Source organism: Sapajus apella, unplaced genomic scaffold, assembly GCF_009761245.1.
Source record: "Sapajus apella isolate SASKATOON/1434 unplaced genomic scaffold, GSC_monkey_1.0 scaffold6, whole genome shotgun sequence".
Classification (NCBI taxonomy): Eukaryota; Metazoa; Chordata; class Mammalia; order Primates; family Cebidae; genus Sapajus; species Sapajus apella.
Genome location: NW_022436946.1, coordinates 45,845,986 through 45,918,074, shown reverse-complemented (window position 1 = coordinate 45,918,074; position 72,089 = coordinate 45,845,986). Strand labels below are relative to the sequence as shown.

At 34.0% G+C, this 72,089-nt stretch overlaps 1 long non-coding RNA gene across 1 annotated transcript; it reads left to right on the top strand.

Annotated features, from left to right (window-relative positions):
* The first annotated feature begins 24,106 nt into the window (after window positions 1–24,106).
* LOC116549061 lies at window positions 24,107–49,022 on the top strand. The gene is made up of 4 exons (XR_004267695.1): window positions 24,107–24,297; window positions 45,582–45,588; window positions 46,921–46,924; window positions 49,011–49,022. It is a non-coding gene; the product is annotated as an uncharacterized LOC116549061 (long non-coding RNA).
* The last annotated feature ends 23,067 nt before the right edge of the window (window positions 49,023–72,089 follow it).

The following is a 72,089-nucleotide window of genomic DNA, read 5'->3' as shown; positions in this document are numbered from 1 at the left end:
CACATATGAAGAAAGCCATCTACCTCTGAAGATTGCCTTTTCCATCAGTATTCACCAGAGATCCTGGACTTCACCTGGATGCAGGGATGTAACAGGAGTTTGCACTGTCTTCCATTGAGTGGAGGTGTGCTTAAATGTGAATAAGAAACAAATTATATGTTTGGAAATCAGAAGTGTGGCTGTGTAAACCACTAGCCATTTAAACCCATTTGCTACTAAAAATCAGTGATGAAATTCTGATTTTATACAGAAAAATGCTAATCTATGATGTTGCAAGTCAGGTAGGGCTTCTCTTTTGGGGAATTTTCTGACTGGTAATTACCCAATTAGGACTTCTGTGTTGCTAACAGTGTTTGGCTTCTTGAAATATGTTCTAGTCACATAGTCATACTCAATTTATTTAAATTCACTAAGCTACAAGTCTTATGATTTGTATGTTTTGTATATATATTTCAACAATATTTATTTTAAAAATTGAAAGTATTAGTTCTGTATATGGGGAAGGCTTAGGAAAACATTAAAAAGAAGAAGCAATCATCCTAGCTCTCAGGTTGTGGCCGCCACAAACAACATTCTATTATATGAAATCAGGGTTCCTTAGAGAAATGGCTGACTTCGGATCTGTATCATAATATGTACCAGATAAACTTGAAAAAAGTCGTTGTATCAGATAGCAGGGAAGTCAAAAGAAAAAAATATTCCTAGAGTCACGTCAAAAGATCCAGAAGTCAACTTGAAAAGGCTCCCACTGATCAAATATAGTAACATTGGAGCATCGAAAAGAGTAATAAGTGCCATGGATCAAATACATTAAACATGTTTAAGTTTTAGTCATAAGAATTCTAAAAGCAACATCTATGAATTGGTTAATGTTTGAGGATGCAAGGAAAATAGCTGATTGTTTTTAAAATTTGTAAATAAAAAGAAATGATACTTTCTTTTAGAAACTGTACACCTATAGAACCAAAATAAGAAATGGGAAAAAGTATCTCATTATAAAAACACTTCAACTAATAAATGATAAAAAGGGACAGGGTTAAAATAATACTAATTATCAATGCCTAATAAAATAATGTATCTAGGCATTTAATATCAACTGGTAATATCACAAAATGAAAGAGAGCTAAAATCATAATAGAAGAACACAATACCCTCTATCAAGGACTTTTGCCAAAATGAATTGAACCTGTACTTCATCAAGTCCTTAGAATCAAATATCAATATAACAAAAATTGAGACAAAAAAATAGTATGTTAAATTATGTGATGTTAATTCAACAACAACAAAAAATACATGGTGCACTCTATCTGCTAATACTGCTTCACGATTAATATGGAAAATCTCATTTCCTTAATAAAGCATGAAATGCATGAAAATATACTTTAATAAAGTATAAAGAATAAGAAAAGATAAAATGGGATTAATTAAACTTTTTAATGACTTAGTGAAAATGTGCCAAAATCCTTAATCATCAGGGAGATGCAAATCAAAACCACAATAAAATGTCACCTCATACCTGTTAGAAAAGCTATTATCAAAAACAAGATAAAAGTTGTTGGTGAGGATGAGAAGAAGAAAGAGAAACCTTGTACACTGTTGCTGGAACTATAATTTGGTGTATTAATAGTCGCTGTGAAAAGTAGCATGCAGGTTTCTCAAAAAATTAAAAATAGAATTACTAGGAATCCCAATTCTGAGTATATATCCAAAGAAGTTGAAAACCAAGAGAAATCATTAGTTTAGATAAGATGTTTCAATATTTGTACTGTAGCATATCAATATAAATGATCTTACAGACAATATATTGTATATCTACTATGTATCATAAACATACTGTAAGATTGACATTTGGCTTGTATTATTTAGGTTTCAAAAACACTGAAAAACAAGCAGTTATGATAAATTCCTATAGATATCAGATTCTATAGGCAGGGACTATAGGAGTACAAAAAACTTTTTCCCAAAATATGGCGCTTTGCATACTACGTGCTTTGAAAATAAGGCCTCAGAATGAAGTCTCAGAGCTGTGGTCTCTCTCTGACTTTTCCCTCTTCTCCCTGTTTCTCTGATCTTCTTTCCAGAAGCATCAGTAGGCGCTCTCTCTGGAGTTTCCTTATCTAAGAAAGCTTAAACACAACTTTCTTAAGCCTCCCTCTCTGGGAATTTCACCAAATAACCAGGAACGAACAATCTCTAGAAAAGTGAAGAGACTAGGGGTCTCTTACCATGCCAAGACAGACTTTTTACCTATTCTTCCAAGGACAGCTTCACAGGATTACCGGGGGGAATTTTATCTTCATAAAACAATCTTTCCTCATGAGCAGCTCCACTCATCGCCTTCGCAAAATGTCTGCCTCCTGCCTCCTAAATCCATTTATTCTTTCTAATGATTTACTGTCCCTCAAAAGAAATGTCTACATTTCTCATCTTTCCTCTCCCCTATGGAAAAAAGCACATATTCTTCTGTACCTCACTAGGTAATTGAATAATAACTCTGATTTTTCTCTCTGCACATCAATAAATTTGTGTCTTTTCTCCTATTAATCAGCTTTTTGTCAGTTGAGTTTTCAGAAAGCCTTCAGAAGATAAAGACGCTTTCACTTAAAACATAAAAAATATCCACTTAAAATGATTTTAAACACATTTAGAACCATAAAGAATGTTATTATTAGGAAAACCTAACAGATGTAAAATCACATAGTTGAATCACATGTCTAATACTTGGTATTTCTAGTGTTTACATGTTACCAGCAATAAATCTGTAAGGATCTGTAGCAACCTCAATTCTTGCCTCTTTAGAAGAAAGAATTTGACTGAGAGGTATGACTCAGGGGTATATGGCAGAAGAAGAGACCAGGGTAAGTTTAAGAGCAGTAGTGAAAGTTTGTTAAAAGCTTTAGAGAGGAATGAAAAGAAAATAAAGTACACTGGGAAGAGGGCAAAGCTGGAGACTTGAAAGACAACTGCACAATTTGACATTTTGATGTGGAGTTTTGTATGCTGACATACCTGCCGGGTCTTGTGTTCCTTTTCCCTTGATTCTTCCCTTGGGCTGGGCTGTCCACCTGCTTAGTGGTCTGTTAGCACTTGGGAGGAGAGTACTTGCAGCATGTTTACTGGAGTTGCAGGAATGCTCACTTGAGGCATTCTTCCCTTACCAGCTGATGTCCTTAGGAAGTCATACACCAGTGAAATTCTGTCATTTTACCTTTTAGAGAGCATGTGTGAGCCCATTCACCCACTCCTGAGATCTTATTGTGAAACTGCTGATTAACAGTCTCTTTTTTAAAATTTATTTATAGGGGGACTGCCTTTGCCTGGCTGTCTGTGACCCATTATTATTTTAGAGAGACACTTGTCTCTCTAAAATAGATGTCTCTCAAAACATAGAGGCATCTGTCTCTCCAAAATACTGTCTGATCATCACCTGATGGTCTCCTGACACTGCTAGTGGGGTGAGAGGAACCCTATCCTGCCCTAACATCTAATGCAATATACATTATCCAGAAGCACTCCTACAGTCAGATTTGTCTCAGAAAAGTATGATTTTTTTTCTTCAATGTACCACAGTTTTATTTAAAATTATTTTTAATTGGTATAAAATATCTTCATCAGCATTATTAGTAATAGCTGAGAGTAATGTAGAGAAATGACTTTCCTTAGCATACATTCCCTGGTGGTCATAGTTTTACTTATCAGATAACTTGAGATTTTGTAATTACCTAAGAGGTATTATTATAAATTTTAGCACTGAAAATAATTTAGAAGTCATTTTAAGAAGCAAGTTTAAAAAGGTAAATGTAGAGTCAGATTTATAATAGCTTCAATGACATGTATTAAGTGAAAAGACAAAACATATACATTTGTAAAAGGCTGACAAATGTTTATAGCAGCATAAATTTTACAACTTATTATTATGTCAACAGTAGAAATCATGATCAGAAAAAGTCAAGGCAAAGAAATTAGGCATGCTGTGCTTCTGATAACACAGGCTTCATTCTACCCATCTATTTTGAATGGCAGAGAAAATTCTAAGTAGCTGAAAGTTTAATGATAAATAAATTTTTGGTAAATATCTGCTATTTAGATATTATTTAAGAATATTCACATGTCAAAGCTCTTAAGGAAATAAAAAGAGAAAGCAGATCTTTATTACATATATATATATATATATGTTAGTTATATATATATGGTTAATAATTTTCTGATGACCAAAGGATAGAAAAAAGATTTGATATAGTTATGCATGCAGATATACATAGTTTCAAATTTTAACATATTTTGGCAAAACTGAAAGTATAGGTGTTATAATCTGTGTTAAAATTCATCCAAAACTAGAAAAAAATTCAAGAGGAGAAAAAAATAAAATTGAGAAATTGAGCATAAGACTAGGCATGAATCAGATAGATCTTGCAGAAGAAACAGAAAAACAACTAGATGAAATATATGTGATATGGTTGATACCAAAGCAATTCTTGTTTACATTTTTATCTTCTAATTCCAATATAATAATTCCATGTGTATCAAACATAGAGCTCTATGTCCTGACTCCAAGTGCTTTCCTTAAAACAAAACAAACAGAATTAGTTTTTCAGCTTAGCAAAGCATACTATCTATTCTAGCACAACAGGAATGCTGCCATTTTAACAGGATAGCAGACAAGTGGATTTATTCTCAATCCTTTAAGCTTCTACTTCAGGGGACTAAAATGTGTGAAAAAGTTTCTGATCCAATTTTAGAATATGTTTCAAATCCACTGAGATTCTCCATTCTCCACATCTCTGGAGTATGATTATTCTGAGAACATCTATACTTTCACAAGGCTGCCTGCTTCTCTGTTGAGATATGAAAACAGAAGAAAATTGAGCAAAAATTGAGTTTCATGATATTGAGTAAAATTGAGTTTCATGTGATTCATGTGAAGAGCATAAAAAAGGGGAAAATAATTTTATAGTGCTAGAAGTTGAAAGGTACAATGTCATTTGTTAATGAAGTTAATTTAACTTTATTTATTCATAAAATTAAAGTTTTGTTGAGAATTTTTATCTAGTACCTTTACCCAATTTCTCCTTATTACATATCACAAATTGCGTTTTTAAAGAAATTCTAAAAAGTTACACATTGTACTCTTATAATGCATTATCAATTTAAAAACATATATTTTCTTATTATAAACATTTTCTATGATAGAGGATGTTAGAAAGTAAAGGAAAACACTCTTGATCTTCTCAAATAATATAATTTTATGTAAGACATAATTTATTACCTTAAAAGCCTCTTTAAAGAGATGCTATATGGATATATTTCTCCACATGGTTTCCTGAAGGAAATTATAACTGAAATATAAATTATAATTTTTAATAATTTTGAATTTTCTCCTTTGATTCATTTCTGTTTTTCTCTTTTTTTCTGTGCTTTATACAAATTTTATAAGGAATAGTTGACTTTGTTTTTAAATGAGCTATTTTAATTCACTCATGCTATTTTCAGAATATTTTTATTAATTTATGATTTTACTGATTTTAGTTCAGTAGGACCCATGGGTTAAACAGCAAACTCAGCCAACCAAGATATGAAAACAATGCAATAAAGACAAGAAAACAAAGTTAAAATACTTAACAAAATGAGATGTGCTGTCACAGTTTTGATCTTCACTTCTTATGATAAGGCCCAGGTCAGTTCTGAATTTCTTTGGAATTTGTTTAGATTTTAAGATATAAGGGAAAGAGTGAGAAGACATAAAATCCATAATAGACTTTCACAGAAAAATGTCAATGCATGTCAACTTATCTCAATATTTTCTGCAATTGTAAACTGCACAATAATGGGTATTCTTCTTCAAGTTCTATAACTATATATTGTTTAATTATGACAGCGATATATGCAAGATATTTGGGGAAGGTATTCTTTCTGGCTCACACATACAAATTGATTATATGGGTGTATGTACACACATAGAATTTTTCAATATTACTATAGTACTTCCACAATCTCTTAATGAGATGTCAACTACCACCTGCAGAATCCTGTCCTGCAGACCCTGACTCAACAACAGATGAATTAATGCACTCTCACACCATTACAGAGACTCAAGTGGGCTAGGGATGGTCATAGGCTGCTTTCAGAGGGCAAACTGCAGTCAATCGACCAAGACTCCCTCTCAATTGTTACATTTACTCAGTAAAAGATTTCATAACAGAGGTTCAAAGTCAACACACTTGTGGATAAGTAACATGGTCAAAAGAGTGGTTTTCCAAATGATAAAAGCTTTAGGTTCTGGGCCCAGAGTAGACACTATTAATAGGTGATTCCCCTTTTATCTCCCCCTGAGAGGACCATCCAGCACAAAGCTTACAAGAGTAAACAGAGTATAGACAAAGGGATGTGGGGTAAACAAACTTAAACAGGGAAAACGCCTATCATCTCTATCTTCTCCCTAACATAATATAATGGACTGGCCATCTTTGGACTGCCACAATAAAACCTTTCAGCCTTCCAAAAGGTTTGAGACTAATCAATAACTTTCCCTAATATTTTCCGTAATATTTTGCCGGCCACCCCAAGTGAATTCCAACATCTTAACAGCATTTAATCTTCAACCACTTCTCTGACTCTCCCCATAATCTTTGGTTAATGGCTCTCCCCTGAATCTTCCCACTGTAGTCTTCTCAATTGGTTGCCCATTTTTCAACCACAGTTCATATACTAATGGTCCTGGAATTGGGGTTTAAGTATCCTCTTTGCTTTCCATTGTTGTTTTCAGCTATTCTTTATTTCCTTTCTATAACAACATTAAATTTCATGGTCCATATCACTACACCTCATTGGTTCATAATACTACATTTGGTACTTTGTTCTGCTCCCATAGATCATTTCCAATTGTGTATTGGCTTCCTTTTTACTGTCACTTTTTCCAATATTGCCCTTATATTAACTATCAGTGATTTTACTGTGAACAAGATAATCATTCCTTGAGCCCTTCTTTTTCAATGATATCTCACTCTGCACACTACCTCAGCTATTTTCTTTCATAATTGTGCCTTACACCTGGCTATTACTTAGTAATTTTTCTCCAATATTAATTGTAAGCATCCTGCATTGTTATGGGATGACTGGTATCCTCTCCACCCTCCAAACTCATATGTATGTGGCTATATTTGAAGACAGGACCTCTACAAAGATAACTAAGGTAAAATGATGTCTTATGGGTGGGTCTTAATTCAATATGACTGGTGTACTTTTAAAAAGAGGAAATTTAAACACAGACATATGCATAATGAAAAGATCCGTGACAACAGAGGGAGAAGCTCAGCCATCCACAAGTAAAGGAGAGAGGTCTCAATGAAATCAACAGTGCTGACAACTTGATCTTGGACTGCTATCCTGAACTACTGTAAGGAAATAAATTTCTATTGTTTTAGCCATACAGCCTGCAGTATTTTATTTTGGCAGCCTTAGAAAACTAATACACACTATCTTCCACCTCCTATTTTCCCAATACATTTCTTTTATTACACAATCAATTTCAACGCCACTGTGTCTTAGACCTATTGATAATACAGCCTCTTATCACTCTGATTTCTTCCTTGTCCTCTTTTACCAGTTTAAACTCCATGTTTAGTCATTTTTAACTTGTTACTGAACTACAACTGGAACTTCCAAACAGTATACATACAGATGGATGAATTATTACCAATGTATGCTCTTATGTAATATATATGGAGTATTAACATGGTGAATCATTTGGTTCATCCTTGTGTGGTTGGTTCAGTTGTACAATAGATCTTACATCTTATTATCTATTGTAAAACATAGCTCAAGCAATCTTTTTTTTTTTGTTGTTACCCAAACTCATCCATTTTTCTTTTTCTGCTGCATCATTTCTGCCAACTACAAAACAAATCAACAGAATACAAAGCAACAGGCACAAAAACACATAGCTCTTTTAGCTGCCACATCCCCGTCCAGCTGCGCTCAAATTTATTTCTTTTCTCTAACATACCTCGACAAGGGTTTCTATATTATTGGATTTAACTCTTCTCCATTGTTTTTTCTTTAACCCACATTAATTAGGCTTTTTCTCTTCTTTTAAAAAAAAATTTAAGTTCTGGGATACATGTGCTGAATGTGCAGGTTTATTACATAAGGATACCTGTGCCATGATAGTTTGCTGCACCTATCAACTTGTCATCTAGGTTTGAAGCCCATAGGTATTTGTCCTAATACCATTAGGTATCTGTACTAATGCTCTCCCTCCCCTATCTCCCCTCTTTCTATATTTTTATAACTAGTCTCTTAAGGGTCACCTCTAAAACTCTCATTGCAAAATCCAATGATCAATTCTCAGTTATGATTTTTCAGCAACATATGGCATAATTGACCACTTCTTCCTCTTCTTGTTTCTTGGCTTTCCAGATATTATATGCTTCTGCTTTTTCTCCTGACATTATTTATTCTCAATCTCTTTTGTTAGTTAATCTTACTGTGACTACATTCACAATGTGGGCGGTCTTGGTGCTCAGGGCTTGACTTGTTCTATCAGTCCTCACTCACATGGCTTGTGCTTTTTAATATTATCCCATATATTTGAAGGGTAACACTTCAAATGATTTGAATATCTAGCCAGGGACTCTCATTTCTACTTCAGAGTCTTATACCCCCTACCTCCTCAGTATCCCTACTAAAGATAAAGTGCTTTGGGGTAAATATAAAGTTTGTTTGCATTTAGCTAGTATCATAGTATCACAGAATTTCATCAAAATTTTGTTACTATGTAAACAGTAACAATATAAACAATAACAATATAAACAGTAACAATGAAACCTAAATCCCATTGTTTGCTCAAACCATCTCTCTCTATAAAGCATCAATTTCATATTCTTATTTAACATTTAATTCTTCTTACTACTATGATTTCTCAGTCTCCTACCTCAGCTTCCATTCCCATGAACACACTAAAAGTTAAAAACCATATGTATGATTCAACCACATATACAAATACATATGATGTACATATTAAATTGAGAGATTACAGTGACAGAAAATCTCACATTTAATTTCAAGAACTCAACAAACTATGACATGACCAGCAAACCAGTTTACCATTTATCTTTATGGTGGTAATTCTTTGTTTTAGAAAGCCTCTGAAAAGGGATAGGACTGAGTTTCTATTTGTTTTTATTGAAAAACTAAGGGGTAATGCAAATTGAACACTCATTAAATATGTGTAAATACATTCACAGACATATTAATATATTCATGATTATAATATTTAATACTAAAACATTCCCATGAGATAGTGATTTATGCTTTATATTGGGTAAGAAAAGCAAAAACTGAGCTTAAGAAATGCATGCAATGTAATATAATTCAGAAACAGTAAATCCACAATTCAAACCTCAGCTAATTTCTAAAATGTGTGCTTAATTTTGGAATTACTTGGTAAGATATTCCAATGTTTAAACAGGAAAAAAAATGGTGTACTTTTAAGTCCTTTTGAAGAAATCTAGATAATATCCAACCTCATTAAATTTATTCTCTATAGAGATATTCTTCAGATACTGAAAGAAATGTTTCCTTTGCCTTTATTTTCTTAGCTATATCAATTTTGGCATTCAGGGCCATGTTAGGACTTAGGATATAAATTGTATGCCTATAAAAATTTCCATTCTGTTAATGTCTTTTATGTGGCAAATTCCTCTTGTTCCTTATTATGGTCTATGAGTATAATGACTGGGTAATGATATCCAATATTCTGAATCATTTTATGTATAGACACCATATGCATGCAAATTCGATTTGCCTAATACTCTGCTCTTTAATTTGCATTTTCATAGAACTAGTTGAGTATTATGAGGTAAAATTATACTGACTGATTTCAATATCTTAGAAAGTTAAATCATCATTATATGGAAAATGATTTAAGCATTAATTATAAATGAATCATAGAAAATAATCTCAAGGCACACATCTTGAGTTATTATAATGTGATAATAGCTACATGTACTAAGGATTATTTTAGAGTTGTGGTAAATACCCCATACTTTGATTACAAAATTAAACAGTGATATCAAAGGGAAAGAATTCATTTTTTAACTGAAAATACCAATGTAAATATATTTATGTAATTCTGGGACAGTACAAATTAAATACAAATGGCATAGGTATATAATGACATAAAAATCAACATACACCAGGTGCATGCCAATATAAAAGCATTTGTAATTTTTATTTAACAAAAATATAATATTTATTGCCACTAACATTTTTTAAAAAAACATAATAAATATTGACTCCTAATCTGAATAATTAGAAATCATACATGTTCTAGCATAAGACACTTGCCCTTTGGCTTTCGGTTAAAAAACTGTGAGGATTTACAAACCAAATGGCTGGTATCAAATCATGGAGTTGAGACTTTCTGGACCTTCATAAACACCCTTGCACTACACCAAAGTCCAGGTAAATATAAAAAAGCTGTCATAGTTGAGAAATTATAGGCAAAGGAAACATGATGAACAAAGCCTTAGGCATAAAAAAGCATGTTGAGAGTGGAAGTACATGTGCAATTGGTTTTATTTAATTAGAGTTTCTGAATCCTCCCTGAGCAACATAAGTGTTAAATATTTTAAATTATAAAAATAACTGATTTAAACATTAGTATTATTGAATCAAAGTCTCCAGAAACCATACTGAGGAAGTTATATTTTTAAAAGATTTCAGGCTGGGTGTGGTGGCTCACACCTATAATCCTAGCACTTTTGGAGGCTGATGTGGGCAGATCACCTGAGCTCAGAGGTTCCAGACCAGCCTGGGCAATATGGTGAAACCCTGTCTCTACTAAAAATGCAAAAATTAGCTGGGCATGGTGGCACACATCTGTAATCCCAGCTACTTAAGAATCAGACGTTTGAGAATCACTTGAACCCAAGAGGCAGAGGTTTCAATGAGCTGAGATCACACCACTGCACTCCAACCTGGGCAATAGTGTGGGACTCCATCTCAAAATAAAAACAAGATTTCACATGTGATCCACTGATTAAGGCCTACTTAAGCAAAAAATAAAGTAGAAAGTGAACAAAGGCAAAGCAAGATAGACTTAAGTAACAAGTATTAATGAGCCATGTGTCCCAAAGTATATCAAAAAAGACTGTTTCACAAAGTAGAGTTTTACACTGAAAAGTTAAGATGAGAATTAAATATTTTTAATGTAGTGTGGTAACTAACAGATAAAAGTTGATTTCCAAAAGAGGAATTATAGTAGATGGATTGTATTGAAGGTTGTGTTGAAGGTGGCAACTGGAATTCTGCATGAGAAAACCCAAATGTGAGCAGAGACTAACAAACAAAAACATACAAGAAAGTACTGAGTCTTCTTAGGCTGAATAAAATAAAACATTTTATTAAAATATGCTTTACAGAGTTTCAGATAAGCTTGAAAAGCATAGTGAAACCCCATCTCTACCCAAAATACATTTTTAAAAATTAGCCTGGTGTGGTAGGACACACAGGCTCCTGAGACAGGAGGATCACTTGATCTTGAAAGGTTGAGGTTGCAGCACACTCCAGCATGAGCAGCAGAGTGAGACCTCATTTCAAAGTATATGTTCATGTATGCATGTGTGTGTGTGTGTGTGTGTGAGTGCTTTCTCACACTTCTATGAAGAACTACCTGATACTGAGTAATTGATGAATAAAAGAAATTTAATAACTCACAATACTGCAGGTTTAACAGGAAGCATGGTTGGGGAGGCCTCAGGAAACAATTATGGCAGAAGAGCAAAGGAGAAGCAAGCAACTTCTTCACATGGTGACAGGAGAGAGAGAGAGTGAAGGGGAACATGCTACATATTTTTGAACAACCAGATCTCATGAGAACTCTCTCATCCATGACTTAATTACCTCCCATCTGGACTCTCTTCAACATGTGGGCATTATAGTTTGACATATAATTTGGGTTGGAACACAGAGAAAACCGTATTATTCCACTCTTGTCCCATCCCAAATCTCATGTCCTTCTCACATTACAAAACACAGTCATGCTTTCCCAACAACCCCTAAAGTCTTAACTCATTCCAGCATTAACTAAAAAGTCCAAGTACAAAGTCTCATCTGAAACAAAGCAAATCCCTTCCTCCTATGAGCCAGTAAAATAAAAACATGACAGTTATTTCCAAGATACAGTGGGTGCACAGGAATTAAGTAAATGCTGTCATTCTAAATGGGAGAAATTGGCCACAACAAAGGGGGCTACAGGGAAGCGATTAAATCTTAAAGCTCCAAAATAATATCCTTTGACTACATCACATATTCAAGCTACAGTGATACAAGGGGTGGACTCTGAAGGCCTTGAGCAGCTCTACCCCTGTAGCTTTGTAGGGTTCAGCCACTGCGGCTGCTTTTATGGGCTGGTGTTGAGTACTTGCAGCTCTTCCAGGTGCACAGTAAAAGCTGCTGGTGGATCTACAATTCTGGGATCTGGAGGATGGTGGTCCTCTTCTCACAGCTCCATTAGGCAGTGCCCCAGTAGGGACTGTGTGGGGAAACCAACCCTACATTTCACCTCTGCATTTCCCTAGTAGAGGTTCCTCATGGGGGATCCTCCTGTACAGCAGACTTCTGCCTGGACATCCAGCCTTTTCTATACATCCTCTGAAATCTAGGCGAAGGTTCCCAAACGTCAACTCTTGCCTTCTGCACACCTGCAGGTCCAATATCACCAAGCCACCAAGGCTTGGGACTTGCACCTTCTGAAGCAACAGCCTGAGCTTTACCTTGGCCCCTTTTAGCCATGGCTGGAGTTGGAGTGGCTAGGATATAGGGCAACATTTCCTGAGGCTGCACAGAGCAGCAGAGTCCTTGGCCCAGCCCATGAAATAATTTTTCTCTTCTAGGCCTCAGCTTGTGATTGTAGAGGCTGCTGTAAAGGTCTCTCACATGTCCTGGAGACATTTTTTTCCACTGTCTTGGCTATTAATATTCAGCTCCTCTTTAATTATGCCAATTCCTGCAGCCAGCTTGAATTTTCCCTAGAAAATGAGTTTTTCTTTTCTACTGCAAGTTCTGGCTGAAAATTTTCCAAGCTTTTGTTCTCTGCTTCCCTTTTAAATATAAGTTCTAGTTTCAGATAATCTCTTTGTTCATACATATGAGTGTACACTTTTAGAAACAGCCAGATCACAAGTTGAATGCTTTGCCGCTAAACAGTGTCTTTCATCAGGTACCCTAAATCATCTTACTCAAATTTAAAGTTCTACAGAATTCTAGGGTAGGGGCAAAAAGCCACCAGTCTCTTTGCTAAAGCATAGCAAGAATGTCCTTTCCTTTACTCCAGTTACCAATAAGTTCCTCATCTCCATCTGAGGCTACCTCAGCTGGGACCTCATTGTCCATGTCACTATCAGCTTTTTGGTCAAAATAATTTAACAAGTGTCTAGGAAATTTCAAACTTTCCCTTATCTTCCTGTCTTCCGAGCACTTCACACTATTTTGACCTCTGTTTCTTACCCAGTTCCAAAGTCACTTCCACATTTTCAGGTATCTTTATAGTACTGCCCCACTCCTGGTACCAATTTTCTCTATTAGTTTGTTACTGCAGTGCTACAAAGAATTACCTGAGGCTGGGTAATTTATGAATAAAAGAGGCTTAACTGAGTCATAGTTCTACAGGCTTAACAGGAAGGATGACTGAGAGGCCTCAGGAAACTTGCAATCATGGTGGAAGGCAAAAGAAAAGCAAACACTTTCTTCATATGGCGGCAGGAGAAAGAGCAAATGGGGAATTCCTACACACTTGTAGACAACCAGATCTCATGAGAACTCTATCATAAGACAGGAAAGGGGAAGTCCACCCCATGTTTTGACTACCTCCCACGAGGCCCCTCCTTCATCATGTTGGGTTTACAATTCAACATTAGATTTTGGTGGGGAAACAGACCCAAACCATATCTATATCCATATGCATAATCCTATATATCTATATCCATGATATACATCCATGATATAGATATATAGGATCTATATCATGGATGTATATCATGGATATAGATATATAGGATTATGGATATAGATACAGATGTAGATATAGATACAGATACACACACACACATACACCCACAAATTAAATTTGGGTGGGGACACAGAACCAAACCATATCAATATCTAGCTAGCTAGCTAGCTAGCTAAAAGCTGTTTATTTTTACATATGTTAATGTGGTTGCTAATGAACTTCTAATTACATATGTAGCTGGATTATATTTTTATTGGATACCAGTCTTGAGTTAATTTATGACCTGAATAATGTCTGTGATTTTCCCAAACACAAACATTTGGACATGGTCAACCTCAGCTCAGAGACAGAGTCTATGATTACTATCCTACCATATGCTGTAGATGCCAAACATCCCTAGTGCTGATTTTCATGGAAAAAGGGGCAAAATAAGAGAACAAAGAGGTTTTACTTTAATACTTATTTGTTCAACTCTCTGTCATGATTGAGCTTTTGTTTTACCATTTAAGCACATAAGTACATGAGTGTGAGTGAGATAGTTTTGAAATATTAGTTACTACCTATTTTTTTTCATTCCCCCTTTGCTCTGACACCCTCCCTCACTCTGCATTTTCCAAGCATAGTTGTCTGTTTTTATTGCCTCAGGATAGAAAGTGATAATTAGTAGAGAATCAAGAAATACCTAATGACCCAAGCCCATAGGAAACAGAAATGACTTGGGTGTAAAGGGTTTAAAGAAGTTGACAGACCCTCAAAAAAAATATAGATGCATCCTGCTTCCTGAACTATGCCTAACTAGTGGCAAAAATAAACAAGCAAATACAAATAACTAACAATAAGAAAACGAGGCAAAAAAATATATATAACTTTTTCAGCTCTGTGTGCAGAAGACTCCAACAGGGCTCCAATGGATGTCTACTTTGCTCCAAGTAGACAAACATCAAGAACCAGAATCTAGTGTTCTTCCCCAAACAACAATGAATACATAAGTTGCATGAACTTAAGTAATATCTTCTGGAGAAGGGGGGAGAAAATTGAGAAAAAGTGTAAATCATTATGTTAGAAATACCTTAAATTTAAAAACTATTTTGCACTTATAAAGGATTAGAACTAATGAATTCAACAAAATTGAAGAAACTAAAATCAACATGCAATAATCAGTTGTGTTTTTGTATATTCACAATGAGAAAACTGAAAATAAAATTAAGGAAAAAATATCATAGCATCAAAAAGAAGAGAATACTTAGGAATAAATTTGACCAGTGAGGAGAAAGACTTCTACACTAAAAACTATCAAATGTTGCTGAAAAAAAAATGAAAAATACCTAAATAAATGAAAACACAATATTTATGGATTAGAAAACAATATTGTTAATATGTCAAAACTAATCAAAGATGTCTACAAAATTAATGAAATTCCTATCAAAATCCCAATTTTTTTTTAGAAATGGAAACATTTATCCTAAAATCATATGGGATATCAAGAGACCCCAAATAATTAAAATATCTTAGAAAAGAAGAACAAGGCTGGAGGGCTCACTGTTCCTCATTTCAAAACTTATTATAAATAATAGTAATAAAAACAAAGAAAGTGGTATTGGCATTAAACATTGACACAAGAGAACAATGAAATAGAAAAGAGAGCTCAGGAATAAACCCATATGGCCAAATGATTTTCTACAATAGCGTCAGCACCATTAATGGGAGGCTAGCCTTTTACAATCTTGGGAAAACTGAATACCCACAAGCAAAATAAAAAAAAAAAAATTGGACTCTTATTTTATAATATACACATAAATTAACTCAACATGAATGAAACACTCCAACAAAAGAACTAAAATTATTAACCTACTAAAAGAAAAAAATAGAAGGGAACTTCTTGACATTGGATTTGGGAATGATTTCTTGAATCTGATAAAAAGTACAGGCAATAACAACAACAACAAAAATAGGAAAATTGGACTACAATAAAATTTAAAAGTTTTGTGCATCAAAAAACTATCAGCAAAGGGAAAAGACAACCTAAGAAACTGAAGAAAATACATGCAAATTATATCTGATAAAAGACTGACATCCAAATATATAAAAAGAACTCCTACAATTCAACAATGAAAAAAACCAAATTATTCAATTAAAAATGGAAAAAAAAAAGATTTAAATAGAAATTTATCAAGGAAGTTATCCAAATCACCAATAAACACATGAAAAGTCACTTCACACCATTAACCATTAGAAAAATGCAAATGAAAACAATTATATACCACTTCATACCCATTAGGATGGTTATAATCCACACATACACACAAAACAAACAAACAAAAGAATAAATAAGAGTTTTAAAAGAAGAAAGTGTTGGTGAGAGTGTGGAGAAATTGGAACCCTTGTTTATTGCTGATGGCAATGTAAAATGTAAAATGGCCATCACTGTGGAAAACAGAATGGCTGTTACTCAAAAGTTAAAAAGATTTGTCATATGATCCAACAATTCCATTTCTGGCTATATATTTTAAAAAATTGGAAGTAGGTATATTCCAATATTCTCAAACAGATATTTTTATGCCTGTGTACATAATAGCATTTTTCCCAAAAACCAAAAGGTGGAAGCAACTCAAGTGTCCATCAGCAGATAAAGGGATAAGTGAAATGTGGTATATACATACAATAGAATATTATTCAGTGTTCAAAAGGCAGGAAATTCTGACACATGCTATAATATAGGTGAGTCTTGAAGACATTATAATTAGTGAAATAGCTAGTAACCAAAAGACAAATACTAAATTATACCAATTATATGTGGTACCTCTAGTAGTTATACAGACAGGAAAAAGAATGGTTCATGCACACGGATATGGGGAGGAGAGAATGGAAAATTATTGTTTAATGAGTACAATTTTCTTGTCAGGAAGATGACAGAGTTCTAGAGATAAAGGGTGGTGGGGGTGGTTGCACAACAGTCTACATTTACTTAGTGCCACTGAACTATACACTAACAAATTGTTAAAATGGTAATTTTTATTAAGTATATTTTGCTGCCATTAATAAAAATTTTAAAAAGTTATTTTAGTTGTTCTGTAGTAATACAGTGACATTAAATACCACTAAAATATTTTAAATTGGAAACACAAACCTTAGAGAGATTTGATTATAAACTAGTTCTCTTTAGAATAAACCTGAGAGTAAAGCAGAAGTTGGTCACCTCCCAGAGGCCTGAGAGCTTCAGCCTTGAATTCACCAATGGCAAGTAACTAAACAGGTTCATGGCTTCGGAGATGATTGTGTCCATTTCATATTGTTCTATATCTTATGAATCTTATGCTATAATTTAAACTTTGAGAATATTATTACCTGGAAGTTTTAGTGGTTTTCACTGTATTTCTCAAGTTCATACTTTGTTGTCTTTTTAATTTATTATTATTATTTTTTGTTTAATCTACCTCACATAATCAGAATTCAACTAAAATATATAGGGACAGTAGAACATTGTGATGATTGGAGCAATCACAACATAGAAGAAAGATAATGAGAAATACTTCATCCCACCATGGAAGGTTGTATAAGAAAAGAGGCCTTATACATACAAAGAAGGATAATGGCTACCATTACCTGGGTGTACCTATGGGACCTAGAATTTGGTGTTAATTATCTAAAAGTTTGGTTTCATAGCTATACTGCCTTGTAGTTCAAAATGTTCAAGGATTATAGGAACTAAGAAACTGTATGGCTTCTGTGATAGGCAGAATTTCTAATTTCTGTGATAGCCAAGACTCATCTCTCTGTTTATTCAATTAAACACAAATGTAGCTACTTCTGTAAAAGGAATTTGCAAATGAAATAAAGGTCCAAACTTTAAAATACAGAAATTATTCTGGGTAATTCAGATGGGCCCAATCTACTCACTTAAGTCCATACAGCAGAGAAATTTCTCTGACTGAGATGAGGATATGAGGTAAGAAAAAGAGAGATTAAAAGTGTGAGAATAGCTCACGTCTATTCTCATTCCTGAGATGGAAGATGAAAGGAGCCTCTTTCTAGGCCATAAGTACTCTCTCTAGTTGCTGACAACAACATACTGTTCACTGCCAGTAAGGAAACAAGAACCTCATTCCTACAGTGCTAACAGATGATTTTAAGCAACCAATTAAATGTGCTGGAAGCAGATTCATTCCTTAAGCCTCCAGAAAGAAACACAGGTCTGCAGATGCTTTGATTTGAGTCTTGTGATATCTGAAGAAGAGAACCCAGTTACGTGACTCTGACCTAAATTCTGTGATACAATAAATTTGTTTTGTTTTAAGAAGTTAAATTTGTTGGAATTTGTTGCAACAGCAATTAAAAAAATGAATATATATCCTTCAAAAAGTCCCAAGTAATTGGTTAGAGGGGAAGATGCTCAAAGGAAAGTTTTCCTCATGTTAGCTTTAAACAGGATGTTGAGAAAAAGTTGAGATCTTGATGAGTCTTCCTGCTTCAATAAGAATAGATGGACAACTATGTTTTATTGTTGTTCTTGCTGTTGTTTTGGTATCCAAGAAAAGAGCTCTGTAATTATGAGCACAGATAATTTATTTGTGAAGCATCAAATACAAAGATTCAGTGTAGTAATATACCTGACATTTGTGTAAGTCTCTGTTAGGAAATTGGGAAAATCATGGAGTAAAGGGAATATGTATAATAAAATGTTGCATAATTAGCTATTAAAATGGGCAGCTAGAGATTAATCTAACGGGGAGATTGGGAGATGGAGTTAAACTACTCAGAATTATTTTCCCTCTGCTCCCCAGGGATGTTAATTCCAAGGTACTTCTAGCCTGTCTTAAGTGTCAGCAGAAAAATCATTCCACCTCAGAAAAATACTCAACTCCAAAGATGGAGGTACTGGTACCAAGAAGTTTTCTAGTTCACACTAAAATGTTCACACCTGATGAAAATAGGTCATAAATGTTTCTGCTATGCCATGTAAATGAAATAGAGAAATTTTTGGCAATACAAAACAATTTAATTATACTCCCTGCATTGTGGCACACTTGGAAAGGTCTGTCATAGGCAAATATTCCTATTATGACAATTTTGGGAAGTGAGTGCCTAATGGCACTCCTTAGACTATGAACTCATATTTTTAACCTTATCATGAAAGACCAATAAATTATTATTTTCTGTTCATTGTCTATGATTTGTAGATTGATAAATTCAACAAAGTAGATATGTATCTTTTTGACCTATTTAATATAGTTTATTGTTCTTTCAATTCTCTCTCAATCCTTTATTTTGTTTTTACTCTATTTAACTGGATCTTTCTTCTTAGTCTCCTCTGTTGGTCCAGCCCCACCACTCTAATTCTAAATGTTAGGATGTCTAAATTCTGATAGAACTCTTTTCTATTCTCACTTATTCAATAGGCAATCTCATTCAGTTTTGTGGCTGTGAGAAACATCCGTAAATTGATAGCCTCCCTCTTTTTTGGTAGAGACAGGGTCTTGCTCTGTTCCCTAGGATGGTCTCAAACTCATTGCCTCGAATGATCCTACTGCCTAGGTCTTACACCCACTTTAACATTCCAGATTTACACACACACACACACACACACACACACACCCTGGACCTATTTTCAGAGCTCCAGACAGATTTTTGATGTCTTAAACCTAAATATCTAATAGATGCTTAAAACCTTACAATGGATGAAAGCAAATACTAACTTCTTCTTCACCAAATAATGTCTTTCTTTTCATTTGTGTGAGTTTTTTTTTTTTTTTTTTGGTGTTACATATGCATATTTACAGTCATTTTGGCTACTTTCTTTTCACACCACTTACATGCAAACTTTGTTACATGTTTGACCTCATCTCATTCTCACTTTCTCATCCCACTCCTTCCTTTTCGTCACATATACCAGGATTAATCTAATCTCACACTCTTCATTTGTTCTTGGCTTGTATCACCCTTCCCTTAGATCTTCAGATAGCCCCAGGATTTCTAACTTTATCTTCTTTATACCTTTGGTCATATATCTAGCCATCACTGAAGCTGTTCTTAAAGATACGACTCTTGCTTTCTCTCTCAGTTCAACCCTCCTCCTTCTGGGGCTTACCTGCTTTGTATTTACTATCTTTTCCATGAACATGTTTATGTATGTGTATTTTACATAGGAGAATACATGTATACAAACTTATATGAGAGAATATATTTTACTAATTTATGTGAGAGAATATATATTGAGATTTTGGTCTATTTTTTGGCCTCTGCTTAATTCTCAATATCTAGAATAGTACCTGTTACTTAAGAAATGCTAAATATACACTTTTTAATGAACTGCCAACTCATTACTTCTACAAGAGAATTGGGATCCATATTATCTAAAGGTCAATGTGTGTGCCTAGTGCCTTTGGCAGATAACAGAAGGAATGTTGATTATTTAGTCTTTACTTCCATTATTAGGAATTATTTATCAGAATAACTTTTAAATACTTAAAATTATGTATCTTATTAGAAGGTAGAAAATAATTTATCATTCACTATGCTGAACCGTGGAAAGTAGTTACATGTCACAATGCCTTCATAAAAACCTTTTCAAGACAAAAGATCATACATAAGCTAAATATAACTAGTTTTAAAATCAGTTTTGCATTAATCGTTTTCAATGTTCCCCCATTATCAGAATGTATAGCCATTATATGCTATAATCTTTCCCTTAAAACATCAATTTAAAATATCCTAGTTTTACAAGTAATTATATATTCAAGGCCTACCAGCATTCATTATGCTTATATCTCTCTAGTCATTTTTGTTATATAAATTTTGTTCTCTGGTAGATTCTATAAAGAAGACTTATGGAAAAAAATCTTTTGAGACTGTATATTAGTAAGAGTTTGCACATGCCTTTTTAACTCAAATGTCAGGGATTTTTTTTTAAATAAAATCATTGCTTCAGATTTTATTTGCTTGAGTTTGTGAATATATTATTTCACAATTTTAGGGGAGAAAGTGCCAAAGGGTTTGTTGATTTGTTGGTTTTATTTTTCTTTTCCTTTTGTATATCGCATGCCCTTTGAAGCAATGCTCATTTCATTTTTTTAAATCCTAGTAAATTTATTGAAATATAACTTGGTGTTGGTTGCTCTGAGTACACATTCTTAAATTTAAGGTGTGTTTGTTCAATATGTAGTGTCTTTTTTTTTTTCTATTATCATTAATTTAATTTTTGTTTTTTCCATATATTTTCTCTTAAGGCATCATTTGTTATGTTGATCTGCTATTTTGGTTCCTCTAATTTAATCTTCCTGTCTAAAATGATATTTTTCTTTCATTTTAAATGATGTCTTCAACCACATCACCTCATTTCTGAGTGTTTTCCCAATTCTGATATAATTTGTTCATTCATGTCCTATATTATTTTCTTAAGGTCATTCACTTTATTTTGAAAATTTTTTGACATATCAGGGTTTTGATTTGCTTATGAACGTATATCTCATTGCCTGTGTGATGTTATTTATAATCTCTTTTTTCCTATGAAAACATTGCATGGGATATGATGCTAATACTCTGTTGCTCATTTTAGAGGAAGGCTTGGTTCATATAGCTTTTACTACTTCACAGAATCTCCTTTCTGTTATTTTTGTATAGCCATAAAATTATGGCACCTTGGTTTCTGATTTTCCTTGTTTTGTCTGTTCCTTTACCTCAACTTCCTCCCACTAACTTTTCTTTAGTGTAGGAGGCCTTCTTTGGAAGAGATCCTGAGTGAATCTGTTTTGAGAGTTCATAGAAATTAAGCTGCTTCAGCATTTTAATAGTTTTAATATTTAACACAGACCCTTTGCTTTCTTTCCCTACTGAAACAAGTAACTCACCATCTAAGTGGAGCCAGTGTTCTCAGATTCTCTCACCATGTGTTCCTGTGAATATTTCCAGACTATATTTGACTCTCCTTTCTTCATGTCTGTCAATTATCCCTGTTTGCTCTTTTGCCTGTACCAATAACATGCCATACTTATGGCTATAGCCACTGGCATTTGGAAGTTCATAGGGACAGCTGATCACTAATCTTTATATGTAAATACTGTCTATCAGGTTTTTGTTGTTGGTTTTGGTGTTTTGATTGTTTGATTTTTGCTGTCTAGTTGTTTAGTATGTCTTTATGTGAACATTTGGAAAGATAAACTACTGTCATCATTGACACTAACGTTTCAGGATCTTTGCCTTAAAATTTTAAGTAGGTGATTTTCAATTTAATTTATTGATATAAAATACCTTCAAGTATCTACCTAATATCTAGTTTTTCACTGATTTCAAATAATCATAAGTTTATATGGCCTGTGGATATTTTTCAGTTTAAATCTAAGTAAAACTTGGAACAAAATGAACCAATAAAATACTTTTAAAATAAGAAATTCAGGCATAGAATTGAGGCTGAAGCAGTACATATATTTTTTCCTATTTTTAACCTCAGTGGGTTACTAAAAGCAGCAGTGCCTTTGCAGTCAAACTTTCCTTTCCCCAGAAGAGGTGTATGGAGACAAAATGATAATCCCTGAGTTTCTGCACATCTTTCTGCTCCAGGAAAGATTCTAACTCATCCCCTAAGGGACTTGGCAAACTCTACTTGATTATTAGATATAGACTTTTTCCATCTCAAAGAACAAAGGAGAAAGGAGGCATACAAATATCTTCCCAATCTTCCTCTTTTAGATATAGATGATGAACACTAAGAGTCAAGTATTGGAGTCTAGTACACTGAGTACTACTGTGCTAAAATGATCCTGGAAAATACATCACTTTTTATTGCCTAGGCAAAAATCTCTCCAGGGTGAATATCCTACCTTCTCATTAGTGGAGAATCTCTACCTCTATCGGGTGTCCAACCTGTCCAAGGTCCCTAAGTGTGAGGCATCAGACTTTCTTAAAACCCTTATGAAAATTTGTACATGCTTATTTAGGCCACCTGGTACTAAGAAGATTACTTATTCTCCCTCTGACAACATTGCTTTCCTATTTGCCCTAAAATAGAAAGAAACATGGGACAGAGTCCTTTCTCTGAGGTATATAGGCATGGCATGTCCAGCAAAAACACTGGACCTAGTTTATAGTGACAACAGGGAATAATAGCACATTTTCACTCACTACTGAACTTAGCATCTACATTTCCACAACGAAGCCTACTCCTTAATTTAAACAATGGAATGTGTGAATTTTGCCTTAAGCTCTGCTGGAAAACTGGTGTCAGTGGCAAAAAAAACCATGCCTGTCAGACCATAAACACTCAAAATATAACAAAAAGCATTATTAAGGTATTTAGATAATTTCTTTGCACATGAAAAGTGCTCCATATATTTTAGTTCTGAGTTTACTTATGCTCCAGGTATAAAATTATTATCATTTAAATATAAAATGTTATAATGCATTTCTAATAAACTGATTTTAGAGAAAATTTAGGTTCCCATAAAAACTGGGTGAAAAACACAGAGTGTTAGAATATCCCCCTGCCCCCGACCCCAAATTTCACATTATCAACATCTCATACCTGAGGAGCATTTTGTTACAATCAATGAGCATATATTGATACATCGTCACCCAAAGTTTACATTTGTGTTCATTTTTGATAGATTCTATGGGTTTTGACAAAAATATAATGGCATATATCCTCCATTATAGTAACATACAAAATATTTTCACTATCCTAACAGTTCTCTGTGCTCTGCCTGTGGGTCCCTCCCTCCAAGATTAGCCTTGACAACCACCCACCATTTTTACTGATGCCGTAATATTGCCTTTTCCAGAATGTCATATAGTTGGAATCACACAGTATGAACACTTTTCAGTTTTGCTTATTTTATTTAGTAATATGCTTTTATGGTTCCTCCATGTCTTTTCAGAGCTAGATAATTCATTTATTTTTAGTGCTGAATAACATTTCATTGTCTACGTGTAACACCATTTATTTACCCATTCACCTAATAAGGACATTTAGTTGCTTTCAAGTTTTGGTGATTATGAATAAAGCTGCTATAAATATCCATGCACAGGTTTTTTGTGGAATACATTTTCTTCTTTTTGGGGTAAATACCAAGGCGCATGCTTGCTAGATTGTATTATAAGGGGATGTTTAGTTTTGTAAGAAAATGCCAAAATGTTTTCCACAGTGACTGTAACATTGCATTCCCACCAGTAATTAATGAGAATTCCTGTTCACCAACCTCATGAGAAGTTGATATTTTTAGTGTTTTGGATTTGGGCCATTCTGATAGATGTGCAGTGGTATCTCATTGTTGTTTTAATTTGCATTTCCCTAATGACATGTAAGGTGGAGCATCTTTTCGTATCCTTATTTACCATGTGTATGTCCTCTTCATGTTGTGTCTGTTTAGATCTTTGGCCTAGTTTTTAATCGAGTTGTTTGTATTCTTATTAATTTTTATGTTTTTGTAAAGATGAGATGTCACTATGTTGCCCAGGCTGGCCTCAAACTCCTGGCCTCAAGCAGTCTTCCTGCCTCAGTCTTCTGAAGTGCTAGGATTGCAGGTTTGAGTTACAGTGGCTGACCTCTTATTATTAAATTTTAACATTTATTTGCATATTTTGAATAACAGTCCTTTATCAGATATGTCTTTTATAAGAATTTTCTCCCAATCTGTAACTTCTTGTTCCATTCTCTTGACATTGCCCTTCACAAAGCAGAAATCTATAATTTTACTGAAGTCCCGTTTATCAATTTTTTTTAAGGATTCGCCTCTGATGTTAATAATCACCATACCCAGGGTCATCTAGGTTTCAAACTTGTAGAAGTTCCACAGTTTTGTGTTTTACATGTAGGCCTATAATTCACTTTGAGTTATAATTGTAAAGGATGTGAGATGTGAATAATAATCTATAATAATCATTCCCAGGTAACCTACTTAATAGTGAAGAGATAGAGAATTAAACATCTTCTTTCTCTTTTCAGTACGGTTGATTAAATACTAAGAAATGACTAGATATTTTTCTACTTTGCTGATGGAGGCAGTAGAGCTAACAAATAAAGGAAAAATAGTAACAATGCCATGATTTTTCCTAAATATTTTTATTATATGGATCAAGTTTGACTTTGACATTCCTTAATTCAGAAACTCGGTCTAGTTATTTAAGTTGTAACTGTTTAGAATGCAGTCTCAACAATCATCACATAAGATGATGTATCCTTCATAACAGGGCTTTGTTTCTTTTGACTCATCACAGATACTATGTTAGCTGTAGGATTTTTGCAGATATTCTTTATCAAGTTGAGGAAGTTCTCCACTATTCCAAGGTTACTTATAGTTTTTCTGAATGGATGTTGAATTTTTCAAGTACTTTTGTTTTTCATCTATTTATATGATCAGATGATCTTTTTAGAGTGTTGATGTAATGAATTTCATTAATTAATTTTTAAGTTTTTAACCAGCCTTATAAACATGGGACAATCCTACTTTGCATCTATGTTCATGAGAGATTTTGGTCTGTAGCTTTTTTACTTTTTTAAGTTTTTGTTGGTGTATAATAGTTAAACATATTTTAGGGATACATGTGATATTTTCATAAATATATACAATGTGTAATGCTCAAATCAGAGTAAATTAAAATAGTCATCATCTCAACATTTATCTTTTCCTGGTGTTGGAAACATTATAGTTCTTCTTTTCTAGCTATTTTGAAATATTTAATAAATAATTATTAACTATATTTCCTTACCATACTATAGAATACTAGAACTTCTTTTCTATCTCACTGTATTTTTGTACACCTTAGTAAATTTCTCTTTATTTTCTCTACTTCCCTTCCCAGCCTCTAGAAACCACCATTCTACTCTCTACCTTCATGAGATGTTCTCTTATAATGTCTTTATCTGATTAGGGCATAATGGGAATGCTGTCCTCATAGAATACATTAAGAAGTAGTCTCACCTGTGCACAGTGGCTCACGCCTGTAATCCCAACACCTTGGGAGGCAAGGCAAGAAGCCTAATGACAGAGCCAGATTCCATCTCAAAAAAAAAAAAAAAACTGTATTTTTTTCCAGTTCTGTGAAGAGGGTCATTGGTAGCTTGATGGAACCAAAAGAGAGCCCACATAGCCAAGGCAATCCTAAGCAAAAAGAACAAAGCTGAAGGCACCACACTACCTGACTTCAAAATACATTACAAGGCTACAGTAATCAAAACAGCATGGTACTGGTACCAAACAGAGATACAGACCAATGGAATGGCACAGAGGCCTCAGACACAATGCCACACATCTACAAACATCTGATCTTTGACAAACCTGACAAAAACAAGCAATGGGGAAAGGATTCCCTGTTTAATAAATGGTGTTGGGAAAACTGGCTAGCCATGTGCAGAAAGCAGAAACTGGACCCCTTCCTGACACCTGACACTAAAATTAACTCCAGATGGATTAAAGACTTAAACATGAGACCTAACACCATAAAAACCCTAGAAGAAAACCTAGGCAAAACCATTCAGGACATAGGCATAGGCAAGAACTTCATGACTAAAACACCAAAAGCACTGGCAACAAAAGCCAAAATAGATAAATAGGATCTAATTAAACTCCAGAGATTCTGTATAGCAAAAGAAACAATCATTAGAGTGAACTGGCAACCAACAGAATGGGAAAAAATTTTTGCAATCTACCCATCTGGCAAAGGGCTAATATCCAGAGTTTACAAAGACCTAAAACAGATTTACAAGGAAAAAACAAACAAATCCATTCAAAAGTGGGCAAATGATGTGAACAGACACTTTTCAAAAGAAGACATATTTGAGGCAAACAAACATGAAAAAATGCTCATCAACACTGGTCTTTAGAGAAATGCAAATTAAAACCACACTGAGATATCATCTCATGCCAGTTAGAATGGCGATCATTAAAAACTCTGTAGACAACAGATGCTGGTGAAGATGTCGACAAATAGGAAAAGTTTTACACTGTTGGTGAGAGTGCAAATTAGTTCAACCATTGTGGAAGACAGTGCAGTGATTCCTCAAGGACCTAGAGATAGAAATTCCATTTGATCCAGCAACTCCATTATAAAGACACATACACACATACGTTCATTGCAGCACTGTTTACCATAGCAAAGACCTGTAACCAGCCTCAATGCCCACCGATGATAGACTGGATAAGGAAAATGTGGCACATATACACCATGGAATACTATGCAGCCATAAAAAGCAATGAGTTCGTGTCCTTTGTAAGGACATGGATGAATCTGGAAACCATCATTCTCAGTAAACTGACACAAGAACAGAAAATTCAAACACCAAATGTTCTCAATAGGCAGGTGTTGAACATGTGAGAACACATGGACACAGGAGGGGAGCATCACACACTGGGGTCTGTTGGTGGGACTAGGGGAGGGATAGCAGGGGGTGGGGATGGATAACATGGGGAGAAATATCAGATATAGGTGATGGGGCAAACCACATTGCCATGTATGTACCTATGCAACAATCCTGCATGATCTGTACATGTACCCCAGAACTAAAGTACAATAAAAAAAAAAAAGAAAGAAGGAAAAAAGTAATCTCTTCTCTGTCTTCTAAAAGACATAAAAATTGGTGTAGTTTTTTTCTTTATAGGTGTATCAAAATTCATCAGTAAGCCCACCTGTCTTTTTTCTATTTTCACTATTAAGTATTGATTCAATTTCTTTAATAAATATGGCACTATTTAGATTGTCTACTTTCTGTTCTGACATATGCAAGTTAAAAAAAATTAAAGAAAAGTAAATTCCCTATTTCTTCTTTTGTGCCTGTGTGAGTTTTGGCAGGTTGTATCTTTCAATAAACTGGTGGATTTCTTAGAGCTTATCAAATTTGAGAGCATATAATTTTTTGTAGCATTTTTTTATTATTATTATAATGTCTGTGGGAACTACACTGAAATCCCCTAACTCCCCTCTTCTATTTCTGCTATTAGTAATTTGTAATTTCTATCTTTTCATTTTATTTTTTAGCTACCCTAACTATATGATGTACTGTTTTTTTCTTTTAAGACAGTTTCGCTCTGCCACCCAGGCCGAAATGCAATGGCACTATCTCGGCTCACTCCAGCCCTCCCCTCCCGGGTTCAAGAGATTTTCCTGCCTCAGCCTCCTGAGTAGCTGGGATTACAGGCATGTGCCACCAAGCACAGCTAATTCTGTATTTTTAGTAGAGACAGGGTTTCACCATGTTGGCCAGATTGGTCTTGAACTCCTAAACTCAGGTCATCTGCCAGCCTTGGCCTCCCAAAGTGCTGGGATTACAGGTGTCAGCCACCATGCCTAGCCTATAATGTACACTTTAAAAAAATAATAATAATCTGGCCAGGCATCAGATAATTACAAAGAGTCAGGAAGATACTGTTAGGTAGTCAAAGCAGATAATTACCTCACTTGAAAGTTCACAAGGTTTTCCCCAGAAGTAGGAATAATTTGCCAACAGCCCCTGCTTCCAATCCTCCTTTTCAACAGTCTCAGCTGTCTAGATGAATGGTTTTCAATGACTTCATTTAAGCAACTTAGAACTTTCTGGGACCTAGATAATTAGATACTTTCCCTTCCAGATATAAATCTATGTAAATCTCCAGATATAAATCATTGAAGTCCAATGTGGTAGAGACCTCTTCTTCCTCATCACAGTAAGCAGAGTGATATTCTCAACAGCTAATGCTGAATTCATTAATTAGTATTACCTCCAGTGCATTACCATTTAATTTGTAATAAAAGTCTAAGTTCCAAAAATAAAAGACTCTGTAGGCTGAATCAATCCAGAGAGAGCCAGACACACAAATCCATGCTTTCCCCAGATCATTCTAAACAACATGTGTTGAGCATCTCTGAAAACTTACAAAGTGTTAAAACCAAGGAAGACTGAGTTTAGAAATTCATTTCAAACTTTGACTAGTAGTAATATCTTGAATATACTTGAATAATGAAATCAAGAGTGGACTGCAAGCCAATACATTTGAATTCTAGTCCGGGAGAGAGCACTCATTTATTATCTGTGTGAGATTAGGCAGTTTATTTTATTTTTCAGAACCTAAATGTGTTCTTCTGTAAAATGAAAGTTTGCCTCTGGAGTACTTTCTTTCTCCATCATGCAAGAGCATCAGTATGGAGAACAATCTTTCAGAACTAAGGTATTCACAGGAGGAGAGCCTTAGGGTGTCTGTGGGTTATGATACTTTAGTAGCTAAACTAACAGTGCAATAAAAGCATAAAATTTAAGAACCGCTTATATACTGCAAGCAATATTACAGATAGAATAATGCATTGTAAAAACACGTAAACAATGCTTTTTCTGTATGATCAGATGCAATGACTTGGCTTGAACAAAGCCACATTTCTTCACCTCCCATGAGAATTTCTGATATGACTTATATACATAAACAAAAATTTCTCATCTTTATACATGTGAGATAAATTTTTTTCAAGTTTCAAGAAATATACATGTGAGCTAATATGCCAATGATCCTTATTTCTATCATACTATGTTGGCATTCAAAAACATATAAAAACTGGAAATATCAAAGGGAACAGGAAACTACAAAATTACATTTATAACTCTGGGTTACAAAAATCAAGTATAGCTTTTGGGATTGTGCAGCCTGACTCCATAAGAGTCTTTATTATAATCCTATCCTAAAATGTTTGATTATGGTTAATTAAGTAATACTGAGTTTGGGAATCACATTTTCATCACCCATTGAGAATTACAGTACTAAGACATCACCACTAAAGGGTTCATATTCATTAGGAGTAGTAACATTCTAAACAGTATTATCAGGTTTTAGAATAAATTTCTATGTGTGGAAGGAATTGGAAGTCACCTTCCATTGCTAAGAGATTGTTATTATAACTGGAAAAGTGAAGTTTTCTTATCTGATAAAATAGCTTCACATATTAGAAAGCAGGTTAGGGAAAAGACATGCATATGTGAAAGAATATTTTGAATAATGAAGCATAGAAATACAGGGTAAGCTACAGTAGTAGATGGAATAGAGAAAAATAGTCTCATTACTAAGCAAATGTTGGTAAATTTATAAAACAATGAAACAGAATCTGAAACTGGCATGCAGCATGAAACTGTACTCAAAACATGAACTCATACTTCAAAAGCATGCTAATCATGTATTCTCCATTTAAATAAAATAATTTGTCCCCATTACTTCTCCTTTGCCTCCAAAAAAGTCCTTGTTTGAACTGTGGCTTAGAACATAAAGAATTACTTGTAGTTGCTTGTTTACTTTTTGCACCATGTTGAGATTTTCCAAGGTCAGCATTACCTTACCTGCTTTTGATCAATGACTGTAATTGTGAATCTATGCACATAGACAGTGCTCAATAAATAGTTGATGATAATGATAATTTTCACTGCTCCTCTTACAACCTAGATTTATTCTCTTTCTTTTTCTATGAGAAGGTAAAAATGAGTTCAGTATCTCAAGCTGCTTAGAGACCACATTAAATTCCAACTATTCTTCCTATATTCTGTATTTTACTACATGGCCAATTTGTAAAATAAGTTTCTTTCTTACACTATTTTATTAACTTTGATTCATGTTTCAGTTTTTCTGTCTCCTCTATTGTCTGGCTTAAAAATAAATGATTCTTTTGAACTCTTTTTATTTCACTAGTCATTAAGTTTTACATACTTGTGTATGAAGAATACAGTGATAGGATTAATACAGAGGGGATTGGTGTGTGTGTGTTGCAGACTCTCAAATAGACATAGCTCTCTTATTTCTATAATTTGACAAATTAAAAGATAAACAAATGCAAGGTATAGCCTAATTTGTTCAGAAAGTTAAAGAAATGAAAACAGGGTACTTTCACAAAGGTTGCATATTCAGAGAAGAGTGTAATTCTGTTTTGCTCTCCTCAGCAACAGCGAAAAGAAAGGAAGCACATGATCCTATATCAATTGTTACAGTGGGAATTTGCAGTTTAAGAACTACCTAGTGGAAACAAGAATAATTTAATGTGAAAAGCTGCAGAGTATAAATATTTCATATAAACCAGTTATGAAGTCGTATTATGCTGATTGTATAAAATGGTGCTTGAGAAAGGCGCTACAGAGAGAAACTTACACTCAGTCATTCAGTATCTTTATAGAATTCTTCCACTGTTGAGTGACTGCCACTTCTTAAATTTTCACACGTAAATTCTTTGCTGAGTGCCTTGAAAGCTCTATAACTTACTACCTTTAATGCATTTTTAAGGGCAAGTGGTACACTGGGGATGAACTGTGACCTTTTGGTAAGAGGTTGACATCTCTTTGTAATATATTCTTATACCCAGCTGACTTAAAACGTGTCATTATAAAAGGAATTTGGCAGTTGTTAAAATTTTGTTAACATATTCATAAAGAATAATGTCTGAATTATTATTCCATTTACCCATTTAAAAAAAGGTTATTCAATTCCCATTTGGTGCTCAGATTGCATTTAACATTGGATAACTTGTATACCTGACAAAACCCAGAAAAGTAAGTATAGTATGCTAAAGCTTTATGAACAAGCCAAAATTTATTTTATACACATTAATCTTGAATGTTTTGTGTGTTAGTTTGAGAGTTTAAGATTTGAAGAATCCCTTTAATTATTTCATTTTACATAACAAGAATAAATGTCTTAAATTTAATTTTGGTTTGTGCATGTGTTGTGTGTGTGTATGTGTGTGTGTGTTTTGTAACACTGGTTTTGTACTGTTTATTTTCTGTGAACATTTGTGTTAGAGTTAACAAATATTTTCCTTTTTTAATTTTTAGTGTCACACCAACATAACTCTAGTGAATCAATATTAATACTATTAGAGGAGAAAACTAAATAACAGGGATAGAATAAATTCATTCTTGGTTACCACTGCTAAGTAGTGGATTAGAGTCTCCACTCTAAAGTTTGATATCACAATACTTAAAGTTACACCTTAAAAGAACACATTAAAAAACAATTTATTCCTGGAATATATATACTGAGAGTATTTTGCTTTTATATAATTTTAAAGATATTTTTATTGCAAAAACAAAATGTGTTTCAAACAGAGAAATCAGAGACAAGCAAAAGAAAAAGAAATAACAAAAGTTTGTACTGTTACCTACAATCATTGCTAAAACGTGTGCAAATTTTGTGTGTGAGTTATGCCATTTCATATAACTTTCATTTTTAAAATATATTTGAGAACATGTCCATGCCTAGAGAACTTTTGCTGATACTTAATTGTCTAATACACTACATGTTTTTCATAACTAGTTGTTTTGATATAATTTCTGATGTACTGAGAAGTTGTAAGCCTGGTACAAGAATTCCCATATGCCCTTTACCTGTATTCACTACTGTTCAAATTTCAATCATTTCCTCTCTTTCTTTCTCTCTCTTTCCTTTTCCTCACTTTCTTGTCCTATATATAAGGTCCTGCATGTGCATGCACAAGTGCACGCACACACAAATTATTTTACTTTGCTGAACTATTTGTGAATAAGTTAGAAAAACAATATCTCTTTATCCCTAAATACTTCAGTGTCTATTTCCTAAAAGTGAAATTTTGAAAACTAAAAAATTATCGGTGGTTCAAAATTATTTTCTGAGCTATCATCAGTGTTTAATTTCATCAATTATTCCAATAATTTCTGTTATAACGATCTTTTCTTGAACCAAGATCAAAACCTGGACCACCTCATTATTTCATTCTTATGGCCCTTTAGCATTCTTTATTCTAGAATGTGTTCTCAACATTTCCTTGTTTGTCAGTGACATTTTTGAGAGTTAGGAAAAGATAGTTTATAGAATGTCCCTTTATCTGAACTTGCTTGTTTCCTTGTGATTAAATTTAGATTATATGTTGCGGTCGGGAATAAAATAGAAGTGATACATATTTCTACATATATCTTATAAAGAGGCATATGTTATTTTGTCCCAATATTGGTGATTTTTAGATTTAGTGATTTCTTTGTTATTTCTCAGGTTTCTTCACTTCAACATGGTGAAACCCCGTCTCTAGTAAAAATATAAAAATAAGCTGGGAGTGGTGGTGCAGGCCTGTAGTCCAAGCTACATAGAAGGCTGAGGCAGGAGAATCACTTGAACCCGGGAGGCAAAGGTTGCAGTGAGCAGAAATCGCACCACTGCACTCCAGCCTGGGCAACAGAGCAAGACTCAGTCTCAAAACAACAACAACAAAACACCGTCTATAAATGGAACCACATACTATGTAAAATTGCGGGGTTTTTTTCATTCAGCATACTTCCTTGGGACTTCATTCAAATCGTTGCCTATATCATTACTTCATCCCTTTATGTTGCAGAGTAATATTACTATATAGATATAATGTAATATATAGTAGTATAATGTAATATATAATATAACGTAATATATAGGAGATACGTGTGTGTGTATGTGTGTGTGTGTGTGTGTATACACACACATCAGTTTTTAAACCATTCATCTATTTGTTTGTTTTTTAAAAGAACATCTGGACTCCTTCCAACTGCTGTGAACATGCATATACAGGTTTTTATGTGAACATCAGTTTCATTTCTCTGAGATGAATACCCAGGATTGCAAATGCTAGATTGAATGATAATTGCTTGTCTAGTTTTGTAAGAAAGTACCAAGTGGTTTCCAGATAAAATGCAAAATGCTGTACCATTTTACATTCCCAATAGCAATCTAAGGGTGATTCACATTCTCTGCATCCTTGCCATAATTTGGTGTCATTACTATGTTTTATTTTAACCATTCTAAAACATGTGTAAGGATGTCTCACTTTGGTTTTAATTTGCATTTTCCTGATGGCTAATGATGGTGAACATCTCTTCATGTGTGTATGTACCAACTGTATATCCTCTTGGTTTAAATGTTCTTGTCTTTTGTTCATTTTTATAGGTTGCTTTGTTACTGTTGAGTTTCAAACGTTCTTTATATATTCTAGACACTAGTTTTTGGTCAAATATGTGGTTTATAAATATTTTCTCAGAACCTATGGCTTGTCTTTTCATCTTTTTCACATTGGATTTCACAAAACCGATTTTTCACTTTTGATGGTTAGGATTCGTCAATGTTTACTTTTATAGACAATGTGTTTGGTTTCAAGTCAGACTATTTGCCCTAGTCCTAGATTCCAAATATTTTTCCATGTTGTTATTCTAAAAACTTTATGCTTTTTATGTCTTTAATCCATTTTGAGTTAAATTTTATTTATGTATGAGGTTTATGACAATTTTCATTTTTTTGGACTATGGAAGCCCAATTATTCCAATACCATTTGTTGAAAAGGTTTTATATTCTCTATTGAATTGCTTTTGCATCTTTGTAGAAAAAAAAAAGCAATTGAGGATATTTGTGTGGGTCTATTTCTGAAAACTCTATTTTGTTCGATTCATTGAAATGTTTGTCCTTCCACCAATATCCACTTATACTGTCTTGATTACTGTACTTACATAGTAATCTGTAATATTGCATAGAATAATTCCTCCTATGTTATTCTTTTGTGTACAGAATTTATAAGGTATTCTAGGGCCCATGCTATTCAATATAAATTTTAGAATGTGTGTGTTTATTTTTTAAAGTATAGATTTTTGCTAAGATTTTGATAGGAAATGCATAAAATCTATGAATCAATTTGGAGGGAATTTACATTTTTACTATGTTGAGTCTCCCAACTCATGAACATATATCTTTTCACTTATTTAGGCCTTTGATTTTTCAAAAGCAATTATTGATTCTCAACATAAAAATTCTTTAAATATGTTTTTATCAGTGAATACGTTAAAAACATATTTTCTTGGAGAAATTAAAAATTAAGTAGTATTGTGTTTTTAGGTTTCTTCATGATCATCATCAGTATAGAAATGTAACTAATGTTTATTTGTTTATATTTACTCTACAACATTTCTGAACTCATTTTAGTTCTAGGAGTACTTTTGCAGACTCCTTGTAATTTCTTACCATATCAGCTGCAATAAGGGCCATTTTATTTCTTCCTTTTCAAAGTACCATTTAATTTTTTTTTCTTTCCTATTGTAATGACTAGATCTTTCAGCACTATGTTAATTAAGAATTGTGAGAGTATCTATCCTTTACCTTGTTCCCTATATTAGGGGAAAGTGTCCAATAATTCACTATTAAGTATGGTGATAGCTGTATGGTTTTTTGTAGATGCTCTTTATAAATATTCAGGAAGTTGTCCTGTGTTCTAAGTTTGCTAAGTGTTTTCATTATGCAGGAGTGCCAGATATTGTCAAATGATTTTCTCTGCATTACTATATATGATCATACAATTATTCTTTATTGATGTGATGAAATTATATTGATTGATTTTCTAATGTTGTACTGGGCTTTTATAAATGGAATAATTCCAATTGATCCTGGCACATGATTATCTTTGTATGTCATTGGGTTCTATTTACTAATATTTTGTTGAGGGTTTTACTTCCTTCGTTCATGTGAGATATTGATCTATAGTTTTCTTATTTTGTGTTATCTTTGGTTTTGGTATCAAGGTAGTATTGAATTCTATTTTCTGAAGAGATAGTATAAAATTGGTGTGACATCTTTCTTGATGCTTGGTAGACTTCTCCAGTGAAGCCAATGGGGTTGGATATTTTTATACAGGAAGTTTTTAATTTATAAATTAAATGTCTTCTATGATTATAAGACACTTCTGATTGTTTATTTCATCTTGGTTGGTGTTTGGAGTTTTTACTTCTCACAGAATTGATCAGTTTCTTATAATTTGTTGAATTTAGAGTATAAAGTTGTTCATAGTATTTATTATTTTTAATAGCTATAGTATCTTTCATGATATACCTTGTTTCATTGTTGATTTGTACCTTCCTTTTATTTATGTCAGTCTTGCAAGATTCTTATCAATTGCTTTTTTTTGAAGAATTATATTTTTTCACTTATATTTACCCTTGCTGTTTTGAATCACATGGATTTTTGTATTAGTCTTATTTCTTTCTTTAGGTAATTTTGGGTTTCTTTTTCTCTCTTTTTTAGTTTCTTGAGGACAGATTTAGATTATTGATTTAAGATTTTGAAAATCTTTTCTGCTGTAAACATTTAGTGTGATAAATATACCCCCAGCACTAGCTTCATCTCATATATTTTGATATATAGCAACTTGCTTTCCTTTTAGTTCTACACATAGTTAATTTTCTTTTAAAATCCTTCAATTATTTAGAATCATGTAATTTAATATCTTATGTATTTAGGTTTTGTCCTATTATTTGATTTCCAATTTGGTTCTATGTTTTCTGAGAGTACACCTGTAAGGTTTCAAATTTTAAATGTATTAAAGTTTTATAGCGCAGAATATTGCCTATCTTGGAGAATATTCCATGGATGCATCACAGAATGTACATTTGACTGTTGTTAGTTGGAATGTTCTATAAATGTCATGTGGATTTTATTGGCTGATTCAGTTACTCTATATCTTTGCTAATTTTTTTTTTTTTTTTTTTTTTTTGCCCAGTAGTTCTATTGGTTGCTGAAAATAAGATGTTTAAAGTTTTCAGCTATCAGGAGTGATTTGCTATCATTCCTTTCAGCTATAACAATTTTGCGGCATATATTTTGAGGCTCTAATATGTGAGATGTACACATTTAAGGTAATTACATCTTCCTGGTAGACTGATCTTTGATCTTTTAATCATTACACGTTCTTTTTTTGTTTCACAATTTTCTTGGCTCTGAGGTCTACTTTATCAGATGTTAATACAGCTACTTCTATTTTTTCATTAACATTGAATAATATATTTTCCCATCTTTCTACTGTCAACTTACTTATCTTGATAATTTAAAAGCGAAAATAGAGCTTCTTGTTAAAATCATGTAGTTGAATAGTTGGGTCATTCCTTAAAAAACAACAACAACAACAACAGAAAACTGCTCTGCCAGTCTCTTGAGAGTCATGTATTTAAGCCACTTACATTTAAGAAGAGTATTGACTGGTTAGAGCTTATTATGCCATTTTATGATTTGTTTTCTATTTCCTCTGGTATTCATTCATCTGTTTCTCTTGTTTTTTATCTTCCTGTGGGCTACTTGGACACTTTTTAGAGTTTTATATTATAGATAGTAATTTTAAGTGTATTATTTTGTATGTTTTTATAGTATTTGCTCTGGGATATAAGGTTATATGTGTATAATCTTATTATACCCTCCAGATGTCAACATTTTGCCACTTTGAGTACATTTTGGAAACAGTTCTATTAATACCCTCTTACCTTCCCTACTATTAATATTAAATATCATTGTCTTGGTATCATATGGCATAGTAATTTGTGATTCAATTACCAAATACAATTTCTAAAACCCATGAAGTGAGTTGTATGAACCTGTATTTTCACTTTTCATTGTTCTTCTTTCTTACTTCCCAAATATTTTTTCTGCTATAGTTTTCTTTATGTCTGAAGAAATTCATGTAGTAAATATTTAAAGATTGGTTTGCTGGTGGCAAATTATTTTAGCTTTTCTTCATCTAAGAATATCTTTATTTCTCTTTCATTTCTGAAGGGAGAAATCACAGCTGTTCATAATTACCAGAAACATGTATGATATTCTTCAATAGATAAATGAAATGTGGTACATCCATCCAATGGAATAATTAATCAGCAACAGAAAAGAATTAGCAATCACACACCATGCAAAGACATGAATGATTGATGAACGTATATCAGGTGAAGGAAATTACTCTGAGAAGGCTACAATATATGACCATTTATGTGATATTCTGGAAAAGGTAAAACTGCAGAGATGGAAAACAGACCATGAGCTGTCAAAATTTGGGGCATGGTTATTGAATAGGTAAAGACCAGGAAATTTTTATGGAAGGAAACCTGTAAAGTATGAGTCTAAAATGGCACATAAATGACACTATCCGTTTATGAAATGTATTTATGAAACACATAGAACTTCACTACACAAATAGTGATTTTTAATGTTTGTTCTTTAAAAAAAATTACAAAGTTGGGAGATTATAGTGTAGAATTCAGACTGTGACAAAAGAATCAAACTATATTATAAGTATGTGAGAGTCTCATTGAAGGAAATAAGGGCGAAAGGAGCTGAGTAAGTAGGTTCCTAGGTAATTTGAGAAATCAATTGAGTTTATAAGAATTAAGGCAAAACAAGCTATACATATGTATTTCAGTTAATAAAGTGGGACTCCTATGGGAATAAGGATTAACAATTCTGAAACTAGTATTTTAGAATTTGACAATTAAGTAAATGGATTGTGAATGGTGGGAGCCAGGCTTCTACCTGTGGAATGGGGGTATAATAATGAAGAAAACATCAGGTAAATGTCTACTGATGGACATTGAACAAAACACCTAACTAGTACTCCCCAAAACTGTTAAGGTCATCAAAAAAATAAAAGTCTGAGAACCAGTTCCAGATAAGCAGAGCCTAAGGAGAAATGACAACTAAAGAAAATGTGTCCTGGATGGAATCTTGAAACAGAGAAAGGACATAAGGTAAAAACTAAATAAATCTGAATTAAGTTTGGACTTGAGTATCAATATTGGTTTGTTATTTTTAACAAATGTATTATACCATATAAATATAAGATTTTTAATAATCAGAGATACTGAATGTAAAGTACACGGAAACTTTCTGTATTATCTTCATTTTTTTTTCTGCAAACCTAAAGCTTTTCTAAAGCAAATTTATTGTTTAATATGAGGGAAGGTCAAGAAAACAGTAAAAATGTCACCTGATAGAAAAAAAAAACTTCTCTGTTTAATTAAGGCAAATCAAACTCCACTCTGGATTACCCAGACAATATGACTCCAGCCTTCTAGTAATAGCATTTAGAATAATAAAACCATGTAAAATATAATACAATAAAGGTAGGCTCACATTTAGTCTAGTTAGCTTCTCTGCAAAACATGCACATAGAAAATGAAGACAAGAAGATTTAACACATATAAAAGCTTCAACAGGCCAGGCGCGGTGGCTCACGCCCGTAATTCCAACATTTTGGGAGGCTGAGGGGGGTGGGTCATGAGTTCAGGAGTTCAAGACTAGCCTGACAAACATTGTGAAAACTCACCTCTACTAAAAATACAAAAATTAGCCAGATGTGGTGGCAAGCGCCTGTAATCTCAGCTACTCAGGAGGCTGAAGCAGGAGAATTGCTTGAACCCAGGAGGCGGAGGTTGCAATGAGCTGAGATTGTGCCACTGCACTCCAGCCTGGAAGACAGAGTGAGACTCCATCTTAAAAAAAAAATAAAAATAAAAAATAAAAAAGCTTCAACATAGTCTCCATGCTGCTTAAGCTGCTGTGATCCAACAAGTCTAAGTAATATACAATAGAATTCATTATCTGTTTTCCTTGCCAATTTCTTCTGAAGATATTGCTGCTTGGAAGAAACCATGGACCATGAAAAATGTTGAGTAACTTAATAACCTGCTGCTTTGATAGCTCTGTCTTACTCATCTAGAATTGGACCCATCTAGATACAGAGTTGGCATTAAGTTGACTGAAATGTTATGACAGAATTTAAGAATTTTGACAGTTATTTCAAGTTAAACTTAAGGTTTGTACCAAACTATACTCTCACTCATCTGCATGAAATGCCCATTTCCCCATAGCTTTATCAATAAATGTTATCCATTTTAAAATCTGTACTTCAAGTTAAAATATTATGTGATAGATTTCACTTGCATATATTCAATTATTACTGAGATTAAATGTTTTCCATATTTTATTTGTGTTACATATTTATTCTTTTATGAATTCCTATTCATGTCCTTTGGCATTTTTTATTTTTTCCTTACTGGTTTGTTAGACTTCTATATAATGGTTTATATAGAACCATTATAATTCACTTGATTCTTATTTTTTCTTAATCTGTTTCATAATTTTTTATTCTGTTTCACCTATTTGGAATTTCTATATCTATAAGTATCTACTTGAATTCTTAAAATTGTATAACATATTTTAACATTTGCATTGAAAGTATTTTGTTAAAAGTTGAAGCAAATGGTAGCTGAAAGTCATTAACAAAATTTTGCCACACTCAAGAGCTTTTGAGGCCCAAACATCAGCAAAATAAAGCCGTCTTTTTTAATATGCTTCACTTAAGGCTAAATTATTCTACCAAAGCCAACAGTTATATTTCAGCACAATGATTCCAAAAATAGTTCACTTTCATGCTGAATACATTACAGAGCTGTAAAATCTAATATCAAAATATTTGAAATTCCAAACATAACATAGCATTACATAAAATTATCTTATCTCAGGTCAATATTATTTCTAGAGTCCATTTAGTCTGAAGGCCACATTTAGGTTGCATGTAAAGACAGTATAAAGAGAAGGTGGAACACAAAATCAGAGAACTGTCTTAGTGGATTTCATCTGAGGCATGTTAAACACTAAACAAAATGCATGCTGAATGATAATCTCATCATTTACTCTGAGATTTAGTCTTTGGCAGAAATTATAGAAGCAACTTATGGCTCAATACCTAACTGTAAATCCTGTGTCAAACATTATTCAGGTACAGATGGATGAAGCTGTAGCAATCAACTGTGAAGGCGCTTTTGATTGACAACAGCCAGGTGTTTATAAGCTTCACAATGAAAACATCTGATATTCTATTTCCTGAATATTCTTGAATTGCAAAGTAAACAATTGGCTATTGTAACTGCTAAATTAGAATTATCATGTTTAGATGCACCACCAGAGAGTGTCAGAAATAAACTCCATAATCTCCCATTTGCTTATTATAGTGCTTGTTTGTTCTTGTTGTTCAACAGATGTTAATCGTGTTAGCAAAGGTCATTGTTTAATCTTACTGTTTTTGACTCTTTCTGAAAGTTTCTGTTCATGCAGAAAAAATCAATGTGGAGTTCAAACTTCAATTTGGCACTTACTTTACCAAGAGATTTATTTTCTTTGAGTCTCAAGTATAATAATAATAAAATTTATAGGTTTACTGTTAAGATGAAATGAAATAGCATATGGCAAGTGCCTGGGTATATGCTGGGTGCCCCCAAAATGTTGACATCTGGTGGAATTCTCCTTTTATGGATATTATTTTCTTTTTAGGTAAGAGAAAGCCAAATTTATTTATCTATTTTCAAAGCAAAATATTATTGACTCATTCCAAACCCATTTTCTGCTGCCAAATAGAGCTCAAGTGACTCAGAAATTCTAAATAGGTCTCTATAACTCCTCAGTAAAATGCTTTCTTTTTCTTTTTTATTTTTACTCTGCTGACCAGCAATAATTTAAAGAAAATCAAAATGAGAACAAATACTATGACAAATATTCTTTATTTAGTTCAACTGATATTTTTAAAAGTCTGATTCATTATCAATTATCACTTCATTAAAAATAACAAAATCCATTATAATGGAGTAGAACCAGGACCTACTAGACAGTGTTTTCTGGAAAACAGGCAGAGCCTCCATTTCCCGTCTAATCTGGAGTTTTATTTAAAAGATACAACAGGAGCAAAGGATGGAACAAGGGGCAGAGATTAAAAAAATATATTTGACCTATTTGTTGACAACAAAAGACACATCATAAGATGTGAGGGTCAGATGCCTTAGAAATTATCTGCCTGCCACCAGAATGAACGTGGGCCCTCAAACTGCAAGGGAGTTTAGTCTTGCTACCTCCAGTTTTTTTCTAGTCAACTACTATTGGAAGCACCAGGTATGGATAAGTATTACTGAACCATTGGTACAGCTTTGCTCTTTCACTAATGTCCGCCCTCCACCTGCTTTTTTGAGATCTGATGGCTGGTCTAAGCAGTTGCTGTCCATGGTCCATTAGAGCTCGAAATGCTCTAATTATAGACTTAACGCACGCACAAGTTATGAAAGGAAGTAGGTAGACTCAGGCTGAGGATTTATTGATTGCTTTTAAGGAATTTAAACGTTTGCTTTCAATTAGACAATTAAATGAGTTCCAAAGTTGAGTCTTTGGAACTCAAGAATACATTCTGAGTTAAGACCAAATTCCTGTCTAGTTGATGGAGACACAATTGAGTATAAAACAGACACGGTCCCAATCTTGTGGAGCTTACACTTCTGTTACCAAGAAACATGAAAATAAAATAATTGAAAAAGAAAACTAAATATCTGATAAGCCCCTCAAAAGAGCAGCATATCCTGTTATGAAACTTTATAATGAAAAATTTCCCTTGTCATGGAATACAGAGAAGATTCCCATGAGGAGGGGATATTTGAGCTGGAATTTGAAGGATAAACACAATTTTATTGGGTGAGGTAGAAAATATAGGGGAAAGGTGTTACATGCAGAGAGAGAACATTGTGTGAAAGACCTTTGATACAGAAGAGAGCCTAACACTTTAAGGTGTACTAAAAGGAACCCCACTGTTGCTGGAGCTGGGGGTGGTTTATGATGTGAGGAGAGAGGATTTGGGTCAGTGTTGCTCATCAGTCATTCATCCATTTTCTCATTCATTTAATGAATGTGTGTGTGTGTGTGTGTAAATTTATAAAATTTCCTTCATTTTTTTCTTTTTTAAATTAACAGATAAGACTATATGCATTTGTTCTGTACAACATGATGCTTTGAAATATATGTGCATTGTGGAATGATTAAATCTAGCTAATTAACAACTGCATTACTAGACATAGTTATCATTTTTGTGGTAAGAACAGTTAACATCCACTCTCTGCATTCTTGGAGATCAATAAATATATAATGAACTCTAATTGGTATTAGTTATTTTGGAATATTGAGATGGGACCAGTGAATAAAACTTAAAGCTTTTTTTGAGCAAAACAATGTTAGGTAATGTTAAGTACCATGCAGAGAGTTCAAATGGACTGAAATGATGGATACAGCAGGTTTTCTGGCTGAAAATGGCTTGTAAGGGGAAACAAAGTTTTTCTGAAGCGTTAGATAAATGGGGGGGAAATGAAAGAGATATTCAGGGTAAGAAAAATGGAAAGAGCATTTCATGTAGACAAACAGCTTGTGCATAAACTTAGGAAAGTAACAAGCTTACATTGCAAAGAACAGAAAAGAAGATTCTTTCCTTCTGTGGCTGAATCTTAATAGGCAAGAAAGTAGGCTTTTCATTTTTCATTTTAATTATTTGTTAATTGCTATAGTCAGTTTCAGGGATCTTAAATGCTTCAATGTCCTAAAGGCTTGTAGTGCTGCTTTATTATTATTATTGTTATTATTACTACTATTATTATTATCCTTGTTTTAGAACCCTGGGACATGTCCTTATTATAGTCAGCTTTCTAAAAATAAAAACTCCTGTAGAAACACATTTTCTTTTTTTTGGTTCAATTTTCTTTCTTTTCTTTTCTTTCTTTTTCTTTTTCTTTTCTTTTTTTTTTTTTTTTTGTATATACTTTAAGTTCTGGAATACATGTGCAGAATGTGCAGGTTTTTTACATAGTTATACACGTGCCATGGTGGTTTGCTGCACCCCTAAACCAATCATCTACATTAGGCATTTCTCCTAATGCTATCCCTCCCCTAGCCCCCCACACCCCAACAGGCCCTAGTGTGTGATGTTCCCCTTCCTGTGTCCATATTTTCTCATTGTTCAACTCCCACTATAAGTAAGACCATGTGGTATTTGGTTTTCTGTTCCTCTGTTCGTTCACTGGGAGGAATGATTTCTGGTCTCACCCTTGTCCCTGCAAAGAACATGTATTCATCCTTTTTTATGGCTACATAGTATTTCATGTGTATATGTACCATATTTTCTTTATTCAGTCTATCATTAATGAGCATTTGGATTGGTTCCAAGTCTTTGCTCTTGTGACTTAGTGCTGCAGTAAAAATACATGTGCATGTGTCTTTATAGTAGAATGATTTATAATCCTTTAAATATATACTCAGTAATGGGATTACTGGGTCAAATGATATTTCTGGTTCTAGATACTTAAGGAATCGCCACACTATCTTCTGCAATGGTTGAACTAATTTACACTACCAACAGTGTAAAAGCGTTTCTATTTCTCCATATCCTCTTGGGCATCTGTTGTTTCCTGACTTTTTAATGATTGCCATTCAAACTGGCGTGAGATGGTATCTCACTGTGGTTTTGATTTGCATTTCTCTAATGACCAGTGATGAGTTTTTTTTTTTTTCATATATTTGTTGGCTGCCTAAATGTCTTCTTTTGAGGAGTGTCTGTTCATATCCTTTGACCATTTTTGATGTTTTTTTTTTTTCTCATAAATATGTTTAAGTTCCTTGTAGATTCTGGATATTAGTTCTTTGTCAGATGGATAGATTGCAAAAAATTTCATTTATTCTGCAAAAATTTTAATAAGTGGTACCTTGTTTTAACAATTATTTCACTTATTGCCTCTTCACTCTGATGATAGTTTCTTTTGCTATGCAGAAGCTCTTTAGTTTAATTAGATCCCATTTGACAATATTGACTTTTGTTGCCGTTGCTTTTGGTGTTTCAGTCATAAATTCTTTGCCCGTGCCTATGTCCTGAATGGTTTTGCTTAGGTTTTCTTCTAGGGTTTTTATGGTTTTAGGTCCTACATTTAAATCATTAATCCATCTTGAGTTAATTTTTGTGTAAGGTGTAAGGAAGAGGTCCAGTTTCAGTTTTCTGCATATGGCTAGCCAGTTTTCCCAACATCATTTATTAAATAAGAGTAACTAATATAAAATCACATTTACACATAAAACAACTTTATAAATCTTAGTTTATAATCTATGTTATGATAAAACACAAAGAAAAATTCAATACTATAGAGTAATAACTTGTAGCCTGAAATTTATTTTATCATTCCTAAATGTTGTATAGTGGTACCTTGTTTTAAATTACAATCCCTAATGACAAGTGATAGGAATTACTCTATCAAGTACTAGAACAAGAAATTATTATCTTTGAGACTTCAGAATGGGAGAAGTTATTAATGTTTCAACCATAGTCATAGACAGTTGATAAGTGGTGGAAGAAAAAATCATTGAAGTTTAGATAGAAGAACTATGAGAGAAACTATTGATTTTAAAATTGTCGATAATGATAATGGTGACATGATTCTAAGAAAGATTAAGAGAGTAAGTCAAGTCCTAAAATGACTTAATAATAATTGAGTCGTCCATGAACAGAGTTTGGTAGTTGTTAGCAGCAAAGACAATAAAGTCTAATCACACAAACTTCAAAGGAGACTGAACATTTAAAGGAGGAGGAAGGAGAGCAGCTTTGAAATAATACTAGCAAACAGGAGAAATATATGAGAGAAATAACAATTCTATTCTAGATGGCTGAACATTCCAGGACACTAGTCTCTTAGGTGTCCAGGAAGATCAGGAGCTTGAGGCCCTTGTGACGTGCCAGCATGTTGAGGTACCAGTCTGTGGACAAGGTGCTGTGTCACTTAGAGCAGCAGGCTTGGCACTGACCCTTCCGTCTCTTAGGTTGGTGATTGCAGGAGTTGGATCAGGAGAGGGATATAGAAAAGATCTCATCTTCTCTAGCAAAGTGATGTGAAATTGCAGCTCCATTTGGGGAGTTTTTCTTCATCAAAGAGCATTAGAAAACAATTAAATAGTTTCAAATGGAAAGGGAAAATATTTAATCTGAAGTAAAATGTAAATCACCATAGCTGATGTGTGGGTGATGTCTGGGGAGGGGAGATAGAGTAATTGCAAGAAAATTAATGAGGAAGCTCCTGATGAACTCTAAGGAGAAACTATAGTAATTTGGATCAGTGTGGCACTTCTGGAGAAAAGTGGACAAAGATGGCACATGTACCTATATGCATATGTGCATTAATGGATATCTGATTTAATACTGCACACACAAAAAACAGTTCATCTGAGAGGAGGTGCCAGGAGACAATGTAAGTGGTAAGTATGTTATGTTCTGTAAACTGATAGCAACCGGTGGAAAGAAAGCTGTGGAGGTTCTACCAACCATTGATTTGAAGGAATTGAGTAAAATTCTTTTAAATCTTGAAAATTTAGGTCTCTCCTGGAGTAAGGAATAAAAATCTTGAGAATATTATATATATTTTTGTATGTTTTATGTCTATCTAATCACACAAACACAGCATACATACCAAATAATAGCTAATATATCAAAATATTGGGGTAAGAATAGAATTTATTTTTTATCAGCTCCTTCATGTTTGAGTGGCAGTCATTGTAACAGGACACATCTTGCCTCTTTTACTCATACTTTTTAGGAATTGCTCTATGGTATTGAATTTTTCTTTTTGTTTTATCATAATGTAGACTATAAACTGAGATTTATAAACTTGTTTTATATGTAAATGTAATTTTTATATTAATTCATCTTATTTCGTGATATTAGATATCATAGCCATGCAAACTGCTCATTAAACCAGATTTATTTGTTTTTAATTCCTTTTTAATTGACTTACATATTTGTAACTGTCATTGAAACTTAAAAAAATTATCATGGCTACTGTTGAAGCCCTTTCACAATGCTTAATTGATTAAATATAAATTCTGCTCTGCACATCATGTAAAGGAAATACACATTTAACTTGTTGATACCTTGAAGATATAGCTCATGTGTAAATACTGCATTTTTAAAAGACAGCCAAACCCATTCCATAGATTTACTTCCTTTTTGATATGTGTGTATAAGGACTATTTTCTTCATTTTGATAACACATCAAATAACCAAAGGTCTCAAGAGAAATAATAATTTTGAAATTTATAAATGAAGTTCAATGTAAAAAAAGAAATAATATTTCCAACCCAAGTATTCCACGGGAAAAATGTGCATGGCATAGGAGACTATTATCATTAGAAGGTTTATACTTACTGTCAAATACGTACAAAGAGTGCTGTCATGATGGTTGTGGCTTTGTGATCTAAAATACCCCAAAAAGGCAGCATTAGGATGTACTTTCTCAGAATCAAAACTTTTAAGAGAATGGACTTCTTTCCTAGAAATGCAAAGGCAAATATGAGGACAGTCTTGATTAACAATGGCAGAAAACCCATCAGGTAAAAGGACCAACTGAAATTGCCAAAGCAACAAAGAAAAAGGGAATCAGTGTTTTCTCACAGAGATCATTTAAATGGACTAGTAAAGCATGTCCTGTATATACCTCACATATATAGCATGCACAAAATTTCCATGGAAGATGCTTGTAATGAAATACTATGTGGAGATTTAAACTATATTGTAAAATAAGGGGATATACTCTTCCAGTTTTCATGATTTATTGCCTCTCAGGTTTCCAGTCAATGCCTTATTGCCCTGCTTGTCACAATGGAGCTAGATGTTGGAAACATCACTCCATTACCGGTTGAGTTGCTGGAGAAACACTGACAAAGGAAGATGTTTCTTTTGCTGATTCTAGTGTGCTTTACTGAGTGTGCTTCCGAGGGACTGACTAGGCAGTTGTCCACAGACACAAAATAGTGCTCGCTTTCCAGTAGTTGCAAACTAGGGGTATTGTCTTGGTCCACCAGCTGTGGACCAGCCCTGTCTCCGACTAACACAATAAACCTTATTGCCATCTTGCACGCTGGAGCTGTGCCTCCTCCATTGGCATCTGGATTCTATCCTTGGAGGGTGGGAGGATACTGTCATGTTGATTTCTTATTTGGTCACTTTCCCTCAGCTCTACGCCCTTTTTTTACAGTTGTCTTTTATTCTCTCTTAGTAGCTAATTGCCTGTAAATAATTAATCTTCATAGTGTTTCTTTTCTGTTCAGATTACTGTGTGATCTCTCTTTCCTGACTGGACCATGACTGATATACACTTGAGCATACACATACAAACATACACATGGATAATTGGAAAGTTATGTTTAAAACAATTATAGTGATTGTTATTTCTGGATGCTTATCTTTGAAGTACTCTTTATTTTCTTCTGTATATTTTTGCATTGCCTAATTCTCTACAGTAATGCATTACTTTGGAAATCTAAAAATTTACACTAAATTTTAGAAAGGATTAGTAAACTCTCCTAAGTTTAGAAAATAAATAGACCCAGTATATTGAAAATAAACTAGGATCTAAATTTGATAAGGCTTAGCTTGGGAGATTTTTAAATCATCTTTATCCTTATCTTGTATGTTTTAAAAGATTCAAAATAAAATTAGAAAGAAACAAACACAATAAAATGTATTCAACAAAAAATGTCAGACATTTATGGTATTGCATTTGTTATTATAAACTAATTGCTGTTACAGACAAGAAAACAAAAAGTGGAATTACTTTTACAAACTTGTTCTAGATCAAAATTGGTCTATTTAGTGCCCCTTAAATAGAAAGTGACAGAATATAAACCAACCTGACAGTATGGTGGATGCATTATCAGTGTACTGACATGGCCTCCTTTGCCTGTTCTCTCTGATTTAATGTCATCAGACACAAGGTGATTTAGAACATTCTCGGTAATAATGGAGAAGCTGAAAGCAGATGTGTGGCTATTTTTAATGTTTTTTTCCTCCCCCAAGGTTTGTTATTTAGTTAAGGCAGTACTGCGGAGACAATCAGTATGTTGCAGAATGTAATGAAAATGAATATCAAGAGCAAATTACATTGATGGGAGAAAACTCTCTTTTAATTCTCCCCAAAATGTATTGCTGGAAGCCATTTAAAAAATATTTTTCTCCCTCAGAGTTTTAACAACTTGGAAACTTCTTATTTTATTTTATTTTATTCTGGGATACATGTGCAGGACATGCAGGTTTGTTAACACAGGTACACATATGCTATGGTGATATGCTGCACCTGTCAACCCATCACTTATGTATTAAGCCCAACATGCATTAGCTTTTTATCCTGTTGTGTTTCATCTCTCTGTGCCCCCGACAGGCAGGTGTGTGTTGTTCCCCTCCTTGTGTCCATGTATTCTCATTGTTCAGCTCCACAGTGCTTGGTTTTCTGCTCCTGTGTTAGTTTGCAGGGGATAATGGCTTCCAGCTCCATCCATGTCTTTATCCAATCTATCACTGATGGGCATTTGGGTTGATTCCTTGTCTTTATTATTGTGAATAGCGCATGCACGTATCTTTATAATAGAATAATTTATATTCCTTTGAGTATATATTTATTAATGGGACTTCTGGATCAAATGGTATTTCTGGTTCTAGGTCTTTAATGAATCACTAGACTGTCTTCCACAGTGGTTGAACTAATTGACATTCTCACCAACAGTGTAAAAGTGTACCTCTTTCTTTACAACCTCTCCAGCAACTGTTACTTCTTACCATTTATTTATTTATTTATTTATTTATTTATTTATTTATTTATTTATATTGTACCTTAGGTTCTGGGGTACATGTGCAGATCATGCAGGATTGTTGCATAGGTACATACATGGCAGTGTGGTTTGCTGCCTCCATCCCTCTGTCACCTATATCTGGCATTTCTCCCCGTGTTATCCCTCCCCTACCTTCTCACCCTCTGCTGTCTCTCCCCTAGCCCCCTCAACAGACCCCAGTATGTGATGCTCCCCTCCCTGTGTCCATGTGTTCTCATTGTTCAACACCCATCTATGAGTAAAAACATGTGGTGTTTGATTTTCTGTTCTTGTATCAGTTTGCTGAGAATGATGAATTGCCATTCTGACTGGTGTAAGATGGTTTTCATTGTGATTTTGATTTGCTTTTCTCTAATAATCAGTGATATTGAGCTTTTTGTTATATATTTTTTGGCCACATAAATGCCATTTTTTAAGAAATGTCTGTTCATGTCCTTTGTAGACATTTTAATGGTTTTGTTTTACATATACATATTTATATATATATTTATTTATATATATATTTAATGGTTTTGTTTTATATATATATAAAACAAATATATATATACACATATATAACAAATATATATATACATATATAACATACACACACACACACACACACACACATAAAACAATGTCAATTTTTGCTTTTGTTGCCATTGCTTTTGGCAATTTTATCATTAAATGTTTGCCCATGCCATGTCCTGAATGGTATTGCCCAGATTATCTCCTAGGGTTTTTGTAGTTTTGGGTTTTACATTTAAGTCTTTAATCCATCTTGAGTAACTTTTTGTGTAAGGTGAAAGGAAGGGGTCTGGTTTTAGTTTTCTGCATATGACTAGCCAGTATTCCCAGCACCATTTATTAAATGGAGGATCCTTTCTCTGTTGATTGTTTTTGTCAGGCTTGTCAAATATCAGTTGGTTGTAGATGTGTGGTATTATTTATGAGGTCTCTGTTCTGCTCCATTGGTTGATATGTCTATTTTAGTACCAGTACCATGCTGTTTTGGTTACTGTAGCCCTGTAGTATCGTTTGAAGTCAGGTAGCAGGATGCCTCTAGCTTTGTTCTTTTTGCTCAGTGCTGTCTTGGCTATACTAGTTATTTTGTGGTTCCATATGAATTTTAAAGTCTTTTTTTTCTAATTCTGTGAAGAATATCAATGGTAGTTTGATGGGTGTAGCATTGACTTTATAAATTACTTCAGGTAGTATGATCATTTTCACGATATTGATTCTTCCTATCCATGAGCATGGAATTTTTTTCCTTTATTTTTGTCCACTGCTTTTTCCCTGAGCAGTGGTTCGTAGATCCACTTGAAGAGGTCTTTCACTTCCCTTGATATTTTATTATCTTTGTAGCAATTGTGAATGGCAGTTCATATATGATTTGGCTCTCTGCATGTCTATGGTTGGTATATAGGAATGCTTTCAATTTTTGCACATTGATTTTGTATCCAGAGATTTTGCTGAAGTTGCTTATCACCATAAGAAGCTTTTGGGCTGAGATGATGGGGTTTTCTAGGTAAAGATCATGTCTTCTGCAAACAGAGGTAGTTTGACTTCCTCTCTTTCTATTTGAATATGTTTCATTTCTTTCTCTTGGCTGATATCCTGGCCAGAGCTTCCAATATTAGGTTGCATAGGAGTGGTGAGAGAGGTTCATCCTTGTCTTGTGCCGGTTTTCAAGAGGAATGCTTCCAGCTTTTGCCCATTCATTATGATATAAGCTGTGGGTTTGCCAAAAATGGCTCTTATTTTTTTTGAGATATGTTTCTTCAATATCTAGTTTATTGTGAGTTTTTAACATGAAGAAATGTTGAATTTTTTTGAAGGCCTTCCCTGCATCTATTGAGATAATCATGAAGTTTTTGTCTTTAGTTCTGTTTGTGTGATAAATTACATCCATTTGTGAATTACACAGCTCCAGCAGGACCTGAAAATGAGCAAAGCAAGAAGGAGAGAAAAAGTCCTGTTGCTTTTTTCTGGGAGAGTCTCAAATTACTCTTGCACTATTCTCCTGGTATACTAAATGCCGAAAGCCAGAGCAAGTCTACTTTTTGGCTACCATATCCTCTAGGACACGTTTGCTTTTTAAATTCTTTATCTTATTGCCTACCAGTAGCTGGATCTGTCAACTCGTCAAAGAGAATACGATCTGGATAGATTCTTCCTTCAGCTACGATTATTTAAGTTCTATTTAATTCCCTCCAACATCCTAAACCACCCATCTTCCAAGGGTAGGAAGGTGCCTGCAGCTGTATTAAATAGACTCTTTATTTTACAACCTCAACTCTATTTTATTATTTTCAAATAATCATTATCAAAGATCTATTCCCATACATTGACAGTTCGATCTTTTACTTTTCAGCTTGGCATATTTCCCTTTTCCTTTTTCAGATGAGTCTAAATTGACAGTCAATTCACATCTATGGCTTTGAACCTGCTTTCACGTACTTATAAAATCAAATTTAATTTTAGTTCATCTACCTGAAAAACTTGAAGATCTTCATTATTACACCACTTCTAATAATTACCTCCAAATCATTATTTCTGCTCCAATTAGCTACTATTTACAATTAACAATTTATCATTGTTTATCCATATTGAAATCTAAAACCTTCTACTTTCAAAATTTGTCTTATCTGTGGGTGTCATTTTGACATTCTCTGATGCATGCCGAACCATATGCATAGTAAATACTGTCTAATTCTTAGCATAATGCTGCATAAGGGGTTCTCAAATATGACTACATAGTAGAATCAGTGGGAAATTGAACACAATATCTGTGCCTGTACCTCTCCCCAGGAGATTTTAATTCAACTAGTCTGGAATGGCGCCCAGGTATAGGTAATTTTAACACTTTCCCCCACCCCAGATGATTCTAACATGCAGTCACAGAAAAAAAAAGTATTGTGCTAGATCATGTCAGGGATAGAAAAAAATGAGAAAGGTATGGTCTCTTTTTACTCACCATATTATATAGAGACTCAACTAACAGAAACAAAACAATTAGAGCACAAATAAACTTATATTGTTTTGAACTTCATATAAAAACCTAGAGATTGAAAAAAATAAAATGACATTATTACAAAGTAAAGATCTTTGTAAACTAGACTAACTAATGAAGGCTTTAAGCTGGTTGTTGTGAACAGATTTAGGTAAGTTCAGAAAAAGGTGAAAGAAATATGAAAAATTAGAGGAATAGCGTACACAAAGACAGTGAATCATACTTGTCATTGAGAGAAAAGTTGATATGTTTGACTAGAGTATGTGTGTTTGAAAGTTATGAAAAAATAGAGATAAATAAGTTAGTGGCAAAATCAGAGGAGTCTATCTGCCATCTTGTCTCATCTCTATCATTCCTAATAAAACAAGTATCAGGTAGTCATGGGATAAAAGCAGTGATATGAAAACTGGTATCCAGCCCCACCACTGGAAGATATATATGAAATATACAATTACACATAAAAATAGGTGTATATTTTCATTAACATCAAAAACTAGTAATGTTCTCATTTACAGGGCAGAAACATTAAATATTTGGCTTATTAGAATGCATACATAGAGCCAAATCAAAAGAGGCATAAGACAAATGCTCATTTTTCACTCCAGTGAAAGAACCGCTGAGAACTCAGGGAAGGACACCTTAATAAAATCATATGCTGAACCCACATTTTGAAATGTGAATGAAGCTCTGAGCATACAGGATAAGGGGCGGTAACCAGCAAGTGTAGTAAAAACTTCTCACTGAGAAGGTGACTACAATAAACAGAAAGCCTTCAGGGCAGGGCATCCTGTGAGAATGGATGTCTAATGAACAAACAGCTAAGTCACAGAAAGCACTCCCCTCCCATAGAGTCAACCCTAACAACTAAACTACTAGAATACCTAGTGTTTCAGAGCACTGTAATGAGGCAATTTGAAATTCAAGTTCAAGCTCTATTGCATAGAGAGTGGCTTAAGCACTTTGATTGAACTTTTTATTTATTTATGTTTTCATATTCTTCTAGATCCTGAAATGAACTGTTTAGCCTTAATTTTCCTGAATATAAATTGAAATCACTAGAAAATAATTTTCCTTTGGGGTATGTTATGTGGAATAAGTAAAATAAGGCAGGTGAAGCAATTGGCCCTTTTTATATCCTAGAAGGTATAACTACAGTCAAAAGAAACATAGGTGTAGTGGAAGAGCTTCCTTATAGAATTAGCAGCCACAAGATGTAGGAAGTCAGTGATTCAAGTCTTATTCCCAGAATGAGAAACTAGCAAGACTAGCAGGTGCAAGTACTGTACATTAGAGCTTCACTTGACAATCAGAACTTGAAATAAGTAGATGCCAGCTTGGTAAATATTCTCCTAGAGTTGATGCCCAAGAAAGTGACTCACCTGTCTCTTTCAAACATTGGAAGATAACCACTAAAATTAGTGACAGGTTTTTACCTTTTTGGAAAGGAATAAGGACAGAAAGTAATACTAGTGACTTACGTTGTATTTAGGACTATCGAACTTTGAAAATGATTTGTATAAACTACTGTGGAAAGTAATAAAATCAATTTAAAATATACATACAATGAAATAAAATATTATAAAGTCTGTGTGAAAATTTTAAAAATTATGTAAGACACTGATGAAATATGGAAGATGAAAACAAAGAACCTGCTTGGGAAAAGACATATTGAAGATAGAGATGGCGAAGAGGGGAGAAGGTGATACTTGTCTTATAAATTCTAGGGAGTTCAGTGTTTACTATATGAGATTGTCTTTGAGATAATTTTCTAAAAGATGATTTATTTATAGAAATGGAGGGAAAGATACCTAAAAATTGAAAACTAAAATATTAATATTTAATTCATATTAGAAGTAGACATAGAATTGTAAAAAATAGAGACGTTGATCTTCATAACATGGAAAACTCACAGAAATGTCAGAGAAAATAAGAAATGAAAAGACTGACAATGAAAAATGACCTTTAGCTCCTGGGAGGAAGAAGTTGCAGCATCTACTCTGGGAACCAGTCACTTTATGAGAATAATGCCCCCAGAGGAAAAGAATAAGCAGATAACCTAGCCTAATCTTTGTATTCACTGGACCTCTAGAAAAACAGACCAGTGTTATTTTCTAGGAGGGAGAGAATTTATCTCTGAATTGCCCTTAACAAGATTTTTCTACCTAGAATTTCCTTATAGTAAATGGAACCCAGAATCTTGAGGGGTATTTCCCTGAGGAGCTACAAAACACTGGGGTTAAAAGTAGAGATCATTCATAATGGAATTGCTCCAAGGGAGGTGATAGTGTGAACTTTGGCTGTGGATCATGTCTATTATTCTGTAACAGAGGTCATATTCAAAGTCTCAGATTTGTCTAAGTCTTTAGATTTCCTGTATCTTGACATTAATTATTGAAGGTTGATATTGGGTGAAATCTTTGATCTGTGTCATCAGATGTGATAAAATTATATATGTGTTAGCTCAACTTCAAATAACCTAAAATATAGAAAGAGTTGAACTGCAAGAGGATAATTGAACAAATTCCAGGAAATATATTCATATTTCAGTAAACTTTTGAACATAAAGAAAAGCTGAAACCTACAAAGAGAAAAGTATCATGATTTTCCAGAAAATGTTTATATCCATGATACCAGTTCTAGATACACACACACACATACACACACACACACACACACAGCCATCAGATGATATATAGATAGATGTACATAATGTTTCACAGAATGCAGATGAGGAAACTACTCACATGCTCAGATTACTCTTATTAGGACTGCTACATCTGAATTTAAAAAGTAATCTGCACTTCCCATTTAAATTCATGAATTCAAAGCCATCGGTTTTCCAGGACTTGAGACAATGGTTCAGTTCCATCTCATTCTATAATAAGTAATTTTATGCTTCTTTTTGCATTTTTTATTGGGCATATTCAGGAATAGTAATCACACAGATTTCATTTTCCCTTGGTTGATACACAACATCTGAATAATGTGGTGTATTTACTTGGTTATTAATACTGTACATGGGGAATAAAATATATTATCAATCTTTCTAAGTAACTCTTGATTCTTCCATTTTTAAGAAGTAAATGACAACTCTTATAAAGTATTAGAGTTTTATTTAGAAATACACTGTAAGAGATGCCTCCCAAGTCAAAGGGAAAAAGTTTCAGTAACATAGAGCCTATTTCTGATCCTTCTCACCCACTCATATAATATTGGTGGTTATGGTTTTGTGTTGGAGGTAGAAAAATATAGAAGGAAAAAATAGGAAACTCGGCTTATAATTAATTTATCAAAATTCTATTTCTTAGCTGTGGCATTACTGGACCTGAGTGGATTCAAAGCCCATGAAGGCCAAATTGTAACTAATATAAGTAATAAATACAATATTATTATAATGTTCTCTTTATTACTGCAGGACACCAGACACTATCATCACAAAAAGAATGGATGCCAATAGCCAAAACCACTAATTAGTCAAAGACTACTAGATTATTAATTATGGAAGCCATTGAGATATCACCTCCATTTTAAATAAGAGGGAAATGAAGAATGCAGAAATCAAATATCTTGTCATGGGCCTTACTTATACAAAGAAATGAAGATGTGATTTCAACCACAAAAATAATGCCAGAACTATGCCAATCTGATTGCAATCTTCAACTTCACAATTGTTGTCATTACTTCCATGGGTATATTAAAGTTTTCAGAAGGAAATCTAGCTGGGATTTTGATGACCAGTTCATAATATCTTGCATAGGCTAATTATTGTTAATATAAATATCTTAAGTTATTCACTAGATTTCAAAAAGTCATGAGCTAAGTATTCTATTCAATTAGCAAGCCCTTATTGGAAATTTTCTACCGTATTCTAGCTATTCAGATAAGATTCACAGGTTCTTCCATATGAACTCTAGCAAACTAGATGACATTGAAAATAAACCCCAGGACCATTATTTACTGGGCTGTTACTTCTTTTGCAAGTTTACTAAATAATAGGTAATTGATAAATAATGGGTAATTGATCATATTGTATGCATTAAAATAAAATAATAAAATAGAAATTATCTACACTTAATTCTGTAGCTACATTGTTTTATGAGGCACTCCAAAAGGTTCATAAACATTGACTTTCCTACTTGGAATATATTACCCACTTCAGACAGCCAACTCCAAATAATTTTTCAGGTCTTCACCTAAATATCAATTTCTTGCTAGATTCATTACTTCTCATTAGACATCAAAGCCCTTTGTTCTAAAATCTCTCAACACCCTGCAGATATCTTTATAACATTTATCACAGTATAATTATATACTTATTTGTGTTCAATGCCTATTTCCTTCAGTTGATATGTGCATCCACAGAACAGAAACATTACCTCGTCTGTTCACTGTTATTTTCTCAGAAATTTCTCTTGAACTGGCTCAGAATGTACATTCATATTCGTTAAGAAGTTGAATAATTTGCAATATTGCTGAAGGACAATTTTAAATTAAATATATAAGTCTATTGTGCGGAAGAAAAAAAGGAAGATAAACTTCATTGTCTCTTCAGGATCGAGGTTTTTTGTTGTTTTGTCTTGTTTCTTTATTTCAGTAGCTTTTGGGGTACAAGTGGTTTTCATTACAGGGATGATTTTACCGTGGTGATTTCTGAGATTTTCGTGCACCCATCACCTGAGCAGTGTACACTGTATGCAATATGCAGTCTTTCATTCCTCATTCCCCTTCCTTTATATCACCACTCTGTATGGAAAGACATCCTCATTATAAGTGAGGACATAGGGTATTTGGTTTCCTAGTCCTGAGTTACTTCACTTAAAATAATGACCTCCAGCTACATCTAAGTTGCTGCAAAAGACATTATTTTGTTACTTTTATGGATGAGTAGTACTCCATGTTGTGTGTGTGTGTGTGTGTGTGTGTGTGTGTGTGTGTGTGTCTGTGTGTGTATCACATTTTCTTTATCCACTCATTGGTGGATGGGCATTTAGATTGACTTCATATCTTTGCAATTGTGAATTTTGCTGCTACTGGCATTCACATGCTTGCGCCTTTTTCATGCAGTGTCTTAGTTTCCTTTGGATAGAAACCCAATAGTGGGACTGCTGGATTGAATGGTAGATCTACTTTTAGTTCTTCAAGGAATCTCCATACAGTTTACCATAGAGGATCAAAGTTTTAATGCAGATTAGCCACTTATATTCCTGTATGATTCAATTTAACCATTAAACCGATCTTGTTAGGAAAGTATCACTGTCTTTCTTCCTTTAAAGTTGAGCATACTAAAGAAAATATATACTACACTTGTATACATAAAATTAGGTTTCACAAAGGTTAGACAAAGATTGTCTTTGGATATAAAGAAAGTATCTGAATCTCAAAAATATGTCCTCATATTAAGCATATCAGTTATCATGCAGTAAGCTGATTCAAAATGCTAGTACTTCCATGTTTCTGTTTGTACACACACACACACACACACACACACACACACACACACACCCACCCCACAGAGATGTCATAATTTTTTAGAGATGGGGTGGGGATGGTTTCACTCTTGTTGCCCAGGTTGGAGTGCAAAGGCATGATCTCAGCTTACTGCAACCTCCACCTCCCAAGTTCAAGTGATTCTCCTGCCTCAGCCTCCTGAGTAGCCGGTATTAGAGGCAAACACCACCACGCCAAGCTAATTTTTGTAGTTTTAATAGAGATAAGGTTTCACCATGCCGACCAGGCTGGTCTCGAACTCCTGACCTCAGGTGATCCACCCACCTCAGCCTCCCAAATAACTGAGATTACAGGCGTCAGCCACCACACCTTGTGGAGATGTCATAATTTTGAATGCTTGTTTTTAGAAAACAAAATGCTGCCCAAAAGAGCATTTTGTTTTCTATAAACCTCAGATAAAGAGTTATTTATATTCTTTCATAAGTTTGACTAATATTTCAGCTATAAGCATGAAACATTTTTGTTTTTCTGAAGTCCACAGTTTGATATGTATCTGTTTACTCCAAATAACAATTCCTATAGAGATAGGTTGTGACAAATATTCTAATACAAGTGCAATAATTTATATATGTTATATATTGGTTTTTGTGGACATGCTAACAACATAGATTTTGAAGTTCGTAAAGAAGGATGACAACTGATATACCAAAAAGAATACAGTCTTAGATAAACTTAAAATGTTATAATACTGAGAAATACCTTTTTAGGAAGATGAATATAAAAAGGGTCAGAGAGCTAGGAAAAGATGAAAAGTACAGTGTCACTGATAAGAAGGAAAGTGTTAAAGAATGGGGCTCATCAAGGTTTAATTAAAACCCTCATAAAAATTTTATGCACAGAATATATATAGTATTTTCTTACAATTTTTAATAACAGTTTGCCATGTTTTCTGACTGTACATTAATGGAAGTTGCAAGTGAAATGCTAACCTTCATCCATGTAAGTAATAATAATAGATGGGTTTGTGACAATGTTTAATAGCACGTACTTGAATTTTTCATTTGTCTTTTTATTTAATAATATTAAACTTTATGAACTCTTACAAAAATGAAGTAATTAATCTTTATAACATTCCCTGAAGGTAGTTAGATAACTTCATTATGATAAAAGAAATAGAAAACATATATTGGTTAAATGAATATTGCAATATCAGCATCTTAGCACTTCTGATCATCTTTCAACCCACAAGAATAATTGTTTTTCTTATCAGAGTTTTTAAAATATCTGCAAGATTCATAGTCTTACTTTTATTTATTATTATTCTCTTTTTAATATTAAGGTTGTTATAACAAAATTCTATGAACATTAAAGATATTTATTATTGGTATACTTTTTAAGATAATTTAAACTGGATTTAAGAACTTAATTTTTAATAATTTTTACATTTTGTTAAAACATATTATTTTAAAAAAGCAAAACATTAAAAATATAAATACTCAAAACATTTTACGAAAATATCTCTTAGTGGACTCTAAAATAATCTAGGCAGGACAAAGTGGCCCACACCTGTAATCCCAACAGTTTGGGAGACTGAGGTGGGTGAATCACTTGAGCCTGGAAGTTTGAGACCAGTCATGGCAACATGGTGAAAACCCATCTCTGCAAAAAAATGAAAAAATTAGCCAGGCATGGTGGCACATGTGTATAGTTTCATCTACTTGGAGGCTGAAGTTGGAGGATCACTTGAGCCTAGGAGGTCAAGGCTGCAGTGAACCATGATCATGTCACTGCACTCACCACTTCAGCCTGGGTGACAACGCAAGACCTTGTCTCAAAAAAAAAAAATAGAAACTATGTGTAGCTCTCATTTTTTATTTTATGTAGTGCACCATCTAATTTATTATCTTTAGATCTTTAAAATCCTTGCTTAAAATTAAAGGAAAATCACCTATAGTGTTAAAATCCTAATATGTAGCTTCATTCTTCATTTTTCTTTTCTTTTTTTTTTTTTTTTGAGATGGAGCCTCTCTCTGTCACCAGGCTGGAGTGCAATGGTGAGATCTTGGCTCACTGCAACCTCTGCCTCCCGGGTTCAAGCGATTCTCCTGCCTCAGCCTCCCGAGTAGCTGGGAATATAGGCGCATGTCACCACGCCCAGCTAATTTTTTTTGTACTTTGAGTAAAATGGGGTTTCATCATGTTGGCAAGTTTGGTCTTGATCTCTTGACTTTATGACCACCTACCTTGGCCTCCCAAAGTGCTGGGATTACAGGAGAAAGCCCTGGAATCCGGCCCATTTTTCTATTTTTTAATATAAGAGCATTCATTTAATTTCTTCTAAAATTGTGAATTTCTTCTCATTGTGTTCTAAAATGTCAAAAACTTTGACCTCTACTCTTTTACCAAACTCAATTCTTTGAACTTTTATTTATTCCCAAACCCATGTGTTTGCATAAATTGTGGTTTTAAGATTACAATGACAGGACAGATGTATCATAATTCCCAAATAACACCATTATTTAGTCAAGTCTCTCTAGATAATCAGAGCATAAGAAACTCAGATTTAATATTTTTTATCTTCTCTCCAAAAATATTGTGTAGGCCTTTGACAAAAGGCTTTAAAAAGTAGATGCAAATAGCCTGCATTATTCCTTTTATCTCTAAGAGTAAAACCTTATCAGAAAAGCAAATTAGTTTAAACTGACTGGACTTGTTCTTGAGGGTCCTTATTTGTTTTCGCCATCAAGCCTTGCCCCAAGATTACATTTCTAATCTTTTGATCCTTCTGTTTGCAGCTCCTCCTTTGGATTTCTCAGAATTCCTAGTATGCTTACAATGTTGCAGCATCCATCTTCTTCAGTCATACAAAACAAAGGCAATTCAAATCTAAATTCAAACAGACTGAATGTTTATGTCCCTTACAATTCATGTGCTGAACTCCCATACCCCAATGTGATGGTACGAGGAGGTGAGGCCTTTGGATAGTAATTAGCTCATCATAGTGAAGTCCTCATGAATGGAATTAGTGCCCTTATAGAAGGTACCCCAGGTAACTCTCTTGCTTTCTTTCTGCCATGTGAGGATACAATGGGAAAATGGCAGTCAGAGACCCAGAAGACACCCCACCAGAACTCAGCCACACTCCTTACCTCAGATTCCCATCCTCCATAACCTTGAGAGATACATTTCTGTTTTTTAAAAGCCACCCAGTTTTTGGAACTTTTTTCATAGCAATCTGAACTGATTAAGACATCAATTATCTTTTGCATTTCCTTTGGATATTACTTAAGGATTTTCCATAGTGATTTTCCAATAATTATATTTTCTAAGATATGGCATTTTGATAATTTATTTTCAGATTACTTAATTATGCTTTTTAAAAATCACCTACCTTTGTCTTCAATTATATTTTTAACAAAGATCTCACTGATAATTTCCAGTTATGCAATACTAATTTCCAGTTATGCAATACCAGTGTTACTTATTTTAAGTTGTGCAGTAGCTTCTCTTTTTTGCAAGTTTCAGCCATTGGAATCATTGTCTTGCTTGAGCCATGCCTCTGGATCATCATCTCCTGAGATTGACTGCCATCAATTTTAAGCACATAGGAAAAGTTGAAAAATTGTATAAAATAATTAAGTCTGTATTTTCAATCAAGGTATATTATTAGGACTATCTGTATCAAAACACACACACACAGTAAGGGGATGTGATGTTACTGTCTGTTTAATCCTTAGGCCTCAAGCTACTTAATCATTTCTTACTCATTAATATAAATTCTCCTCCGATCACCATGAATTGTTTCAGGTTGCTGATCCAAATGAACCTTAACATTTGTGTTTAGACCCTGAAAAAACACCTACAAGTCAATTTTTCATTTCTTTTTTTTTTTTTTTTTAATTTTTAAGTTCCAGGGTACATGTGCAGGATATGCCCATCTGTTACATAGATAAACATGTGCCATGGTGGTTTGCTGCAACTATCAACCTATCCCCTAGGTATTAAACCCAGTATGCATTAGCTATTTTTTCCTAATTTTCTCCCTCCCCCTACCCAAGCCCTAGACAGGCCTCTGTGTGTATTGTTCCTCTCCCTGTGTCCATGTGTTCTTATTGTTCAGATACTACTTGTAAGTGAGAGAGAACATGCAGTGTTTGGTTTTCTGTTCCCATGTTAGTTTGCTGAGGATAATAGCTTCCAGCTCCATCCATGTCCCCTTAATGGACATGATATCATTCCCTTTTAGGGCTGCATAGTACTCCATGATGTATATGTATCCCATTTTTTATCTAGTCTTTCATTGGTGAGAATTAGGCTTGATTTCATGTCTTTGCTATTGTGAATAGTGCTGCAGTGAACATATATGTGCATGTATCTTTATAATAGAATGATTTATGTTCTTTTGGGAATATATCCAGTAATAGGATTGCTGGGCCAAATGGTATCTCTTGTTGTAGATCTTTTAATAATCACCACACTGTCTTCCATAATGGTTGAACTATTTATATTCCCACCAACAGTGGGAAAAGTGTTCCTATTTCTCTGCAACCTTGCTAGTATCTGTTGTTTTTTGACTTTTTAATAATTGCTATGCTGACTGGCATGTGATGCTATCTCACTGTGGTTTTGATTTGCATTTCTCTAATGATCAGTGTTGTTGAGCTTCTCTTCATATCTTTGTTGGCCATACAAATGTCTTCCTTTGAGAAGTGTCTGTTCATATCTTCTGCCAACTTTTTAATGGGATTTTTTTTCTGGTAAATTTGTTTAAGTTCCTTGTAGATTCTGGATATTAGACCTTTGCGAGATGCATAGACTGCAGAAACTTTCTCCCACTCTGTAGGTTGCCTATTCACTCTGATGATAGTTTCTTTTGTTGTGCACAAGATCTGTAATTTAATTAGATCTCATTTGTCAATTTTTGCTTTTGTTGCAAATGCTTTTCATGATTTCATTATGAAATCTTTGCCCGTGGCTATGTCTTGAATGGTATTGCCTATATTTTCTTCTACACTTCTAATAGTTTTAGGTTTTACATTTAAGTATTTAATCCATTTTGACTTAATTTCTGTATAAGGTATAAGGAAGGGATCCAGTTTCATTTTTCTGCATATGGCTAGCCAGTTCTCCCAACACAGTTTATTAAATAGGAAATTTTTTCCATTTCCTGTTCCTTGTTTTTGTCAGTTTTGTTGAAAATCAGATGGTTGTAGATGTATGGTATTACTAATGAGTTCTATATTCTGTTCCATTGGTCTATGTGTGTGTTTTTGTACCCGTACTATGCTGTTTTGGTTACTGTCACCTTGTAGAATAGTTTGAAGTCAGGTAGTGTGATGCCTCCAGCTTTGTTCTTTTTACTTAGGATTGCCTTGGATATACGAGCACTATTTTGGTTCCATACACATTTTTATTATTTTTTTTTCTAATTCTGTGAAGAATATCAATTGTAGTTTAGCACTGAATCTATAAATCACTTTTGGCAGTATGACCATTTTCACCATATTGATTCTTCCCATCCACGAGTATGGAATTTCTTTCCATTTGTTTGTGTCTTCCCTGATATCCCCACTGTCAATATTAGATAGACCATTGAGACCAAAAAATTACAAAGATATTCAAAACTTGATCTCAATTCTGGATCAAGTGGACCTCATAGATACCTTTTTAAAATATATATATACTTTAAGTTTTGGGGAACATGTGCAGGTCATGCAGGATTGTTACATAGGTATTGACATGCCATGGTGGTTTGCTGCATCCATCCTCCTGTCACATATAGTAGGTATTTCTCCTAATGTTATCCCTCATTAATCCTCCCACCTCCTGCTATCTCTCCACTATCCCCCCCACGATGCCCCAACAGGTCCCAGTGTGTGATGTTCTCCTTGCTAGGTCCATGTGTTCTCACTGTTCAACACCCACTTATGAGTGAGAACACGTGGTATTTGGTTTTCTGTTCTTGTTTCAGTTTGCTGAGAATGATGATTTCCAGCTTTATCCATGTCCCTGCAAAGGACATGAACTCATCCATGTCCCTGCAAAGGACATGGCTGCACAGTATGCTGTGGTGTATATATACCACATTTTCTTTATCCAATCTATCATTGATGGGCATTTGGGTTGGTTCCAAGTCTTTGCTGTTGTAAATAGTGCTGCAATGAATATATGTGTGCATGTGTCTTTATAATAGGAATATTTACAATCCTTTAGGTATATATCTGATAGATATCTACAGAACTCACCACCCCAAAACAACAAAATACATATTCTTCTCAGTGCCACATGACACTGACTCTAAAATTGATTGGGTAATTGAAAATAAACCACTCCTCAGCAAATGCAAAAGGACTGGTATCATAACAACCAGTCTCTCAGACCACAGTGCAATCAAATTAGAATTCAAGATTTAAAAACTCACTCAAAACTACACAAATACATGAAATTGAACAACCTGCTTCTGAATGACTCCTGGGTAAATAATAAAATTATGGCAGAAATCAAGAAGTTATTTGAAACTAATGAGAACAAAAAGGCAATGTACCTGAATCTCTAAGATGTAGGTAAAGCAGTGTTAAGAGGGAAATTTATAGCACTAAGTGCCCACACCAAAAAGCTAGAAAGATCTCAAATCAACATCCTAACATCACAACTAAAATAATTTAAAAACCAAGAGCAAATAAGCCTCAAAGCCAGCAGAAGACAAGAAAAAAACAAGATCAGAGCAGAACTGAAGGAGATAGAGACATGAAAAAGCCTTCAAAAAAATCAGTGAATTCAGGAGCTGCTATTTTCAAAAAAGTAATAAAATAGATAGATTGCTAGCTAGACTAATAAAAAAGAAAAAAAGAAGAATCAAATAGTCACAATAAAAAACGATAAAAAGGATTTTACACTGACCCCACAGAAATACAATAACCATCAGATAATACTATAAATACTTCTATGCAAATAAACTGGAAAGTCTAGAATAAATGAATAAATTCCTGGATGCATACAGTATCCCAAGACTGAACCTGTATATACCAATACGAGTTCTAAAGTTAAGGAAGTAATAAATAGCCTAAAAAAAAAAAAAAAAAAAAAAGCCCACGGTCAGATGGATTTACAGCTGAATTATTCCAGAGGTAAAAAGAGGAGCTGTGCCATCTCTTTGAAACTATATCAAACAATTTAAAAGGAGAGACTCCTCCCTGACTCATTTTATGAGGCCAGCACCATCCTGATACCAAAACTTGTCAGAGATACAAGGAAGAAAGAAAACCTTAGGCCTATATTCCTGATGAACATCAATGCAAAAATTTTCAGTAAAATACTGGCAAACTGAATCCAGCAGCACATCAAAAAGCTTATCCACCACAATCAAGCTGGCTTCATTTCCAGAATGCAAGGGGGGTTCAAACATGCATATCAATAAACATAATTCATCACATAAACAGAACTAAAGACAAAAACACATGATGAACTCCATAGATTCAGAAAAGGCCTTCCATAAAATTAAACATCCCTTCATGTTAAAAACTCTCAATAAACTAGGTATTGAAGGAACATACCTCAAATAATAAGAGCCATTTATGGCAAACACACAGCTAATATCATACTGAATGGCAAAAGCTGGAAGCATTCCCTTGAAAACTGACACTAGACAAGGATGCCCTCTCTCACCACTCTTATTCAACATAGTATTGGAAGTTCTGGCCATGGCAATTAGGCAAGAGAAAGACATAAAGGTTATTTAAATAGGAAGAGAGGAAATCAAACTGTCTATGTTTGCAGATGACATGATCCAATATCTAGAAAGCCCTATTCTTAGCCCAAAAGCTTTTTAAGCTGATAAGCAACTTTAGCAAAGTCTCTGGATACAAAATCAATGTGCAAAAGTCACAAGCATTTCTCTATACCAACAGCAGACAAGCAGAGAGCCAAATCATGAAAGAATTACCTTTCACAATTACTATAAAGAGAATCAAATATTTAGGAAGACAGTTAACAAGGAAAGTGAAGGACCTCCTCAAGAAGAACTACAAACCGTTGCTCAAGAAAAGTTTTCATTCTTATTTGAAAAATTGTCTTCAAATCCTAGTCAGTCAGGGAAAGGCTCTAATAAATGTGCAAATAATAATGTTCATAACATTTACTTTCAGAGCCATTATAAATAATGTCTTTTACCAAAACTATTTTTGAAGTATACTATAACTTGCAAAATGGGAAACCACAATGTCATACTTCAATCATATTCATATGATTGAAGGCATAATAAAACCACATGTACATATCAGAAGGCATCCAAAAACACTGTGAATTTCTCTTTAAACGTGTTAAATTTTCCTTGTTTTTATGAAAATTTTTTTGTGTACCATTTTTAATTTTCTAAGAACTTTTAAAATCATATTCCCCTTTATTTTAGAATTTCAAACTATTAGAAATATAAGCATTAAAATATTATTAAAATTGTAAAAATTTATTTCTAGTTTTTTTATTTACTAACTTAAAATTTAATAAATATGGGTTTGACTTAGGAATCATATGTTTGCCCTTATGCTGCATGTTTTCAGAAACTTAGACCTTTCCTCTGTGCTTTCTTTCCTTTCTTTGGCTTTTATTGTGATATCTAAAATCTCATTTTTTTATTTCCTTTCACTGATATTAAATTCCCTTCAATAATTTACTCATGATGTGTAATGATAACATATGACTGATTATTAAAATGAGATTCTTCATCATTTTGGGTGATAACTTAAAGGGCGAACAGAATACAAGGGATGCTCAGTTGACCTCACATTCCCTTACTGAGGTCCTAGACCTGCTATACCACTGATACACAACTTGCAAAAATGCATGCCTAACACTGATTTCAGCATCTAGGATCCATCTAAAGATTCTAAACACTTCTGGATGATAGTTAAAGAGAAGATACTGTTTCTCAGAAATGTGTAGAATTACTGATACATCTCCCCTAGTCCCCACAGGTTGGAGGTAATAGCTGTTTTTTTCCTCAGGTCTGTTAAATGAGGCTTCAAAAGGGCCACATGAAATGCTTCCAAGGGACCATTGGAGAGCACACCACTCTTCCTCCAATGACAAAAGCAAGTAAGTCTATTGAAAGTCATTGCATAAAGGACACAGCACCTGGAAAACAATGGGGCTTCGAGAAGGTCTATGTGAGATGGACCTAACATAGTAAAGTAACAAATATGTGATTGTGGTTTTCTATTTTGCAAGTTGCAGCTCTCAGAAACTGAGAGCTGGAGTCATAAGCAGTCTTGCATTTTTCTTGAAAACTGCCTGGGGAGATCTCTAAGAAAACGTAAGTGTTCTGCAACAGAATTTTCAACATCTGGCAAGCACTAGTACACAAGACAGCTGTAGTCATATAAGTGGTCATGTGTTATTTCCCTTATTCTTCTCTACTTCTAGTCAAACCCTAATCTAGGTCATGGTAAGCTGGGGGTGGGGGAACACAAAAGCATTGTAGGGAAATAGAAGTTCCTTATTCTCACTGACCTCACTGCAGGCTTTCTAGAGTAAATTTGAAAGAGGCTAAAGAAGATGTGACTTGTAACATACTTTTCATTTTGACAATTACCATAGACACTAAGGGTATTATTGGAATAGATGATGTCTACAGGATATTTTTTATTCAAGAGTGATAAGAAAAGCTATAGTACCTGTCTAACATTTCATTCAAGGGAAGAGAAAATAATATTCACTGAGTAATTTTTAAGAGAAAGTGAAAAAAGTAATGATAGTTTCATTTGAACCATATTAAGAAAAGCTCAGGCTATAAAGTGTTTATTTTTTAAATTTTCTTTCCCTTTACTACCTAAAGTGTGCCACAAAATGATTTAAGGTAGTGAGTCATAGGCCTTGGTAAAGCATTGACAAGAAGTCCAAGGTCATATGTCTGTAGATTATGTTCCAAATTTCTAGTGGTCAGAAGGAGTTACGATGAAATCCATATCATCAAAATCAAACAATTTAAGAACCTTTCAGCCAGAGAAAAAGTAAAATCAATGATCAAGTATACCCTGTTATTCATGTCATTGATCAGCATTAATCTTCAGAGCACATCAAAGCACGGATAGAAACATACAGACAAGAGACTCTGACAGAGGCAACCATAAGTTACATCCTGAGAATCAAATGAAATGCGGGCTTATTACTGCCAATCATGATGCCAGTTTAATTGTAAGGAGCAAGCAACTCTGGGAAACTGCAAGGACACCTCTGCCTGGGAAAATAGATCTGTGTTTTGAAGGCTTTTCTTATCCAGAAGGGACAATTTCCTAGATTCAAAGTGTTACACATACACACACGTGCACAAGCATGTACACACACACACACACATAGCTAAAGCATCATAAAAAATAAGCTGGAAAACAAACAGGTTCATGTAATTATCACATGAAAGTGACATTGAAGAAAGAAAGATGAGCAACATTTTCTTTATCTTGTAATAGAACATTTTAACTGATCAAGCAAGGATCCAAATTTGTGACTTTTTACCATACTTGACTCACCATGTAGTACATGCTTGCAACAAGAGTTCATCATGGGATCTTGTTTTGCAAATGAGAAATGGTGCAAGAGTTTGATAAGAGGAGAGTTCGGGCCTAGAAAAGTGGAAGAGGATGAAATCATAGGATAGTGTCTGATTTGCTTGGATTTCCTTTGAGATTCTTTGATTTCAAGATGAAAGGCAAACACTGAATGCAATTCTAGGTAAAAATGGAAGCTGAGGAATGCTTTCCAAAAGGTTTTGTAAAATTCTGATTGCAAGCAAAGCTTGGGTCTAACCCTTTGAACTGCACAGGATGAAAGCATTGGCACATCTCCTCTTACTGCATGGGGTCCAAGAAGCTAGAGCAAGAGCTTTGTGATGGCAAACCCTTAGACCTTCATTTAATACTTCAAAGCAATTGACTTTGAGGGGAACTAATTTCCTCCTTGCAGAAAAGTTTATAATTTCGGTAACAAATTAAAAAAAAAAAAAAAAAAAACTTTTCGCAGAGATTGAAACTGGTGGACATTTTCGATGGACTTTGCATGATAACTACTCTCTTCCACTTCTCTGCAAGACAAGATACTCTGGCTTTTCTCCAAAAATTTTATTTATTTGCTCATGTAAACCAGGTTCACTATATTATTTGAAGACAAAGACTTTTGACTTCAGACAGAAGCATAAATGTTTTTTACTACTTACTTATTTTATATAAAATTCTTATTCTTATTAAAATCAAGGTAATATTGCTTCCTGTGAATGTGCTTCTCTGCTTGCTATATATAGGCAAATATTTATACCCAACAGAAATAGTCCAAACTATCAAGATTACTATCATTTTCAGGTTATTGAAAACTTAAGTAATGTGTAACAAAATTAATTCAGATAAATTGCTATAAATTAAAAGAAATTAGAATAAGATTGTAGGTCGGGGTTCTAATGATGAGTGTTATAGTTCTTTTTCTGCTAAAATTTTCTGTTTTAGAATATTCCTCCTCTTTGTCTGCTCTAGAAAAGCAAACTTTCTTTTCAGAGGTTTCTTGGTCAGTTTATCACTCTGTTTCCCACATAAAGCCCACTGGCTCCCTTGGTATAATAACTCTTGCTTCCCAAGCACATTCCTAGGCAGCATCTGTGTCTTAAATCAAAGGTATGTCCTAGGCTTTTCTCATTTGCCATTGCTCTCATCTCTGAGAGCCTAAAGGAGATTTGGTTGAATATGAAGGCAGAAAGAGAAATTTTTTTTTTGTATTTTTAAATAGTGCTTAAGATGAATCTTTATCACTATTACACCACTCACTGTAAACTATATAACATTTTTTAAAATCAAAGTGTAAAATATTCTCCAGTACAACAATGTATGATGCATAGGCATGTATTAGACTGTTCTCACACTGCTGTAAAGAAATACCTGAGACTGATAATTTATATAGAAAATAAGTTTAGTTGGCTCACAGTTCTTCCAGTTATATAGGAAGCATGATCCCGGCATCTGCTCAGCTTCTTGGGAGGTTTCTCAGGAGGCTTCAGGAAACTTACAAACACGGAGGAAGGAAAGAGAGAGTAAGCATGTCACATGACCAAAGCAGGAGCAAGAGAGCAGGGGAGATGTCACACACTTTTAAATGCCCAGTTCTCCTGAGAACTTACTCATTATCACAAGGTCAGTAACAAGGGGATGATACTAAATCATACATCAGAAATCTGCCCCCATGATTCAATCACCTCCCACCAGAACCCAACTCCAATACTAGGAATTGCAATTCAACATGAATTTGAGTGGGGACACAGATCCAAGCTATATGAGGCGTCAAGAATGTTCATGTGAGTAGGGCCCCAATCATTGTATCTCTAGAGGGTATTTTCTGAAGATAATAGTACAACAAGCTTTATTTAAGCTGTTTGCACTTTTGCCAGTTGTTGAATCCTAAGATGAGATAACACACATTTTCTGAAATGGCTCTGTTGAATCTGTGAAGCTTTTATTTAGATATCAACAAATTTGGGATTAATAGTTAATATACTGAAATTGCTTTAAATCCTGGTTCCCCAAATCAGCCTTTCTCTGGGATCTTCCAGTGGATCTCTTATTTCACCTTCAAGGTCACAGATAAGTCTAGTTGCAGCTTGCCAGTCTCTAAAAGTAAGATTCTGGCATCTAAATTACTTTTGGCAAGAAATGTAAGGGTTCTTCTCTGTGACTCCTGATAATTCACAGGTAAACAGTTTGTAATTATAAACTCTCAAAAGAGGAGGAACAGTTAATTTTACCCTCAAACTGTAGTCTAACAAAATTTTGTCTGTAACAGCTCATAGGTCATTTGAAAGGCTATCTTTATATTTAGTGCAACTGTGATGGATTCAGGATCTGGCCTCAGCCTTGCAAGTTCAGAACTTATCCAGGAATAGTCAGGAATAGATTTGTTACCTCTTCAAGAATTATTATTTCTGTTTCTATACACACTTATGATGTATAAAGTAAATTTACTGTATGTCACTTGATCTTTACTTAAGCATCTGTAGGTTGCATGGCATTTTACTAATTTCTCTGAGAAACTGAGTTTAGAAATAACCCATCTAACATAGCACCCAATGACTATCATTCTCCTAGTTTCCATTTTCTGTTCTCAGCACCACCTCAAGCTCAAAGTGTCAGCCCAGAGCCAGCTCAGTTTATGGCAAAGTCAGTATAAATAACAACTATAATAATAGTCACTTCCTGTACAATACAAGGGAGAGCTTTTAAAACAACTTATTTCAGTATTTTCAAACTTGCAGTGGTGAAGATATAGGGTTTTTTGTTGGTATTGTCTCAATTTCTCATCTAAAGCAGGCATTAAAAGTAAGTTATTAGAAAAATTAATAAGACACAAGATATAAAGCCAATTTTTTGACCTAAGATTACCCTGTCAAATTTTACACAATATGTGACATACTCACTCTCAATTTCTGTACTTATCTTATTGCAGATAGACGGCTGGGTTTTTGTTTTGTTTTGTTTTGTTTTTTGAGACAGAGTCTCAGTCTTATTGCCCAGGCTGGAGTGCAATGGTGCAATCTCGGCTCACCGCAACCTCTGCCTCCCGGGTTCAAGTGACTCTCCTGCCTCAGCCTCCTGAGTAGCTGGGATTACAGGCGCCCACTACCACGCCTGGCTAATTTTTTGTATTTTTAGTAGAGATGGGGTTTCACTATGTTGGTCAGGCTTGTCTGGAACTCCTGACCTCAGGTGATCCACACACCTGTGCCTCCCAAAGTGCTGGGATTATAGGCCTGAGCCACCACACCCTGCTGATGGCAGTTTTGAACATCAACATTGGTTCTCAGTTCACACTATAAATGATCCTCTAAAAAAGACTCTTAGAAGTAAATTTATGAGGGCACAACTTCAACTAAGCATAACAGTTGAAGAACTATAATGCTACATATTTCCAGCAATTTTTTTAAAAATCCATTAATATGTCATATTTTGTTTTGCTAGGCAATTTTATCTCATTTTCTTGGGAACTTTTGGAATTATTTTATATGATGAGACACGCTGCTATAATCTTTATGTTCCCCCAAAATCATATGTTAAAATCCTCACTTCCAGGGTGATGGTTAGGATGTGGAGTCTTTGGGAGTTGATTAGATCATAGGAGTGGACTTAGTGTTCTAACAAAAGAGAGATACTGCCATGAGAAGACAACTGTTTAGGAGGAAGCAGGCCCTCAGCAAACCGTAGATCTGCCACTGTCTTGATCTTGGATTTCCTAGTCTCTAGCATTGTGAGAAATAAATTTATTTTGTTTGTAAACCACCCCATATATGGTATTTTGCTATAGCAGCCTGAAAAGACTAAGACAGGGACAATTTTGTATGGATATTCATTCTTATTTTTGGAAGTAAAAAAATTTAAAACAGACCTATTATAAAAGA